The 56,097-nt window shown below is 45.3% G+C and overlaps 3 protein-coding genes, 1 non-coding gene and 2 pseudogenes across 4 annotated transcripts; 3 read left to right on the plus strand and 3 right to left on the minus strand.

Annotated features, from left to right (window-relative positions):
• Positions 1-831: 831 nt before the first annotated feature.
• On the plus strand, positions 832-2,945 carry LOC127759825 (uncharacterized; annotated as a pseudogene).
• A 6,700-nt stretch (positions 2,946-9,645) lies between these two features.
• Positions 9,646-10,214, minus strand: LOC127758075 (probable cysteine protease RD19D; annotated as a pseudogene).
• A 7,292-nt stretch (positions 10,215-17,506) lies between these two features.
• On the plus strand, positions 17,507-20,048 carry LOC127757212 (uncharacterized). The gene is made up of 2 exons (XM_052282684.1): positions 17,507-18,484; positions 18,563-20,048. The coding sequence occupies exons 1-2, from the start codon at positions 17,606-17,608 to the stop codon at positions 19,082-19,084; spliced, it is 1,401 nt and encodes a 466-aa protein (XP_052138644.1). The 5' UTR covers positions 17,507-17,605; the 3' UTR covers positions 19,085-20,048.
• Positions 20,049-20,187: 139 nt separating this feature from the next.
• On the minus strand, positions 20,188-24,517 carry LOC127757207 (uncharacterized). Its single transcript, XM_052282677.1, has 12 exons — positions 24,344-24,517; positions 23,671-23,854; positions 23,524-23,586; positions 23,321-23,423; positions 23,052-23,156; positions 22,898-22,971; positions 22,695-22,821; positions 22,444-22,507; positions 21,625-21,816; positions 21,147-21,267; positions 20,833-21,057; positions 20,188-20,751 (listed from the first exon to the last, which is right to left on the minus strand). Exons 1-12 carry the CDS (start codon positions 24,412-24,414, stop codon positions 20,671-20,673), a joined length of 1,410 nt encoding a protein of 469 aa, XP_052138637.1. The 5' UTR covers positions 24,415-24,517; the 3' UTR covers positions 20,188-20,670.
• A 2,878-nt stretch (positions 24,518-27,395) lies between these two features.
• Positions 27,396-27,469, minus strand: TRNAI-UAU (transfer RNA isoleucine (anticodon UAU)). Its single transcript has one exon. It is a non-coding gene; the product is annotated as a tRNA-Ile (tRNA).
• A 3,747-nt stretch (positions 27,470-31,216) lies between these two features.
• On the plus strand, positions 31,217-32,106 carry LOC127760056 (monothiol glutaredoxin-S3). Its single transcript, XM_052284268.1, has one exon. It carries the CDS (start codon positions 31,316-31,318, stop codon positions 31,724-31,726), a length of 411 nt encoding a protein of 136 aa, XP_052140228.1. The 5' UTR covers positions 31,217-31,315; the 3' UTR covers positions 31,727-32,106.
• The last annotated feature ends 23,991 nt before the right edge of the window (positions 32,107-56,097 follow it).

Raw genomic sequence — 56,097 nt, forward strand, 5'->3', positions numbered from 1 at the left:
GGCGTCATCGCCGCGCCAGGGCCCAGGAGGCGGGGGGAACTACATGGTGGTCGAGTTCAAGCCAGTATTAGGCGACGACGGGGAGGACGACGACACCATGTTCGTGTCATGAGGTTACGACCTGTGATGATATGCGTCTCGTTTTTCATTTACGCTAACTTCTCTGGCGTGCATGTGGGCCCAGAGGCTATCCAATGCTAAAATGGCAGCCCTTGTATTCGGCTGGGTTGAAGCAGGCCGGGTGGCTATTGCGACGGCTTGGGCTCACTCGGTCCGCGGGAAGAAGAACCATTTGCTCACGTGACACGTCGCGCACGATAGAACTCGGCAGTGAGCAACGCGGTTTCCTCCGCGCTCCCCGCCGCCGGATGGGTTTCGTGCAATTCTCGGCGCGGGCGTGGGCGTCTTGCTCCTCGATCCTCACGAGCTCACCCGTCCACGATCCCCAACGCTGCGACGCACCGGACTTCGGTTGCATCGCGGCGCGCAGCGTAGTAGACACGGGCAGTGGTCCGGAGCTTGCGGCGAATATTTCCGTTCACGTCGATGCGGCTCGTCTGCCTTTTCCTCGAGCTGCCCCTCCCCGCACACACCGAAACGGCAAGTGCCAAAAGAAAAAAGGAAGATCACCCATGCATCCTCCAGGCTCCAGCTCTGCATTTCTGGTCTCCGCCACGCGACAAAAACCAAGGATTGATTCAAACTCGTCCCACCAATCTTTCCCATTGATTCGATTTGCTCATCTCATCCCCTCCTCAAACCCTAGCTTCTACTAGTACTCCTCCTCATCGATCGCCGGCTCGCCGCTCTCCAACTCGCACCAAAGCCCGAATGGCGCCTCCGTCGTGGGTGATCCTGAGCTGCGAGCCGCGGGTGTGCGGCGGCGGCGACGACCCCGTCCTGCCGCAGGGAGCCGACGTCGCCCTCTCCCTCGCCGCGCCGCCGCGCGTCGCGGTGCTCTCGGTGTCCCGGCGCGTCTCGCCGGCCGAGGTGGACCACTGCGCCAGGTGCAAGTCCCCCTTCGTCCTCGCGCTCGACCCCTCCGCGGGGCTCGTCCTCCTCGTCGCGCCGCCGCCACCGTCCCCCGACGACTCCGGCGACCTGCGGTCCTGGACCGACCGCAACGGCAACGAGCGCACGTTCCGCGTCAGCCTCATCCCGCGCCCGCTCTACTTCGTCTGCGACGTCGCCGCCGCCACCGCGCCTCCCACGTCCCCGACCCGGAGCGCCTCATCTTCAACAACGACCTCGGCGTCATCGCCGCGCCAGGAGGAGGCCGGGGGAACTACATGGTCGTCGAGCTCCAGACCATCGTCGGCGACGACGAGGCCACCCTGCTCTGCTTCTCGTCCGTGACCGGCGAGTGGGAGGAGAAGGACGTCGCCAACCCACTGCCGAGCTGGATCTGGACCTTCTACGACATCATCTGTCACGACGGCAAGCTCTGGTGGGTGGACACCGCGGCGGGCTTCCTCTTCTGCGATCCGTTCGCCGATGAGCCGGACATGAAGTACGTTCCACTGGAGGACAAGGAGGACGACCTCCAATCTGAAGACGAAGACGATGACGATGGCTGCGGCTACTGCGCCGAGAGAGTGCTCGCCACCGGCCGCATCGTGCAGCTGATCGACGGCAAGTTCAGGTGTGTGGAGGTGAGCTCTCCAAGCCACGGCGCCGCTCCCGAGGTCTCCATGCGCACGCTGGTTAATCCAGAGACCGCGGAGTGGGCGCCTGAGTACACGGTGAGCTTCGCCGACATCTGGGCCAGCGAAGCTACAAGGCGACCGAGCTGCCGGAGAAGGCCCCTCAACTCAGGAACGCGTTCGTCCACCCCATGAACCCGGACGTGCTGTACTTCTTCCTGAAGAAGCATATCTTGGGCGTCGACGTGCGCGCGAGGAAGGTCGTGGAGTACGAGGCCCGCGACTCTTCTGAAAGCGTTCTTCCATGGAAACTCCCACCCGCGCTCTCCGCAGGTAATGCGATTCCGCAAGCTTCACATTTTCCTGTCAATGTTCTGGTTTGCAGTACGGATCCAATTGCTCGTGTCAGTGTTGAGCAGCTACAGATTATATCATCAATTATATCTGCTTTTGCGTTCAATGTCATGGCTTGATCGGTTAATTCGTGTGTTTGATGTGTCATGTTGATTGGTGTGTCGTGTGTATGTGGCGTGTGTAATGCCTATGTTTTTCATGATAACTATGCAGCTGTGAATTCTCAGCAGAACGGCGTTCATTTGAGTTGCTTGCTTGGCTGTTTGGTTCCTAGAGTTCGATAGATTTGGACAAATTTTGGTCTAGAATGTATAGTGACCATCTTCTATATATCTTGACTTTTGGATTTGGCATTTTTGACACTTATGTGCACATCTCTTGCACAAGCAGAGCTACAAAATTTTTTTTGGATGTTTACCTGTTTTGACTTTTGCATTTGCCATTTTTGTTTACCTGTTTTGCTGTTTTATGTCCATATATTCCCCAGGAAAGTTTGAGAAAGTACTATACTTGATAAGTTTTGTTTTACTATACATTTCTAGTTTGGTAAGTTCTCACAAATACTTGATAAGTTTTGTTTTACCATAGAATCTTTGTGAAATGAAAATCGCCAGCAGGTGATCTATGACAGTTTTACCCCTTAGTTAAGTTCTACTTCATTTTCTCCAATGCATAACAGGAGGCTAGCTAGTTTTTACCAAATCGATTACATATTGTTCAGAATTTTGACTAACTTATGTTTCCATTTCCATTATGTTCAAAAACTTATGTTTCCATTGATTGAAGGTCTGTCCCAGGAAGGTGCTGCCAATGGTGCGAATGATGGAGTGCCATCTGCATCGCCGACTTCGCTGCTGTCTGATCCCAAAGGAGCCTAGAGTGGGTTCTTGTGACTGATAGCCCGTTGGCATTTGGAATGTTCTTCGCCTCCCTCTTGAGAATGGCTGCAGTGTTTGCTTATTCCTGTCCGTGATGTCTTAATTTAAGTTTTTTGTGAGGGGCGATGAATTGCTTTACTTGTGTGAACGGTATTACTGTTGAAGGCTAACTGTTTTGACCCTTATGTTAATTTAACTCTGCAGTCTTACTATGCCCTTATGTTATGCTCCTCTTGATTATGGTTTGTGGTACTGCATGCTCAAAATTGGCAACTTGTGTATGTGTCTAACAAATTTCTGCTTGCGTGAATATCACGGGAAAAAGCCAATTTATGCGCTCCGCCATGGACACTCCAAGAAAAGCTCTGAAATTTTGTTTGTAACATCGAGTTTTTTTAAAAATCTTTTACACAACGCATGCACTTGTTTCAAAAAATTTTGGACATGAACTAAGAGCACCCGCAATGGTAAAGTATGGTGCTCTCTATAAAACAATTACATCTCAGCAATAGACTAGATTAATAGTAAACTACCTCAATAGTATGTCTACATGGGTATCTATAGCTCTCTCATCTATTGCTTCGTTTTTCTCTATAAACTATCTCTAGGTTAGTAGATAGATTTACTCTTTCTCTTCATTTAATCTCTTCCAAGTAGAAAAATATGCTGACATGGATCTCTTGTAGAGAGCCTATAGATAACCATTGCGGGTGCCCTAAGTCATCGTTATCGTTGACATGATCGAGATATTTTTCCACTTTACCAAGTCATTATAGTATCTTGTTAATACTCCCTCCGTCATGAACCAATCTCGTACCTACGAGATTGGTTTATTTTGAGACGGAGAAAGTATATCTTAAAAAATATCTTAAGGATTAAACTATGCTAAAATTTTGTTTGTGTAGCACGCTTATCAAACTATTAAACGATGTGTTTTATATGAATACTTTTTATATGAAAGTTGTTTTAAAATATCAAATGTATCCATTTTCAAGTTTGTAATAAGTGACTTATACGATCCGACGAAGTTATACGACTAGCGTACGACTGAAACGGCGACGGCGTAAAGTGATGCTGTAGATTGGACCTACGCCACAAGCCCATAACACTCTCATATCATATACATAGGCCCATGTACAAGTCTAAACCACCATATCATGTCAACATGGTCGCATGCTGCTTCTGCCGGAGCTTTAGGTCAATCTGAAATGCTGAATCCACTAACTGTCAACTTGATCTCAACATTCTAGTATTATTTTCAGTGTAGTAGATGTTACCAATATCAGTTCATATAACTAGGTAAAGCAAGTTCTTTTTTTACTCTTTTATATACTATAACCACCAAGATCAGTTCATATAACTAGCTTAACAATTATCGATTGTGCTTATGTCAAACAATTAAGCTATGCACAATTAACTGAGGGCCATAAGCATTCCAATAGCATGTGAAAACCCACTTATACTCTCACAGCCGTAACATACAAACAAATTATCTGGACAGACTTGTACAATGTAATGATGAATAGAAGAAACTAAGAAAAGAATTGAAAATTAGCACATGAAGAAGATCCATTAAAAGCTCATGTAAGACGGTGATTCCACGCACACGAGGAATCTGTTGGTAGTATTGTTGCTGATTCCAGGGACCCGGCCAGACATGGTAATTAGCCACGGTTGTGACTAGGCTTTTGGAAGGCCCAATGAGATTGAGATTCGGATCACAACCCAATAGGTCAGCTCGCGGATGTCACATATGCCGTCGCCATGGTTGTACGAGAGTCGGACGCTCGTGGTCGTATGTAAAGCATTTTCCTTGTAGTAATTAAAACTCAATTAATTATACGCTGATAGATTTCTTATTTTACGTGCATGTATTTAATGTGAATCTTATAATATTCGAACGCAACCTTTGTATCTCATTTGCTATCTTTCACTTGCAGGTGGGCCCAGCAGTCATCACCCGGTCAAAGCTCCAGGTCCATTTTGCGTAGCTGGCAAGGCACATCCTCTCCAGTCGCCAGCCATTTAAATGGCCTAATCCCCTGTGGCCTCTGCTTCGAAAGCAAAATGGACAACACACAATTTCATTACGTGTAGTTTCCTCGAGAAGATGGAAAGGGGAGAGAGTGGCGGAGGGGGAGGTGGTCGGCGACCAGGGGCGGTACGGCGACGGTTTAGAATCATCGACGGTGTGCAAGGTTTCTGATGTCCAGTGAACCACTTCGAGAGGATTCCGGCGGAAATGCACGAGCAGATACTTGATCTTCTCCGCTTGACGATGTCATCCACACGTCGGTGCTCTCCCTGTAGTGGCGTGACGCCGTGCAGCGGCGGTTGGTGGGGCACTCTGTGCAAGTCGAGTTCAGCCCCCGACACCCAGTTGGAGAAGCTCAAGTGCCTAGTGGAGCGGTCGGCGAGGCACCTCAAGATCTTCTTCCTTGTCGTCGACCACTACATAAGCCTGACGAGAGGCGAGTTCGTCAGGTGCTTCCTCGTCAGCGCCGAGCAGTCCACTGTCAAACACCTCTACATCCACCTACGCAGCAGTTCGGCGAGGGACAGGATCACCTTCTCCTTCCACTATCTGAATCCGCTCCTTCAGAGCCTCACGCTCCGCGAGATCAACTTCTCCACTCGATTGTTCTATTGGGTCTCCCCGCCCCCCGCCCTTCGCCCACCTCACGACTATCCACCTCAACTCCGTCCGCATCACCGATGAATTGCTCATTGGCATGGTCTCCTTTTGTCGGCCCGTTCTCCGCGTCCTCAAGGTGCTCTACTGCACAGGCTTCGCGATGTCTCCATCTGGGCACCAACGCAGCGGTTCTTCACCATAGTGGAGTGTGAAGATCTCAAGATTGGTTCTCCTACAACGCAATCGCCTCCGCTCCTACCACTACGGCGGCAGCCCTAGCTCGTTCTACATTCCTCCCGGCGCCGGTAGGCTCACCGGCCTTTACATCTGTAGCGCCCTGCCTATCCTCTCCAACATCACTGCCCCTCACCATCTGCGGAAATTCCCTGAAGGTATGCATGCTGGATCGATCTCTTCGCCCCGTTCCACCATTTCATTTCGCTTAATTTGTTGCTATTTCGTTTGCTCATCGATGATGGATTTTTCGTTAACGTTGTCCTCTCTTTAGATTTTGTCTTCCTTGCGTGGTGCTGAGGTTGCCAACTTCCGGAGCCTGAGAGTGCTACAGTTTCTCATGTTTGAATTGAAGGCCGTCGACCTTGATAACATATATGAGTTCCTCAGGACATACCCGCCCCAATCTGACGGAGCTCTTTGTGTAGGTGCCAATCCATTCTGAATTGTATTTTGTAGTAATGTGTTTTCCTGTTTTGTTGCGTCTGATCCCATTATTTGTATCTGCATCTTGATTTCACCTTGATCATTCTAGACTTCTGAACAAATCATGGTTCATGCTTGCTTTGCAGCTCCCAACAACTAGTGATCATGGTCCCTTTGAATATGATCTCATTGATGAGCAGAGGCAAAACCCGCTAGAGGATGGCCTGGCTAATCTTGAGGTGTGGCGAGCAGAGGCAAAACCCGCTAGAGGATGGCCTAGCTAATCTTGAGGTGGTAAAGATTGTGAACTTCAATTGGTGCCGGCACGAGCTGAAGTTCATGATCTTTCTGTTGAAGAAGGCTAGCCGCAACCATAGACTGTTGCTTGTTTCTCCTAGAAGGATTCCGTCAGGATGCCGTCATCGGTGCTTGATCTTCAGCAAGAAAACATTTCTCATATCCAAGAAGATTTAACTAGTGGCCAACTACGTGTCACTGTTATCGGTATCTTGAAAGATCATTATTCTGCGTACCGTTCAATTCATTCAAAGATCTACAAGATGTTTTAGTCGTTAGTTAAAGATCGACTAGTGGACAATAAACAGAGCAATTCAGAGTAGTTGAGTTTGAGTTTCGATGGACTACCTAATGGAAAATTCAGAGTTCTAGTCTTTAGCATTATGGACTAGCTAGTGGACAATAAACAGAGTGACCCAGAATATGCTGAGTCTGAGTTCTTAATCAGATTCAGAGCTTAACTTATGTAGCTACTCTATTTGATCAGGTAAGGATCATATGTTACAGGACAAGAGAATAGAGAATCATATGCGTTGTTTCATGTAATTGCTTTTCATTCGCATGGTCTGTTGTTGAATGGTCTTTGATTCCCCTTGTATCTACCTCACCAGCCTCATGCTGTGCTGGCTCAACCTCAACGTCCCCATGGTCGCCATTGTCCATCCCATGTCCTGCCTTGCGAAGATCCACCTCAACGACGTCAGAATCACCGACGAGGCCTTGCGCCGCATGGTCATCCTCTCCCCCAGTCTCCGCGTCCTCACGTTGTTCTACTGCAATGGCCCCCTCGCCATGATCATTGCATCATCACGGAAGCTGAGTAGCCTCATTATCGTGGAGTGCAACAACGTCCGCGGCGTGGTCGTCATGCCGGATTCTCCCCTCCACAACTTCCACTGCATGGGGAGCCCCCTTTCGCTGTTCAACCTCTCCGGCGGCGCCCACTTGCTTACCGACCTCCTCTTCTGCTTCAATCCCCCGATACTTGGTCATCAAGTGTTGAGAGAATGGTTCAGGAACAATCTACCTTTTCTCTCCAACATCACCTCCCTCTCCATCTGCAGCAATACCCTTCAAGTATATATTGGATTTCCAACATTTCATTTAGCTCGATCGGTTCATGGATTTTGATCATTTAACACTACTGTTTAGGTCGTGTCTTTCTTGCGGCATCCTAGAGCGAATCTTGATATGGCCATCCTCGATAACTTCCAGAGTCTGACAATGCTAGAATTAACCATGCTTGAATTCAAGGCCGTTGGCCTTGACAACATCTTTGTGTTCCTCAAGAGTTGTCATCGCCCTAATCTGAAGAAGTTCCTTGTGACGGTTGATACCAGCAAACCCACTCTGAATTGCATTTTAATTTTTCAGCGATCGGTTTGCCATCTTGTTACAGCTGAATCCGTATCTGCATTTTTTGTGATTTTCTTCTTATTTGTTCGTAATTGCAGGACCGAACAATCCATGACAGTGATATACACTTTGAAGAGGATTTCCCTGGCTCGCTGCAGGAAACACAGCCAAAGGTTGGCCTGGATAAGCTTGAGGAGGCACAGTTCAGATACTTCAATTGGTGTCGCTATGAATTGTAGCTTTTGATCTTTCTGTTGAAGAAATCTATATCCACCCGTAGATTTCTACTCTTTTCTCCCAGGATTTTAAATTTTGAAGATCTTGGCCTTAAACAAGCAGAGCTTTCTCTTATTCAAGCAGCTTTGGGGAACGGATGGCTAGTTGTTCAGAACTTCAGATCGCCTCAATAGCACAGTCCTGAATTAGGAATACATCCATTTCATTCAGATGTGTTCAAGAAGTTTTAGTTCTCTCTTATTGACCAAATGACTTGTATCTCTACAGTCCCCAATATCAGGGACTAGCTAGTGGACAATGGACAGACAACGAGTATGAAAACAAGTCAGAGCAATTCAGAATATGCAGAGTTCTAGTTCTTGATCAACATTCAGAAAGCTAGGCTTCTCTGGCTCTTAGATTAGGTAAGGATCATATGTTCTCTGGCTCTTAGATTAGGTAAGGATCATATGTTGAGGAAAAGCCTTAGAATCCAGGCTTCTTGACGATGTCATTGAAATCCATGGTATAAATATGTTATGAGTTCCAGTCTCTACCTTTTCATTTGGTAGTATGGTTTTAAGTTCAGACTAACCAGTGTGGGATATAGAGCGGATGGGTCTCAACTCTCAACATGATTTTCTTCCATGCTAAATATGTTCACCTTTTGTGGTTAAACCACTCGTTTGAGCAAACTGATGCCACGGGATTAAGGATCCTATTGTGGTATCTGTAGGGGCGGCATCTGACATTTAAGTATCCAACTAATATTGGGCAAACTGTCATATTGTCCATGCCTCAGGAGTAGCCGGATGATAAAAAGATTCTGCTCTTTTGAAAAAAAAAGATAAGAATATTCTGACTTTTTTTTATTTTGGCGGTGAAAAGAGATACTGTATTTAACATTCTGTTTTTTTTGTTTTTTAGAAGTAATAAAAATATGGGACGAAGATGATAAGTTGGTGAGTGTTAAACAATTAATCATTCACCATTCTACTCCCTTCATTGTGTATATATGCTTTATTATTACTGATGCTTGACTGCTTACCAATTAAAAGGGTTAAAAAAAATGAAGAGCGAAATGGACAGCACTGTAAGCTACATTTAGGCATGAAAAAATAGCATGAGCAAACTCTGTCAAAACTGAACAGAGGGAGAGTATATCGTTTCTGTTTCTATGGAGTAATTTGACTACGGCGCCTTCTTTTTTCTCCTCCTTGCAGGTCTCGCTGCCGGGAACAAACACATCATCTATATATAGTAAGCTGAGAAAATGGACATTTGGCCATCTTCAAAACTGGGTTTCGCTACAATGCCATCTTCAAAACGTGATTCGATAAAATGCCAACCTCAAGCCTACGCTACTCGCTGGATTGCCATTTTCTCATTTTTTTTCTTATTTTCAAAAACTTTTTGCCTCTTTCTCGTGGTGATCAGACAAAAATGCCCCTATGGCCATTGGAAAATGCTCCATCAACCTGCCCGAGCTCATTAGGTAGGCGTAGGCGTTTGTCATCAGCCCGCCGCTGCAGCCACACTCCGTCTTCTTCTCTGCATCGCAATAGCTCGATTAGTTCAAAGATGAGGACGGCAAGCAATAGCTCGATTAGTTCAAAGATGAGATTAGGAGTGGCGTGAGTGTGATGTGAATGTGATGTACCGTGTGGTCGCAGTTGACGAGCTGCTGCTCGCTGAGGTTGAGGAGGTTGCCGCTGGCGAGGAAGTTGTCGCCCTCGACGGCGCCGGTGGTGCTAAAGGCCCAGCAGGAGGCGCATGTGCCCTGCATCTTGACATCGGTCACGGCGCCCATGTCGCGCCAAATCGAAGCTAGCAAGGAGGACGGCCACCTCCTCCTTGGCCGGCATCGGCCGCCTCGTTGTCGCCGTTGGCAGCGAGGCCCGTGAACCACGCCTCGAACTCTTCCCGGATGAGGTCGGAGAAGGGGGTGACGCTGTGGCGCGCAGTCGGGTCGAGCACTTGGTGCGCCGCGGCGCGGGTGAGGTTGGCGGCGAACACACGCAGCCGCCACGCGTACTCCTCTGGTCCGGAGTACTCCCGCCAGTGCCGTCGCACGAACGCCGCGAACTGCGCCTCCGGGAGCAGCCCCGGTGGCCTTCCGTCTAACTTGACGAAAATTCCCTCCAACTTGACCTCCACCAATGGCCCCAGGGGCATTTTCATCCGATCACCATGAGGAAGAGGCAAAAAGATTCCGGAAATAAAAGAAAATGAGAAAATGACAATCCAACGAGTAGCATAGGTTTGAGATTGGTATTTTATCGAATCACGTTTTGAAGATGGTATAATAGCGAAACCTAGTTTTGAAGATGGTAAAATGTCCATTTTCTCATAAGCGTGTACTTGCACGGATAATTGGCTGGCCTTGGAAGCAAACTTGCAGACGGTCGGGTGAGGAAAACAAGGTCTGTGCATTGTTTTAATCTTGGACTGTCGCTGTACTGAATAATACTTGGTGCATCTTGATCAACAAACGGAAACCAGCGGGAACGCGTCGACGGTGCAAACAAGGGAGGAAATTCGAGGACCGCCTGGATTGGATTTGATCATCAGATTTGATCCAGATAGAAACAGCTTGTGATTATTCCAACAAGTACAAGTTTGCGCTGCGCCCGTACTCAGCTGTGTGTAATTGGAGATGGTCGTAGTGACTGACTGCTGATTCAGTAGATGTGTCAGACTATCAGCAGACAGCAGCCGACGTGTGCATGTGTGGAGTCTTTTTGCTATCCATCTCCGTACCGTATAAAACGAAAAAAAATCCAGGAAACCGTCCGTAATCGAGCAGTGCACACGTACTTGGCGCGGCAAGGCCAGCAGCAGCAGCAACGGCGCGCGAGCACGGGTCGTGCATTCGAGCCGCGCATTGCGTGCTGCTACGGGCTCGCGCCGCACGGGAGCAAACGCGTCTGCGCGGCAGCGAGAGCGAGCGAGCACTCTGCGCCCCCTCTCCGCTCCTCTCGTGCGGCAGCGAGAGCGAGCCGACGAGAGCTCGATCGCGTCGGTGCGCCGAGACTGGGTGTTGGGTGTACGAGTACGACTACGATCGTCGTAACTTGTTAGAAACCCATACGTCTGCGTGTGCGTGTGCGTGTGCGTGTGCGTGTGCGCGGTGTGCCGAGTTAACGTCGCGCGCGGGGAGGCCGCGAAACGGGTCGGCCGGCATGCAGGAGCGCGCGACCGATCGATGCACCGCGCGCCCGCGCGCGCCCACACCACCACTCCTCGCGTGGGTGAAAATTGGACGCGTGTTGCGTGACAGCCCCAGATTGATCCGGAATTCTCTGTGGGCATCGTATCGTGTACCGAGGCGCAGGACTATAGTTTCGGCTACAGGGCTATACTGTACTTTGGTCTTTCGCTTAGCGCACGCTAAACATACGTACGTTACTTACGGTTTTATGCTACGTACGGGACTACGGGTTCAAATTTTGCTGCTGTTGTTCGTTCTGAATAGTAAATGATTTAGAGCTGAACTGCTGAAGGTTTTTTTTCCAGGACTAGCCAGGGAGTTGTCGACAATTTTTTAGGTCCAAAACTTTTAAATTTTTTGACAACAGGATTTGTCATCAATGGTTATAGGGGGACAATCCACACTAGTACAAACCATGAATTTTAGTGTTGATTGAACAACAAGAAATTGGCCTACATGTAGAAGGGAAAAAACTTTCAAATTCAAAAGTAATATGTGCTCCTAAAAAAATTGCAAATCATAATTTTATACAATGTAACTACCCTATAACTATCATGTAACTACTCTGTAACTAGGGTATAAGTGTTATGTAACTACTCTATAATTAAGATGTAAGTGATATAATACTAGGGTGTAAGTGATATATAATAAAAAAGAGTTATTGCTAATAAGAAGTTGCATGGCTTAGCTTAACATGTTCGATGACTGCCTTGCCCATGCGAATTTTTTTTTATTCTGGCTTTATATATTGCACGAATTCTAGAGCGCATCTAATGGCTAGAAAATCGAAAGTTTTCCCAATAAAAAACTGTCAACAGTTTTTTTTTTAGCAAAACCCTTTTTTTCCAGGCCTGGAGGGGAACTGGGGTACCTTAATCAGTACTAGTACCTCGATCGGTTTTACAAATAACGCCACATATATTTTTTTCATAAAACTAAGAATATCAGTTGGTAAAGTTAATTTATGTTGTCCAACACATGTTAACAAATATCTATGCAATAAAACAACTATACCAAAATATAAATATAGTTCGGTTACACATATAGAGGACATAAATTAGATGAAAACAATACAGGTACGGGGATCCTAATAGCGTAATTTAACTAGTTAGATTCATTGTGGTGGTATCTGATTATTCAAGATCAAATTCTAGGTATGACACATGTGTTCATATTTACAGTTAATTATTTTCTTTATAGGCGATATATCCGTTAACATATCGACATATATGATGATTTTATTAATCTAGATATGTCGGTATAGTCTTTAAAGGTGCTTGTAAGGATAAAGTGTACATATTTATGTTCATATATATTGTGTTTCAGAAGAAGGGAACATCCATCCTTCCTCGTCCTTTTCAACGAGACAAACACGCACTGTTGTGTAAACTATTGATTGGTCGATCACGGTAAAATGTCAGCTCGTAGAATTTGGAGAAGTTAAGATTTTCAGTTTCTGATCTCTAGTGCATTCTTTGAATTCTACAACTGTATTCCCAGAATATATGTGACAATCCAAATTATTTGGGGAGCTAAAAATTTCGTGGAAAGCTATAGCGCTCCCCAACATTTGTATAGAACCCAAGAAACCAGCTCGGCCGACCGATTAGTGCACGTATACTGGGCGCAGCAAGCCAGCAAGGCCATGCAAACGCGAGCACATCACCCGCGCGGAGGGAGCCCCGCCTGCGATCGCGTGCTACACAGCTACTGGCGCGCGCCGCACGGGGACCGAGCGCAAGCGCGCGTGTGGAAACGACTCAACGATAGCACCGTGTGCCTGCCTTCTGAGACCGCACCAAGACCGTACGTCTTGGTGGGCTCTCGGCGAGACGGCGACCGATGGGTTTCCTTAGGACTTTGGGTGGAGGGCTGCGCCGATTGAGCTAGAGGGCTGGATGCCTCGTACGAAGCCCGCGTACGTGTGTGCCGCGCGCCCGGGCCGACGCGGCTGGGACACGGGTCCGGACTGGCAGGAGCGCGACCGATGCATGTGGGTGTGGCGCCAACCTTAGGATTGATTAGTTTCCGTTGATTCCACTCCAAAACTGAGCGCTTGGTGGCGCGTCGGCCCAGGATGATCCGGAACAACAAGTACGCGTGCAACTCTTTTGTTCCAAGGTCCAAGGTGCAGGGCCATACTCGCCAGTGGCTACTGTCTTCGATCCTTTGCTAATCGGAGCTAAACGTCTACATATTATATTTTTTACGAGATATTTAGTTATTATTCACTAACATCTATATAAATATAGAAAATATTAAAATGACTTACATTATAAAGCGGGGAAGTAGTTATTTAGGACAAGTATAATAATTGAGCTTGTTATTACAGCTAAAGCAGTACACGTCATCGATAGATTATCCCTTACAACAGTCAACAGGTGAGACTGTAGATTATTAAAAGCTCTTCATCTCGTTAATTAGTTCACCGGCCAGCCTCAGGTAGCAACATTTCTTTTTATCTTGGGCTAAGAGTTGATATTAAAACCAACATAATATCCATGTTTTCTCCCCCACTTTACCTCTCTTTCGCATTAGTATATTGGTCTTAGTTTTATATTATTTCAGATACATGTATGTTTTATTCTATGGTTCGAATTGTCATAGTTCGGTTTGAGCATGATTTAATGATGTTGTTTTGCGAACAGTTCACGCGTTATACCTAAAGCTTTGTTTTTGTCCAATATATCTATACAATAGAATACGTTAACAAGAAAATTTATAGTTATATGAAGTATAAACTAGACCGATACAATTAATACAAAGGTGGAAACTTACTATACACCCAATTTTTTATAAGATTCCATAGCCCATAGACCCAATTGAAACCTTTACACCTCTCGCATCTTCGAGTCCTTTTCAGCTAGATAAATACCCATCGTTATATCCACTCTGTCTTGTTTATACTTGTGGCATCAAACACTCTAGGACTGTCTATGCTCGCTATGCTTTTGGCTCTACCTTCTCCACCCACCCGTAAGAACTAGCCGTGCACAAATATTGGCTACCTACAGTTGTTCTTTCTACCCCCGGCTATCTGGCACCATTACCATTTCACTATATTATCCTACCTCCTTTTATAGTATGGACCTCCCGTTTCTAATCCTTATCGTATCAAGAATGTTCATTGTACAATAGAACCTACAACCTCCTTCACCAATTCAAAATCTTGAAACAATTATGTATAACTTCAATCAAATATAGCTACGGTTGATAGATTTGGAACATAAACTTTTTTATCACTTGGCGGCTTCATGCTTTCAACTTGAATTTCACGCCTCATCTGGTGATGTTGGAGTAGAACCTTTGCGCACATTCTAGTCAAAATTTTGATCAATTGTTTTCTCTTTATCGAGTGACAATGAATTCTTCGATAATTTTCTTATCATACCTCTTTAAGGCCTCCTTTGAAACGCAAGATACTAAAAAAATATAATAAGAAAAACATAGCAATGAATTGTCATGCTCTTTTGAATACTGATGGATCTTAAAACACATAATATTTGAGCTAGTGCCTTTGGATGGTTCACAGGAAATAGATCACATGAATTTTATAGGAATCACTTGTAGAAGAGAGAGGAAGTAGAGAGAGAAAGGGAGAGGGTGCATTGGACTTAGCAAAGGAAACAAAAACATGAGCTCTCTTATTTTCCTTAAGCCTTTTCCTTAAACCCAAATAACCATATAGAATTATACTCCTCCATCCCAAATTGATCATCATATATGTTTATGCACCAAGACCAATAATAATTTAAATCACATCAATCAAGACACCATATACACGTTCTCCCATAATGCATGTATCGATTAAAACACCGTGTCAATTATACCCCTAGCATGCACACATATTCTCCCATTCTGTATTGATTGTATTCCGATGAAATCCGTGTCTATGTAGTTATATGATGATCAATTTAAGAAATTTTAAATTTCATTATATGATAATCAATTTGAGAAGAAGGGAGCAATCCTTAGTAGTACTATTCTCCGAAATTTCCATGAAAATCCTCTAATCTAAAGAGGCCTAAACTCCTGTGTTGGAGTATGGGTGCAAAGTTTTAGTGCCCTAAAAAGGTAATTAACCAAATCACCCAATGTGGAGCATGAACCCTACTACCCCTACTACTGTACCTACGTGCGTGGATGACCTACGACTAGCTTGTTGTGTCATCTACCCTGTCCACAAATCTCTGGACGACTGGATCTCAGTACCAGCTTTCGCCCGCGGATATCCCGCCGTCAGATCCCACCATCCCGTGGGCATATGGCCCCCCCTTTTGACGGCCACCGATCCATCCAAACGGCTTCGGCAACGGCAGCACAAACCAATCAATCAATCGATCTCTCACTGGAAACGCCCCGAGTTTTCCCATTGGGCCCACCGCACATGGAGAGCCAGCTCTCCCCCACATGCCGTTTCTCGCGCTAAGTCATAACTTCCACGAGCTCAGCTCAGCTCAAGTTTTTCATTTTGCAGCTCATGTACACACACATCTCGTCGTCCAATTGATCAGCTACTAAAAGAAAAAAAAAGAAGCCAATAAAATTAAATTGACCAACACAGCATCGGCTGGCTAGCCAGCCAACCAAACCAGGCGAGCCTAATCAGCACACCCAACCGACGCTAAGCATGATTGCGACCGGATTAATCAACTGCTTGGGTGATGCGAGATGAGTTAGCTTGTATAGCTAGCAAATGATCGATTTGATACGGCCGTGTTTCTTTTATCCCATCTTTTTTTTTCTCAACTTCCAACGTACGTAATACTACCTTCGTCCCAAAATATAATAACGTAGAATCAAACGAGATATATTTTCTGTACAATATATCTGGACAGGAGTCCAGATATGTCTCATCTGATTTTAAATTATTACTCCCTCCGTCCCAGAATATAATAAGTTTTAGAGTTGGACACGATATTAAGAAAGTAGGTACTCCATCCGTTCTCTAATGTAAGAGATTTTGACATTTTGCTTGCACTGTTTGATCATTCGTTTTATTCAGAAAATTTTGAAATTATTATTTATTTTATTTGTGACTTACTTTATTACCCAAAGTAATTTAAGCACAACTTTTCGTTTTTTATATTTGCACAATTTTTTTAATAAGATGAGTGGTCAAACAGTGCAAGCAAAATATCAAAATCCCTTATATTAGGAGTTGCTTGCACTAAATATCAAAATCCCTTATATTAGGAGTTGCTTGCACTAAATATCAAAATCCCTTATATTAGGAGTTATGATTGGATGATCAGTGGAGGTAGGTGGAAAAGTAACTAGTGGAGGGTTGTGATTGGTTGGAAAGGTAATGCTGATGGAGAAGTAGTTATATTTCTTGAGGGTTAAAAGTTGTTACTCCCTCCGTTTCACAATGTAAGTCATTTCTAGTATTTCTCACATTCATAGTGATGTTAATGACTGTCTAGATATATTAATATCAATATGAATATATGAAATGCTAAAATGACTTATATTGTGAAACGAAGGAAGTATATCATAGGACGGAGGGAGTATTATATTTTGGGATGAGGGAGTTCGTAATAGGTGACGTTGTACGTGGTGGGAATATGGGATCGATCGATTATTCGATAGCGCTCGCACTGTGTTGCGATCGCTAGGTTTCGTGACACGTGTGTACGTGTTTATCACGAGTGATCATGGTAGACGGCGACTTCTCTAGAGATGCTAACCAATGACGTGGTGATTAACCCGTACGTGATGGCGAGCGTGGTCGATTCTCGATTGCGATGTATTTGGTCGCAGCCTGAACCGTAAACAAATGACACCCTAAATGACACGTCTCGAGAAACATATATTCCTTGCATCTGTACGTTTCACTGAATTCCCCGTTGCTATACCGGATTCGGTTCTTCTCGCCGAAGTAACCAGCATTCAAAACTTTCAACAAATCAATTAGCAACTATCACATGTGTCACGTCATCTGGCTGTGGTACTACTGCACGAGAGATGGAACTAACCGGAAGAAAACGAAATGAAATTATTGGTAGTATTAGGCTATTGTTAGCCACTCCCTCCACTTTATATTAGTATGTTGTTTCGATTTTTTTCTAATCAAAATCCTTTAGGTTTGATTAAATTTATAAAAAAAATTTTAGTAGCATCTACTATATCAATTTAGTTTCATTAAATATAACGCTGAATATATTTCGATAATATATTTGTTTTGTATAAAAAATATTGCTATATCATTTATAAATTAATCAAATTTAAAGGAGTTTTACTAGAAAAAAAAAATCAAAATCACGTTTAATATGAAAGGGAGATAGCAGTGGTTGTACATATATCAAGCTTATCAATTACTGATCCAATCAATAATGTGCGAGTAATGCGATGAATGATGCATTGTCATCTGGCATATGCATGTGGCTGGCCCACCGCCGCAAGCGGGCCCCACCCCGTCGCCTCGCCTCGCAACAAAACCGGAGCCACTCGAGCGAGTGAAAACGGACAAGAAAGCGGCGTCCTCGCATCGCTCTCGATCAGCTCAGCGTCGCGCCGCGCCACGCCACGCCACGCCACCCCACCACCCACCCCGGCTTTGAGGCCAATCCGGAGTCGCCGGGCAGCCACGCAGCAGGCGGGCATGAGCTTGACGGGGCATGGCGGCGGCGGCGGCGAGGGGACGGCGCCGGCGTTGGAGCTGCTGGATGAGTACTGGTTCTTTAGCAACACGCTGGGGAAGAACGGGAGGCATGGCGGCGGCGGCGGCGGCGGGGGTAGGCCGCCGATGCTGCCCAGGTCGCCGTCGACGGTGAGTGGTGGTGGTGGGCGGCCGGGGAAAGGTGTGGAGGCGGTGGGGACGTCGAGGCTGTTCGCGTCCGCGGGGCGGAGGCTCCTCCGGACGCCGTCGCTCCCGTCGCCGCGCGTCGGGATGGAGATCGCCAAGGAGGACGAGGAGGTCGTCGAGGAGGCCCCGGCGGCGGCGGGCGGTGGTGGCGATCAGGAAGCCGACGCGGAGGACGACGATCTGAACTGGAGCTCGATATACGAGGGCGTGCTCCGCACCAGGATCGCCGAGGAAGGTGTCAGGTCGGCGCTGCGGCGCGCGCCGTCGATGCCCGTCACGTCGTCGGCGACGGGGCGCGACGACGACGCCCGCCGCGAGGATACGGCGGCGGCCGCCACCGGGTCCACGACGCCGGGCATGTCCAGGCTCAGGCACGCCCACAGCACGCTGGAGAGACACTGCCGCTCGCACACGCCCACCACCAAGGTACGCACCGCCCACCCCCAAACGCCATTGACCGCCATGGATGATGATTGATCGAGTTTAACCCATTGATCCTTGCAGGCTGACCGGACGCCGAGAACGTCGGGCGGCGGCGACGGCGGCCATCGGAGGCAGCCGCTGCGGCGAGAGCTGCGGTCGTTCAGCGCGAACCAGCAGCCGCTCGTCCGGCACCAGAGCCTGTTCCACGACAAGAAGTGGAAGAGCTCGAGCGACCTGGAGTCGATCGAGGTGCAGGGGTTCAGGGACCTGGGCTTCGTGTTCGACCAGGAGGAGCTCCGCGAGAGCCTCGCCGACGTCCTCCCTGGCCTCCGCGGCAAGCCCACCCCCACCGGCTCCGGCTCCGCCAGCGACAACGACGACGCAAACACAGCCACAACCGCCACCGGCAGCGACGCCGTCGCCGCCGTGCGGCGGCCGTACCTGTCGGAGGCATGGTACCACGTGCGGCGGCCGGCGCCCCGATCACCGGCGGCGGCGGCGATGAGGCTGCAGCAGGCGGACGCGAGGTCGGCGGCGGAGATGAAGGACCAGCTTCGGATGTGGGCGCAGGCCGTGGCGTGCAACGTCCGACAAGAGTGTTAAAATCGGATCGATACATGGCGTCGACCGGACCAGACACACGATCACACGAGTTTTTTTTTTTACCGCGGAAACCAGAAGCACCAACTCGATGATACTACTACCATTTCAGTAGTTGAGTTCCATTCCAATCCAAGAGGGTGATACTCCATCTAGGTAGATGTTCAGTGCTCTTCCCACCTTTTGTTTTTCTTTATATATCCTCCTTTGGTTGATCTATGAATAATATGGCGGCAACCGCCCTATTCTTTTTGTTAATACCCAAATGAAAGGATTTACAATCTATAACGCTGAGAGGCTCCATTTGGAACTCATGAATTCTCGCACAAATTTTGTTTGGAACACCACTGCTAGTAACTATCCTAGTAACTAGTAAGGGTGGATGTTTCATTTCCTACGAAATTGTTGCAGAATTCAGAGGTTCCAAGGGAGCCAACGTGAGTAGTATATAATCTCGACAAAAAAAGATAATTTTATATCAATGTTACTGCCAATATAGCAAAATTCTGAGGCCTTGGATCAGGCAACATAATGAAAATATTGCTGTTACTAACCACTGGTCAGGAGTTTTTGGCTGATATTATAGCAGGAGAGCAAGGCAATCTTGACCAAAAAGGGAATTTTATATCCATGTTACTGCCAATATAGCAAAATTCTGGGTCCTTGGATCAGGAAACGCAACGATTCAAGTGAAAATGTTGCTATTCCTAACCATTGTTCAGGAGTTTTTGGCTGATACTAGCATAGCAGGAGAGCAAGGCGACGCATACCTCTGGCTGTCCGGCCAATCCCCATGTGCCGGTTTCTGGCTACCAGCAGGCAAGTCCAAAAACAATGTTTGGAATCTGGACAGTTCGGCGCCGATAACACGAGAGATCCAATGACAAACAGCATACAGTACGCATCATCAGATGTCAGATATGAATATGATCAAGCAAACTCGAATCGGCACCGATTGCGGCCGACTCGCCGTATTTTTGTGCCATGTTAAGCACCAGCTGCAGCAGCAGTAGCAGCAGCAGAACGTAACATGGACTCATCGAGATACGAGCCATTTAATTGAACGGGAGAAACTGACAATTAAGATCGGTTCAGCCAAACAAGGACGTTGTAATAGACTCGTTTAAAGATTAGTTAGTATGACCTGTTTAACACAGATTCATTGAATGCTGACAATATTTCATAAATATGAGTGGTAAACATTTGATGAATTCCACGCTTCACGCAAAATCTGACCAATTCCAGCGATCAGTCGAGGAGACTCTATCTGATGAAGCTGCACGTGCACTCCATACCGGATGGCAAATCCCAAAACCGACGGTAAGGGGTAATCACTAATCAGCTACAAGTGTCTCAATCTTGAAAGGTTCCACATACTGGAACAAGCTATACATGGGCCAAATGTGCTGTCAGCCATGATACCATAAACAAGCTGCCAGCATTTTGCCCCTGTCTACAAAAGATGGCCTACAATTCCTAAAGCAAATATAAGAACCTGAAAGTTTGCCCTGCCATGCAGTTTTTGGTGCTAGTAGTTTAAATATAGATACTGTCAACAGCACCATTTGATCCAGTTCAGTAAGTTCAAATTACTGAACGGGTAAGCTAGCACCGCCAGCAGATCTTCTCAAGACCGCACCTTGCAGAAGATAAGAAGCCTTGTTCCGGACCTGGATGAAACAAAATGGTCCGGTATAACCAAGATGGAGAAATGGGTAAAAACCAACTGAAAGAATGCAATGTTTTAGTACCTTTGAGGCATATAATCTCCAGTCTGTGCATCCTATTTGGGTTGAACAATTCCGCAGATAATTACGCCAAGAATTAATGATCGCATGCTTATCTCTAAAGGCATCACTTGAGAAGAGTAAGTTATCCATCAAAACTAGGTATACGTACAGACTGAAAAAGTTGCAATCTTTATCCTTCACATTTATGGACATGACTGACTTCAAGATCTTCTCAACATTTGCCACCTGAATATGCAGAACACACAAAAATTTATGGGCTAGCACAACCATACCAAAAGGTATATTGAAGAGACATGCTCATCAATCATGCTTACCTTAAGGCCAAAGCTAACTTTGAGGAATTGTAGGGCCAGCTGGCTCCTTAAGAATTTGCTACGGTAATCAGTCCCAGTGATACAGTCAACAATCCTTAAACAATTCAGGTCCATTGTGACTCTGCAATGTTATGAAGTTGATTTCAGATGGGCAAATATCGTAAGCAAAAGCCATGTGAGCTATTCTTTAACAAAATACCATGAGTTACTGTACACGAAACATTGCAAGAGATGGAATAGAATTGTACAGAAGCTAAGGTCCTCAACGTAGAGCAAACGGCATAACAAGGTTCATCGCCGACATATCTTGTTGAGAAAGCATTATTGCATCCTAGTCAATATCTAACTAATGTATTCACCCATAAATTACTTGAGCACTTGTTCAATTGGGCATCAGTATACCATGAAATGGTAAATGGTTACAAATCACCAATACAGATCTCTTGTCTTAAAAATAAGACGTTTTGAAAAAATTTACCTCTGGGAAATGGACTGAGCCACTATTAGACAGCTACTTTCCCATTCACTTGAATTGAAGTACAAGATAAGTGAACTCAGACAGTCTCCCAAAATAAGCAGCAGGCCCTCAAGTTGTCGGTCCAAAAATAAGGAAATAACAATAACAAGGAGTTCTTCTGCCTCGGAAGATGAGAATATGGAATGCACATTTCTGTAAATCAAATAAATATTCAAATAGAATTAACTTGGTACAAAAAGAATAGCAGAATTACTGAAACACTGGTTAATATCATAATATTTATTGTTTTAGAAGGATTAAATGAATACAGAGATTTACATTCACCATACAAAAAGACATCGCTATCACAAATAGTGGAACAACAAAGCCACACTGGAAGCCTGAACATCAGAACAGGACAGAATCATGAAACTAAAATGTCCCTTAAGTAGCAGTAGAACAATTCTAGAATGTTATCATCGCAAAATATAGTGACCGCAGATTTGGGCAGAATTTTGCATCATACTGGGATAACATCAGTATTACAGACAGAGCTAGAAACATCCAGTCCTAATATAATATAACTATGAGCTATCATCTATATAAGCAATAACACACAAATTTATACTGATTATTTTGTTTTAGCCAAAACTTGAGAGATTACAACACAAAATAACTCTGTTGAAACTAACAAGCAAATATGAAGTTACAGAGATCAGTTGATGTTAAATTGTTAGTGTGTAATAGCGTCTTTTGTTTTAGACTTTGTGAATGACAGAAAAGTAGAAACACCTAAGGCAATGTAATCTCTGTATAATAGCTTCAGAAGCTTCCACTTACCTGATTTTGCAGCAAGCAGATGTAATTTTTAACCATTCAATGATGTTTTGAGGTGGGCCATCATCTGAAGTATCAAATAATAAATAGGAAAAGCTTAATTTTCAGAATGTCCAAACTACTGGGTACTAATTCAGAAATAACGAAATAAACATGAATTTTTCATGAATGCTCATAATCACGAGGCTGAAAATTAGTGAATTAAAAATTGAGTAAACTGTAAATAAAGGAAGAACAATTTGGATGGAACCAACCTGCAATCACACTTTCAGAGGTGGAAACTTCAGTGCAATTATCAAATATATATCCATAGTTGAGTATGGCACTCTTTAGAACAGAGTAGCTTGGAAAGTGTCCAATGTCAACTGAGAGTTTGTCAGCCTGTAACAAATAAAAATTTACATGCAGAATCTTCAAAGTATAACACAAACCATACATTTGCTTATAAATACGTTACCTCATTTAGGGAAAGAACACTGTCCCAAAAGTCAGATGCAGCAACTCGAAACTTCTTATTACACGAGTACAACACTGGTAGCTAGTGGTGTTAAGCATACAGTACAGTTTAATCAAACAATAATAACTGGAAAAACACACATATCAATTCTTACATTTGGTTAGTGCCCAAGATGCTATAGAATCTTCAACAGAGCCATGCAAGAGGACCAACTTCAAAAGCCATCCATCCACCAACAAGCCTTCTAGAAACCCTTCTCCTACACAAATAGCAATAGAGAAATGTTGAAGTGACAGATAAAAGAATATTATGCCATAGTGGTACAGTCGAGAAGAAGAAAAGCTCAAGTAGAAACAAAGACAAGTCAAATAATATCATCTTTTTTTGCAAGTCAGATACTTAGACACTCATAACAGAACTAACCTTGTTCAATGTTTAGATCAAAACCTAAATGCTCATTTGCACAGAATGATTTCAGAAGTTGACAATTTTCAACTCCTGTGACACTAAGAACAGAAGGGGATTTCTGCAGGCACAGTACATAAGGATATTTAGTTTTAAAAAATAGAAAAAATCACTTAGCTGTCGCACTCAACATTAACTGAATAAATGTAGGGCCATTTAACCTGGCAACCAAAAACTCTCTGACCCCATTGGGGCACATCATCACCAGCATCCAACTCTTTCGACTGTAAATTCAATAATATCTTAGAGACAGGAATATACATAGAAAATGTAAAAGTTTTATGAAAAGATGTTTGTTTGAAAACTACCTGCTCCTCATACTCCTCAACAAATTTGCGAAACTTAATCTCCTTCTCCTTCACTTTCTTGTCTTCATCATCTGAATTATATCCTTTGGATCCATGCTTGGACTCAATACCATAAGCTTTAAGGTCATCCTTACCACTTGCAAAGAAATCCTCTAAAAGATCGTCCAACCCAATAACCTTCTTCCTGCAAAGAAAATGGGCAGTGGTAAATTAAATGTCTCTAAAATGGTCGTACTACCTACACCAAACTGTTATTAACACATTTACACACCTTGAGGGCAAACGATTCCAATGGTAACTAACAATATATATCATCACTACACATCTTGTCAGCTAACCAGTGACCACTCATCAAACGAATCTTCTGCAAACACCACGGATTCATCGACTGAGTGCTACTGCTACTACTTCAATCCTACTACCAAACATAAACCAGCCAAAGCAACGACATTGCAGTTTCACTTTATCCCCTAAAACCCTAGAAAAATCAGAAGAAGGGAACCCCCGCAACCAGCGAAATCACACCCACCCCGATTACTCGAGACCCGACCATACGCGCCAGAAATATAATTGCCCAAAAATGGAACTCAAAACCTGACATCCACTCCAACCCCTCAAATCAATCGGCACCCAAAAAAAAAGAAAGCGGAGTAGAATGGGGACGGATTGCCACCTCTTGGCGGGGCGCGCCTTAGGGAGGAGCGGATCCTCCTTCTCGAAGTCGAGGGGCTCGTCCAGCAGCATCTCTCCCCCCGGCGAGCTCGCGCGAAGGCGGGGAGGATTTGTGGCTCCGGGGTGCCTCGCAGTCGCAGCAAACCTTGGCGACGCCGGCCGAGAGGTGGAAGGATGAAGCGGAGGCGCCGTGCTCGCCAATTTTTCTCCCGTTTTGTAACTGCTCGCAGCGAGCCCACTGAGCCCATTCTAGGGACAGGCCCAATAGGCGAATTTTTATTTAGAAAAAAGTCCACTTTAACTCCCTTAAAATGTAACCATAAAATTGGGTTGGAAGACTCCAATTATTAAAACCGGTACAGATTGACTTACGGTATTTGATGACGTGGCAACAATGCTTAGGTAGGGTAGTTAGGAAATATTTAGCTGACAACAATGCTCGAGCTTCAACCGTTCAGAAGGAGCACAGGGATGGTCATGCCCCGCAGTGGCAGCAGTCCAGTAGAATGGGATCGGCGGCGCCCAATGTTGCTGAGCTCCCTCGTTTCTGCCGCCATAGCCCAAGAAGACATGAATGGAACTGGAGCATTGTCGCTGGCACCGCTCTAAGCTCACGTGTCCTTGCACGTTCCGTGTCCTCATTGATGCAAAACACGATGCTCTGAAAAAATTGCTTAACTTTTAATACAGGTCTAAAACTACTGGTTTAAAGGCGTGCCGGTTAGTGTGATCCTGCAACTAATAAGATAGACAATAGCAAAAATTAGTAAATATTAGCCAATCAGCCGATAGACCGATGTTGTATCGCGTAAACTATTGTACAAATGAATTGGCTATAAGTATGAAGGATACTTGTTCATAAACTAGATCTAGATTAAATATAATTATAAACAATTTTTCCTAGAAAAATCAATCCTACAGGTCAAACACAATTTATATAGCATAAAATTAATAAAGTTAAAGTCAATCATAGAATAATTTTATAACCGAAATAACTAGTCGATGAACATATGTTTGTGGATTAGACCTAAATTACTTGCAATCGGCGGTAGAGGTAATTATCATGCAATTACTAATTCAATCTTTGCCTTAAATACGAGCAATCGAGATAGATCGGAGCTAACCGAGACAATATTAGTTGCTTGTACTCAAGAGGAAATAAATTAATATATGAATTTATATCATAGCCGATGAAGTAACTTAGGTTCTCAGAGATAACATATCAGCTAGAACTCTAATACAACAGATATCATGTTTCCAGTTAAATATACTAAACAAGTCTTAATCCCAACATATCGGACTTAACTGATACATTGCGGGACCAATTACAAGCTTAATAGATTTGAATGTTTGATAGTCTTAGATAAGATGATAGATATAATATATTAAGCAAAGACAGTAAATCATAATAGTTATATCAGGTAAGACCGAATGAAACCCCGGTGACCCTATCGACAATCAAAGAGCAAGTTAGTTCTTACAATTTCAAGTACAACTTAGTAGGTCAAAACTAACTGATGCAGCACCAAGCTGTGATAGAAATCGTAAGATCTGAAAAAACATTACAAGAGTAATTTAGACAATAGAAGGTGGCCCTGAGTTGAACTACCTGATATGGGTAAATAACATTGTTTAATTTAGATTGAACAATGTATATAATAAATTAGCGCTTGTATCGACCGATTTAGAGTATCGAACTTAATCGATGGAAGCCCTAGCCTCGCCGATACAAGCAAACTATTGACGGAACTCACCTCTTGTCGGAGATCGGACTAAGCCGATATAGTTCAACTCGAATATAAGAACTCGTTGAGATGAAAACCTTGTAAACTAGGGTAGGGATGCGCCGAAAAGTGATTATTGAACTGTTGTTTTTTACAAAGACTCTGTATGTATATATTTATACCATAAGTAAATACTAGTTATTATCGGATATAACTCAAATTTTCCTGAGGATAAAGTAAAAAATTTACAAGCCCAATCGAACTATAAGACAAACTTTCCTAAAACATAAAAGGAAATAACTAACTCAATCTATTTAATAAATAAGTTAAGATGTTGTATCCTTCTCGAGAACTCGACCTCCCCTTGGTAACGTCACCAAATCTTCCCATACCGAGTCCAACAAGGGGTCGACTCCTGGTTATCGTCCATGTCCTGTCGGCAACTTTCATAACTCTGCCGCCGATACACTTTAGCTGATGCAATCTTCTAACTTTAGATCCCAAAATCACGCCATCAATACCGCTCTGCGCTTTCTCCTTACTCAATAGAATATGCCAAATTTTACCGTTAGTAGTCCTCTATCCTCCCTTTTCACCGCGACCTCTTTCTCCCTTCCTCCACTGCGCTACCGCTGTGTCAATTTAGCCCTTGAAGCCGGTGGCTTCCATCCTGGCAATAGCAACCAGGGCGGAGAGGCGTCCAATGACGGTGCTCCCCTCCCTACATGTGCCGCCTTTCCTCGACCTCACTGCCATAGTTCACCGATGAGACAAGCGGCTGCACCCGATATGTTTATGGTTTGTTTTCATTTTCAGCAAAATTTGGTCGCAATTTGCATTAAATACTTTTAGAAGTTACTTTATACAGATGTTTGTGATTTGCAATCGTTTTCAGCAAAAACTTATTCTAATTTGCATTAAATAATAAAAAAACTTCATACAGATGTTTATGATTTGCATTTATTTTCAGCAAAAAATGCATTTAACAATATTATGATTTGCATTTATTTTCAGAAAAAATTGCATTTAACAATATTCTTTCCTCGACCTCGCTTCCATAGTTCGCCGATGAGGCAAACGGCTACACCCGAGATGTTTATGGTTTGTTTTCATTGTCAGCAAAATTTGGTTGCAATTTGCATTAAATACTTTTACAAGTTACTTTATACAGATGTTTGTGATTTGCAATCGTTTTCAGCAAAAACTTATTTTATTTTGCATTAAATAATAAAAAAACTTCATACAGATGTTTATGATTTGCATTTATTTTCAGCAAAAAAAAAAATGTATTTAACAATATTATGATTTGCATTTATTTTCAGCAAAAATTGGTCCCGGCGGGGCTCGAACCCGCGACCTTCGGCTCATAAGACCAACGCTCTAACCAACTGAGCTACGGGACCGTGGTTGAATTATTTTTTCTTATAATTTATATGTACTGTCATGAGAAATTTTTGGAGAATCCTTTTCTACGTTCTAACATGGCACTCTGTATAGAGATACTGGTTTTATTGGACCAGCAATAACAAAAGTTGAGAGAAAAACGATGGAGGCAAACAAGCCAAAACCAATGTATATGTAGGCGTACGCAAAACCAACGGGCACACTGAAATACTGAATGACAACACCATCACCCACACCCCAACGTACATCAGCTCATGAGCTTCACTGAAAATTCGCCAGCAACGACGACAGGGCCGAATTGTTGGACCGGACTCCTTTTCTCCAGGAGTCCAGGTGGGGATCCAAGAATTAACAGCACATTCTGTCCGGCAAATTAAAACAGAGCAGATGATCAAATCCAACCAAAGCAACAAAATTTCCATACGGGGCCCCTTAATTCGGTCCTTTGCTTGCATGCTGCCTCTTAACCATCGATGCCGACCGTCCGCAAGTCGCTCCCCATGTGTGTGCACTGCACGCATGTATGCATCCTGCAGGCTCCAGCCTACAGCTCGATCGATCGATCCCCATCGATGGCCGCTTCATTCTTCGCCAGCGCCGCGCCTATGTGTACAGATAAAGACCCGACGCCCGCCTACGCGCCACATGCGAGATGCACACACGCACACACCGTACGCCAGCGACCGACGACGACGTACGTAGGTAGCCACATATGCGTACGAAACACACGGTAGCTAGGTAGGTGAGCGCTCGCCATCGTCGGCGCGCACCCTGCACTCTGCATCACGCTGCATCGATCATCCGGGCCCTGACGACGTGCGGCGCGCCGCGCATCACGCGCGCTTCCTCGTCATCGTCGTCGTCCTCCAGCTGCATGCATGCCACATTGCCAGTTTGCCACAGACGCGCACATTGACTGAGACCTGTGGCGGAGTTAGAAAAACTTTTGAAACGGGGCAAATTTCACTATAGCTACATTTGCTATAGAAATTTCCTGATCAGTTTATTCAAAAGTATTAGTAATATTTAATGGAATTTTCACCGGTGAGCCGGGGCGATTGTCTGGGCTAGCCGGACGATAGCTCCATCCCTATTGAGACGTATACACCCCGCGGAACGCGCAATAGGCGAACTACACCACCCTGCTCTTGGCCGCTTTTGCACGACCAACACATTTATTCAGTCTCGTATAATTAGAGATTGACTGAAGAGATGAATCGAGAATAAAGCACTGTATTTTGCATTGGCTGTCACATGCTGATGCGGACATCACTACCTCGAATACACACAACAATCCTCCAACGGTCATTCAAGGACCGATAACAAGAGCTCGTGCGCGATAATTGAATTTAGAGACGAGCTCGCTCCTATGTTCTTCTTTGTATGAATTCGAGAATAGATTGCTACCTAATGATTATATTGTGATTAGTAACAATGGAGGGGACAAGAAGACACTTAGAGAAGGACTTAGAGCCATGGAGGATCATCAAGAACGTCTAAGTCAAGGTGGAGGCCCAAACCAAGTCGACGTCGAGTGCAATTCGGAGTCCAGGACTAGTCTGCACTAAAACGGACGCTCAAGTCGCATACATGCTCGGATTGTGGCGTTCTTTATATGGATGGAAAGCTAAGAAGATAACCTTTCCGATGGTTTTGGTCCCACATCCAAATTCTCTCCGAGTCAATGGGAATTGATCGAACAAGTTGACGTCCAGAATCTGTCCCGGTGCTGCGTCACCGTATTTGGGCCTTTGGCCCGTGTATCGTGTTGGAACCCATTAGGGTTGCGTCGAGAGGGGGTTGCACGACCCTAAACTCTATATATCAGTACCCGCCGCCATCTTTAGGTTTTTGGGTTTTGCTTAGATTATTCTGTCGAGAACAGTTTCGCCGCTAGATCGGTTTGTAAGACCCCAACTCGTGAGCTTAATCATTCATCTGCAATTTTGGTTGTTTTCTATCTCGTTCTTGTTTGTGTTCTTCGATTGGCAAACAGGGATTAGCCTTCTCGGCGAGGTCATCCGCGTTTCGACACGGGTGATAACCAGAGGAGACGTGGTGCTACGATTGCGAGGCTCAAGAGCGTGCGCATTCAAGAAGCCGGATCGATTTTTGTCGCGACTCTGCCCAAATCGTTGTTTATCGGAACCTTTCGGAAGATCGGGAACCCTAGTGCACATCACATGCCAAGGACCAGACGACCTTAGGGCATCTCCAACAGTCTCTCCAAGCCAAATTTTGGCCATTCAAGCACAAAAAAGAGATCCAACAGACTGTCCAACCGGATGGCCAAACTCGCTCGCTGGCTAGCTAGATTTGGCCAGCCAAAACACCTCGCGGCGGCGACCTCTAGATCTGGCAACCCGAGGGGAGCTCAACGGCGCTCAGCTGCGGGGAGTGGTCGGCGGGGAGAGGGGGAGCACCTCGGCAGCGTCGGCGTTGGTGAACCGCCGTCTGCCTCCCAACACCGCCTCCCACTTCCCCGCGCCGCCTTCTGCCTTCCACCTCCCGCGTCGCTGCACCACCATGCGCCATGCGTCGGCCGCTGTCGGCAACAATGTGATCGATGGGAAGGAAGGAAAGGGGAAAGAAGGAAACATAAGGAAGAATGGGAGAGAGAAGAAGAGGAGTAGAGGCTGACATATGGGTCCGTTGTTATTTTGGAGAGCATTAATCTGTTGGAGTGAGCATCTAGTTTGACTAGCTAAATCAGATGGGGAGTTAGCTATATGAGTGTTTGGAGAGTCCGATTTGAAAATGCTGTTGAAGATGTTGTTATGCGCACGTTGGGAGGGAACGAAAGTTAAGAACGACTCCGCTACCAAACTAGCTACTCCCTCCATTAAAAAAAAAAATCAACTTCTAGCTATGCAAGGAAATGTGTAATTGCTCATTAGTTGCCACGACCCAAACTCGGAAAAAAAAAAGATTGACTTGCCAAACATTTTACATGTGTTTATTGTACCATAGCTTGAACTGGCCGGTATGGGTTTGAGAGAGAAAAAAAAAGTACTAATTATGTACTCAGGTTTGGAAGTAGAGTCTACGTATTGATCTACGTGGTCCTGCTGATCTGTACTTTGGGTCTAGTGGAGTCAAGACGACATGTTCGTCATTAAGTACGAGATGGATCGGAACGCATCACTGATGACGAAACGAATGGACTAGTAGTACATAATTACACACATGTGACACACACCACACATACTGTACATGGATATCACCGAGGCAAGCCGAGCGAACACGAGTAGACGACGAGGAGTTTTCAACTGATGATGATGGCAGTGACGATTGCTAACACCTTGGTGCTCGGTGGCAACAGTTTTGCTGACCTTGCATATGTAGTACAACTAGGCAATTCCATTTGTTTTTAAACCAAGTAGCACCTGACCATCGTAGTATCGACTTGTACAATTGAATCTCACATTCTTTTTTTTTTAAAAAAGAAAGAAAATACATATTTATTCAACCCAAATACAAAACCTGTGTGATAATGTCCATCAATCTAGCAAATCACTCTCACAACGTGATATCTTTTTCTTTAATGACTTTCCGTGTTTTCAACGTTTAATGGCCGGATTTCCAGATAATAGCATATATTCCAAAAAAAATTTCCAATGAAGCAGATCGAGCAGTAATTAAGGAGTAAATAAATGATTTCCATGTTTTATGTGCATTGGTGCATACCAAGACAAGGAGGCTGACCTAACCAAGTTAAACCATCCGTGGCTCCATATCTGAGCGGTCGCTTCGGTCCACGACGCGTTCACACCTCGACAAGTAGACCACCGCCCTGATCACTCGCCGCCCCGCGCGCGCGCGATCGATCCCCTCCTCGCTCCCAAATGCAAGGAGCAAGGTCGGCGGCGGCGATGGCGGCGGCGGCGGCCGACGAGGAGAGGGAGGTGCGGAGGGCGGTGGAGGAGAAGCCGGTGGTGGTGGTGGGGCGGCGCGGGTGCTGCATGGCGCACGTCGCGCGGCGCCTGCTGCTGGGGCAGGGCGCGAACCCGGCGGTGCTCGAGGTCGGCGACGACGCCGACCCGGCGGCGCTCGTCGACGCCGCGCTGCAGGCCCGCCGGCGCAAGGACGGCGGCGACAAGGCTGCGGCGGGCGACGGAGGCGGCGGAGCGGCGGTGGCGTTCCCGGCGGTGTTCATCGGCGGGAGGCTGGTGGGCGGGCTCGATCGGCTCATGGCCATGCACATGGCCGGCGAGCTCGTGCCGGTCTTGAAGCAGGCAGGAGCCCTGTGGCTCTGAGTTGATCTTCGTCATTAGCGATGAGAGAGAGAGAGTCATTAGGCTTAAAACATATGCATGTCCCTTTTGATCTTTTTTAACTGTAGATTTGTTTGTGCTTCGTTCTCGATACAATTCTATCTTTAATTGCGTCGATCATATGGAAACTTCGAAACTTCAGAGAAACAGAGTTGATCAATCAAGAGATGTTCACAAGGTCATCATGAATTTGATTGGATTAGATCAGTCCCAGATCGTACTTTGGTTTATCCCTACCATGCCACAGGATATAAGAACGTATTTTCCATGTTGATGTTGATCTATGCAACTCTGATCGGCACATCAAAATGTGTTTACATGGATGTTTCATTCACCAGTCTAGGTCGTCAGAGAGCAGAGGTATGCACGGGACGATCCAAGCTACTTCTTGGAATTTCGAGCTCTTCCAAACAAAACCTATACATGTTGGCTTGTCATTATCCAGTCATGTTGATGGACAACTGGGTTTATTATCCGTGGAGAGAGTTGGATGCTTGGATTTATATAGTTGACTCGACTTTCAACATGCAACGATTGAGTGGTTATCAGTCTTATCGATCTTGTTCTTGTTCAGAATTAGGAAGAAGTTAAACTAGAAATTTTGACAAATTTTATTTGAGTTTCGGTGGTTTTCATCAGTGATCGGTTGTCAATTTTATTGACAAAACATATGGGGTGTGGTTTTTTCTGAGCAGGTTGGGGCGGTTTTCGATGGGCAAAACGATCCCTTTTGTAAAACCTTCTCAACCTGTCCAATGATTTTAGTCTATATATTGGGCGTGTTTTTACTTGTCAGTGAACCATATTTACTCTCAGGTTCACCTTTCTGATTGAGTGTCGAATCTCGAGTCTCAATGGTATGATTTCTTTTTTCTGAATTTCAATCAAATTTTAGTTGAACTGGCCTGTTTTAAATTTGAATTCCCAACAACCAATCAAAATTTCACTTAGAATGTACTTTTTGTTGTGCGTATTGTTGATAAATTTATATCAACGTCAATCACTATCTGAAAGCTCTCTACTATTATGAAAATCCTTTCGAAACGGCACGAAAACAAAGCTGCTCAAAGACATATTAAGAAGATGCATTAACATAAATCAGACAATAAGCACAACAAGTACAAAGATATGTTAACTAAAACGAGTAAAAAAAAATGCTGTTAAGTGTTCCATTTTTTCATTGATGAGTGATGACGAACCTCTACCCACGGTCGGGAGATAGCCCCATTCACCATAAGGAATATATGAATTCACGATAAGAGAGGACCCCATTTATCCTCTGAGAAGTTTGTTTGGTTTTAAACTTGGATTTTCAAAAAAGAAAAAAGGAAGAAGTATTCCATGCTTTCTAGTTTGAACCTGGCTAAAGCAGTCCCACACTTTTAGGGCCCTTTTGAATCAAAAGAAATTTTATAGGATTAAAATTCTATAGGAAATTTTTCTATGTACCCCTTTGATTCAAAAGATTGAAGTTTTCCAATTCCTACAAAATTCCTATGGAATGGCTTATTGTATATAGTTTTTGGAGGAAACTTAGCAAGAGGTTCAACCTTGTAGTAAAAATCCTTTGAGTATATCTCTCTCATCCGATTTCTACGTTTTTCCTGTGGCCCAATCAAACATTCATTGCTGCGTTTTTCCTGTGTTTTGCAATCCTCTGTTTTACACTTACATTCCTGTCAGAATCCTATGTTTTTCCTATTCCTCCGTTTTTTCATTCCTACGATTCAAAGGGGCCCTTATGGGTTAAATTATTCCACCCTCTTCTCAGTATTCCGCTACACTATCACACAATCCTCTAGGAATGATAGTCGGGCTACTCTTCTAGATTGAACTGCTATGAATGGAGTATTTGAGTAAAAGTTATGGGTTATAAGTTGTAGGTGGCTCTCGGAGCGTAAGTTAGTGATGAAATGGTTGATGTCGCGTATATGATGAAAGTGAAAAGAAACTAATAGATTAATAATCTACTATAGAGTTAGAAGCTACTTAGGGCCTGTTTGTTTCAGCTTAAAATTATTGTAATCTAGATTATTAAATCATATTACTCTAAGCTGGATTATAATAAGCTAACATAAAATAAGCTGCGAGTTGTTTGTTTCTTTGGATTATTGAAGGCATCTAAGGGTAGTGGGTATTTAACCACCTAATAATCTGGAAAAAGCTCATCCATAGGAATTATTAGATTATAGTAATCTGGCTTATAGATTATAATAATCTATCGTAATAATCTACTTGTTTATTTCAGCTTACTCCTAATAATTTAGATTATAATAATTCTAAGCTAAATCAAACAGGGCCAGTGACAGACGGCTGTGAACCGGTGTCATGGCCAGATATTGCTTTGGTGCCCAACACTGCATTGTGTATATAGTCAGTTAGATAGGATAGTAATATACATGAGAGCTGGTTGTAGGAAATGATCAATCAATCATTAAAAAAGATCATGTAAGTATACTGGGGACAAAGTACCAACAAAGTATATGTCATAAGCTACATCCTACATGAGTATCAGAAGTGCAAGTGCCTGTTCTTGGGGGCATACTCCTTCCATTTCATAAAAAAATAATCTAATACTGGATGTGACATATTCTAATACTATGAATCTAGAGTACTAGATTTTTTTTTTTAAGAACGGAGGGAGCTAGGTCGTGCTAAATTGGTGAGGGCATGATAGGCTGATAGCTGCTAACCCAGGTACTCCCTCCAGTTTCATTTTAATTGATGTTTTGAATAATAACACGGTCTATAAAATATACCTTTAACCTTATTTTTCTATTATAATATATACAATAAATTAATGCATGTTTACTTTTATTATGGTGCTTTGAAAAACAAATCTATATATGTTGTTCTAGTTTCTCTAAACTAAATATTTTTAAAGTTATTGATGGCCAAAGTTATGAAAATTTCACCATAACTTTGTCCAAAACGTCAATTATTATAGAATGGAGGGAGTAAGTCCGTACACTTGATAAAAGTATAAGGGTCAACGATGATATACAGGGATTGAAGAATAAAAGCATACGTTAAGTGAAAAGAATTAAACACGGACACTTGTTGGCTGCACTTTGATTGCGACGGTTTCACTCCTGGAGAGGAATCGGCCAGGCCGTGCACGGTCCACCATAGATGGTGTTCACGGTGAACTGAAGAGGATGAGGGCTTTGATTTGTGGCATCAGACGGGAAGGCGAAGGGGATTGAGGACGCACGTCGCGATAGCATGCGGGCCTGCGCTGACTGCTTTGAGATAGGATATGGGCTACGGGCGTCTTACATGGGCTGGGATAGACTCGCAACAGGAAAATAAAGTTCATATTAGGTTCCTCGTATATGAGTCGAATTTAATTCGCGGACATTAACAGCACTGCCCAGGTATACGATGGGGGATGGCTGATCGCGCCGGCACGCCCGTGCGACCAGCGCTAGCCCTCTAGTCTCAGTATGTATAGGTATGTATATATGTCTTACATATGTACGTATAAACTTCGTATCATACAATATGAGGTGTATATATATATATATATATACACACACGTATATAGACGATAAAATATATGTGTAAATTTTGTATATATTTTGTATATCATTTTTTATATGTATTCGCATATGCTTTTGATGTATAAAAAATATATATACATGTATACAAAGTTTATATATAATATACAAACTTTGTATATGTACGTATACAAACTTTGTATATTTTATATATGTATGTTTAAAAAATGAAAAAATATATGTGTATACAAAGTTTGTACATGCATACAGACTTAGCATGCACGCACGAGACCCGATAATGTAGTGGGCAGCAGCCGGATCTTACCTTTTTACTCGCGGATAACCCATGCCCGACCCGATATATGTATTATTGATTTTGGCCCATATCTTCATTCTCATCTCTCTCTTGGCCCATTAGCCAACAACATCAAACCATAACCTAATTTTCATCCCACCTCACTTCAACGCAGTGGTGACGACAGCACATCTAGCAAAGGAACATGTGGAGGCAGCGCGGGCAAGCGACGACGGCGGTGGCTCAAGGTAGCGCGGGGGCAAGCAACGACGATGGCGCTGAAGGCAATGCACGAGCAAGCGGGAACAATGGTGGCTCTCAGGGCAGTGGTAGCACGAGCAAGTGGCGGGAGCAAGCGGCGGTACCAGCGGAGTCAATGACGGCGGGGAGCTTAGCAGGTGACAGAGTCGGCAACGCAACCACGGCAGGTAGTCAACTCTCATATCGACAGCATCAGTAGAGTCTCGGCGGCGGCGAGCGATGATGCAAGCAATGACAGGCACTTCTCAGATCGTCAGCGTCGGGTGCTCTCCGGGTATCCATCGGGGTACGGGCACAAAGATTTGCCCGCTAACCCTATCGGGCATGATTCAGGGGGGCATTGTCTGTCAACGAGTGATACCCGTAGACCGGATATAGAGGGTATTGGGGTACGTTGGTACAAGGATCTACGTAGTACGCCATCAAGCAAACAAAAGACAAGAATTATACTGGTTCAGGCCCCTTGATAGGTAATAGTCCTAATCTAGTTGATGTGGGATTATATGGTAGAAAACACAGGTTACAAAGAGAGGGAACTTGTCGGATCCGGCGAGATCGTAGTCGAGTTGGTTCGACTAGATCCCGATGACTTGGCTCCCTGCAGGCTCCGGCTTCGTAGGCTGTGTGGGTTGTGCTGGCTCTGAGATTCGATGCCTTAGGCCCTCCCCGGGGGGTCCTTTTATATCGCAGATCTGGAGGTCTCCAAGTAGAACTCGGAGATGTCAGACCCTGTACGATACATTAAAGACCCAATCTTGTCCGAGTAGGATTCTTCCCATCCATAGACTCTATGAAGGATTTCCTTAGAGTACGCAGGAAGCATCCGTATGCGTGTAGATATACCATACCGATATGTGACGTATATCGAAGGGTAAAGGGTATGCCTAACCCATAACCCTGACAGTAGCCCTGACTTCTGCTTAAAATGAACTCGTGCAACCATTTGCGACTTCGGGTGTCGAGACTGTTGTCATTCCCGGTGCGAGGACCACGGAGATAGACCGTAGTCGAGCACGCCATTTGAAGCCCAACGGTCACGAACGAATTTTAAACTAAAGTCCAAAAAACCGCCGCGCGTAATGGGACCAGAAATTTCCGGCGGGCATCTCTCTCTATTCCCTGGAATTCGCACCGTCGGTAGTGCGCCTATTTAAAGGAATTTTGGGAGTCCATTTTGAAGTCTGTAAACCTGTTAAACACACCCCACCTGCAAGCACTCTTTGCCTTCTCCGCCGCCGCAAGAAACCCTAGTTCATCAATCTAGGCTCGTTTTCCGGCGACCTTCGATTAGCAATGGACCTCGGCAAATCGGCTTCCACCAGTGCAACGTTAAAGAAACTCCAGGAGGATGGCGCTCTTCCCGGCCGTGGAACCATGGAGAGGGAAGCAGGAGGTACTAATCCTCAGCCCATCTTGGGTCGCATGGTTGCGATCGAAGATTATGTTCTCTGCGGTTTTCTCCCTCCTCCTTCCGAATTTCTTCTCCTGGTTTTGAATTTCTATGGTCTTTCTCTTCTCCATTTGAACCCCAATTCCATCGCCTTTCTTAGCATCTTTGTGCATCTTTGCGAGGCCTACATCAGGGTAGAGCCTTTCCTTGATCTTTTTCGCTTTTACTACGAACTGCGTTGGATGGAATCCAACAGGGTATATGGTTGCGTCGGGTTCTGACTTCGGGATGGCCTGAAGTCGCGTTACATTCCCTTCCAGTGCCCTTCTTCTCGCAGCAAGTGGAGGAATAGGTGGTTTTATCTTGAGATCAAGGACTCGAACCCTGTCTTCGTGGTTCCCGAAGATCAACCGGACAAGATTCGGTCTTGGACCGCCAAGCCCCCCTTGACCCCCTCTCTTCAGTCATTTATCGACATCATCGACGATCTCCGAGTACAGGGTTTGTCGGGATATGAAGTCGTTGCAGACTTCGTTGGTAGGCGGATCCAGCCGCTTCAAACTCGAGCCCATCCAGCTTATAACTATTCCGGGCCAGAGGACGCGACCCGATTTTCTCCTCGGGGTATCTTTCTCGCATTCATCTTGACATACTTGTGTCCGCATTCCTCTTGACTTATCGAAGGTTAGTTCTCGATTAACAGGTCTGAGCGGCGAAAACGTGGAGCGCCGCGTCGGCCAAGTGATGATCAGCGGCCCGACTACGGCGAGTGACATCCCTGTGCCCCTTTGTGAAAAGGGGGCAGCGGAACGTGATGAAGCCATCAACGTAAGTATATTTGGTGAACATCCCGCATTCTCCTTTCAAAATCACTTTATGACTTGATTGAGCGTAGGCCCTTCCTTTGACTGATATTATCGGACCGCTCGCGGACCATCAGGTGGCGTCATCTCTGAAAGTGAAGGCCGTCAAGGAGGTATTTGATGCTGCCACCACTAGCGGTGGCAATGTTCCGACAAAGCCGAGGAAATTCTCGTCTGTAAGCGGACAACTCGCAAGGTGTCGACCCCCTCGGTAATTTATTTTGTCGTTAAATCATGCAGCAAGAAGGATTTTTCCTTACTTTGCGTTGATTGTATTCCAGGCCTCGGATGCGTCTTCCCCACCTCCACGATGACAACGCATTGTGACGATCGGCGAGAAGTAAGTAGATGAATTCTTGAATCCCCGCGCTTCTTATTCGCTTATTGTCTGACTCGTGGTCGTCCTGTAGGGAGGCGCGAGCAAAGGCTGCGCGAGCCAAGTCCGGAAGAGCTTCTAATGCGTCGCCCATCGTGGCCTCGACGGATGTTGTGCCCGCAGCCGGGAGCCAGGAGGCGACGCCTAGTGGCCTAGTCAGCGACCTTGCGGCAGGTCGTGATCTGCCAGCTGCAGTCCTCACCTGGGAGGAGCTCCAAGTCGACATGGGGCGCCTCCTCGAAGCCGGTGCTCGCGGCATCGGCCGCGAGATTACGGAGGCGAGGTCAGAAGCGGCGACGGCGAACGCGCGCGCTGACAGACTCGTGCGCGAGTTGGCTGAAGCCCGTGAAGACCTCACGAAGATGAGGGAGTTGGCGGCCGGCAACGAGCGACAACGGAAGGGGCTTGAGGACCGAATGTCGGAACTCGGGAACAACCTATCTGAGATCCGGGGCTCGTTGAGGGTCACCTACACCGGCCTTCTCCAGCTCGCCGGGGAATGCGGCGTCACGTCCACGATCCCGGCGAATCCCGATGAGTTTTCGCTGACCTCCTCTCTCGCGGAACTGGCGACGGCAATAGGGGAAATCCCCTCCAAGCATGCAGCCAGGATTGCGGAGGAGACGTCAAACGGAATCTACACCGGGGCGTGTCATGTCCTCGCATGTGTAAGGCTGTCACGTCTTGAACTTGATCTGCGCGAGATCTTGGACCAGGGGGCGGCCAGCGACACGCGTAAGGAGGTGATGGAAGAAGTCGGTGATCTGGGAGAGTATGTTCTCCCCCTTTTTGAAGAGTAGGACTTCTTGTATTTCCTAGATAATGTGTAAAACTTGAACTCTGACCGCCTTTGTGCATGCGATTACTATCCCGGCTTACTTTAGTATGCTGACCTCGGGAACTTTTGTCCTCTTGTAGAGATACTGATGACGAGGATGTCCAGCAGCGTGGGTAGCCCGAGTCATTGGCAGTAATTCCGGTATTCGAGTTCGAACCACACGTCTCGCCTGACCATGTGGATCAACCCCTTGATATAGAGGGAAGGATGGCGACGACTTCCTCAGGTTAATAGTCCCTTCACCCCTTAATGCCCACCTGACTAGGTCAGCCATGTTGCCGAAAGAGATGTACAACTTGACTTAGTGGTTATCACATTTAGCAGATCTCGAGGGTGCCCTTGCTAGCCAAGATCGTCGTATCCAATACTGGAAGACGAAGTTTGAAGTGGCGGAGCTCGAGAGAACCATGCTGGCCGTGACGAATGAGCAGGCTGTGGAAACGCTCCGAGGCCGTGAGGTATGGTTTAACTCGTACTTGAAGAGTTGCTGCACATCCATGGCCAGAGTATGTAGGGAGCTTCGAGTAGTCCGCGAAGATCCCAAGGAGTCAGCGGCCGGGTACATCTCGTGGCTTAATGGGGCCTGTGCCCAACTCGATGGAATCGACAAGCGTATCGACGAGGCCTTGAAGTAGGAGTGTCGTCGATCGAGCCGGTATGCCGGGGGGCACGTGTTGGCTTGCCTACGAGATCATCGCCCGCACCTGGACCTCGAACACCTTCGTGAGGGTTTTTCTCGTTCTCGGAGGACTCCGGCGGAGATAGACCATCTGGCAAGGTCAATGTCGCCGTTGGCCGAAAAGATCTTCCAGTCTATGAACTGGCGTTGGCCCTCTTGGTAGTACTCGTACCCTGTGACAAATATCTTAGGAAAAAGATGTAATGTAGCGAAAGATTTGTGAAAAAACTGTAAGGAGTATTTTGTGAATAAAGAAATCTATCTTTGACAAATGTCTCTTACTCTAGATGTCATGTGTAAGAGTGCGTTCTCAGTTAACGACTTTAGTCAGCCGTTTGAGTCGTACACTCTCCCTAGCCCCCAGCCTTGTCGTCGGAGGAATTTTCTCGGAGGATAAGGCTCTTGGACCTTTGACCTGCCTTGGTTGAATAAGCTCTGATCCTAGCCCCCAGCCGTGAAGATGGAAAGTTGATTTCTGATTTCACGGCTTGGTTAATATGCACGGCGAGAACTCTTACACGACCAGATCTTACATGGTCTTTCATCTCTACAGGATCTGACAAGGCCTTATCGGCTCTGGGCGTTCCCAGCCGAAGATCCCTTAGGTTCCTCGGAGGCCTTGTCGAGACGGCGTAAAGGGATATAAGGATAGGTTTCAACGCTAGGTGTCATCAGAGTGAGGGATCATCGGGCGAAACACGTTGATTGTGATATGGACGTAGAAATAGCCTTTATTGATACTGTAAGGGTGCTTAAAGGTATGGATGATATTGACTCATACATAGAATTTATGTAGTTGGTCAATGTTCCAAGAATTTGCTAATTCGCGATCGTTGCCGTCTGCGATTTTGAATACGCCTGGCCGCAAGACTTGTGTGATCGTGTAAGGTCCTTCCCATTTAGGTGAGAGTTTGTTTCGCCCTGCTTGGCTTTGAACTTGTCGGAGGACATAGTCGCTGATCGAAAGTATGCGTGCATGGATGCGCTTCTCGTGATAACGGCGGAGGGTCTGTTGATAGCTGGCTGCTCGGATGGCAACTCGTTCCCGATGCTCCTCGAGAAGATTTACATCGATATCTCGCTGCTCCTCCTGGTTCTCGTCGGAGTACTTCTGTACTCGTATACTCTGATGTTGTAGCTCGCCTAGGAGCATGGCCTCAGAGCCGTACACGAGGAAGAAGGGTGTTTCCTTATTAGACGTTGTCGGTGTGATGCGTACGGCCCATAGTACTGACGGGAGTTCTTCAACCCACCTTTTATTGTGTGACATGAGCCTGTCGTAGACGCGGGTTTTCATCCCTTGTAGTACTATGCCGTTTGCCCTCTCGACTTGTCCGTTGCTTAGAGGGTGAGAGACCGAGGCGAAGTATATTTTGACCCCCAGCCCGATACAGTAGTCCTGGAAATCAGCGCTGATGAACTGGGAGCCGTTATCAGTTATGATGCGGTGTGGTAGTCCGTATCTGCAAAATATCCCTTTGATGAATTTGATGGCGTTGTCGGCCTTGATTTCCCCCGTGGGTACTGCTTCGATCCATTTGGTGAATTTATCGATCGCCACGAATAGGAATCTGTAGCCGCCCTGTCCTTGTGGGAATGGCCCAAGTATATCTAGCCCCCAGCACGAGAATGGCCAAGTCAGAGGGATAGTCTGGAGCGCTTGCGCGGGTAGCTTTGTGTGTTTACTGTGGAATTGACAGGCTTCACATCGCTGGACCATGTCACATGCATCTTTAAGGGTGGTTGGCCAGAAAAAGCCTTGTCGAAAAGCTTTGCCGACCAATGTTCGACCGGCGGCGTGTGACCCACATATGCCTTCATGTATGTCGAGGAGGAGGTGTCTGCCGTCGTCGGTCGAGAAGCATTTGAGAAGTACCCCGTTTGGCGCTTTCTTGTATAGATTGTTGCCGACCATACAGTAGATCTTTGCTTTACGGGTTATTTTCTCGGCTTCTGTATCGTCCTCGAGCAACTCCTCGCTGCTGATGAATTTGATTAGTGGGACGCGCTAGTCGTCTGTGGTTTCGATGTCGGCAACGGCGCGTTCTGCCTCCGTGACCTCTGAGCTAATGTCGGGGGTGTTCGGGCTGACTTCGCCACTAACCTCTTTCACTAATGGCTTCGTCAAGATATCGAGAAAAGTGCCGGGCTCGAGCGATTTTCGTCTGGACGCACGTCGTGCTAGGTCGTCTGGCTCGACGTTGTCCTTACTGTAGACGTGTCGGACCTCGATCCCATCGAACTTTTTCTCTAGCTTCCTGACTTTTGCGAGATACTTGGATAACTCGGAGTTACAGCATTTATAATATTTGTGTACCTGGTTCGCGACTAGTTCAGAGTCCCCTTTGACGATTAGTCGCTTGGCCCCAAGTGTGGCTGCAGCTCGTATCCCGGCGAGTAGTCCTTCGTATTCTGCAGTGTTATTGGTCGCCCTGAAGTTGAGGTGGATTGCGTGCTTGAATTGATCTCCGGAGGGAGACGTCAAGACAAATCTTGCCCTAGCTCCTTGGCTGTTGAGTGCCCCATCGAATGCCATTGTCCATGTTTCATTGTCACCTTGGTTGTCTGATTTGTTATCTGGCATAGTCGAATCAGCAACGAAGTCGGCGAGTACCTGGGACTGGATGGCTGTTCGTGGCACAAAGTGGACATCAAACTGGCTCAGCTCGACTACCCATTTCGCAATGCGGCCGACAACGTCTTTGTTTCTCACAACTTCACCGAGAGGGAAAGAGGAGACAACTGTGACTCTGTGGGCTTGAAAATAGTGGCATAGCTTCCTTGATGTCATGATGATTGCGTAAAGCAACTTTTGGATCTGTAGGTATCTTGTCTTTGCGTCGTGGAGAGCTTCGCTGACGTAATAAACTGGTCGCTATACTTTCTCTCTCTCGACAACAATGACAGTGCTAACGGAGTGTGGCGTGGCGGCAATATAGAGGAATAATTCTTCATTAGTTTGGGGAGCAACAAGTACAGGGGGGTTTGATAGGTAGCGCTTGAGTGCAAAGAATGCTTCTTCGGCTTCCCGTGTCTATACAAATTTGTCTTGTTTCTTCAACAGAGCGAAGAAAGGTTGTCCTCGTTCTCCCATCCTAGCGACGAATCTGCTTAGTGCTGCCATGCATCCGGTTAGCTTTTGTACCTCCTTGAGTCTTGTAGGCGACTTCATGTTGTCGATTGCCTTGATCTTCTCAGGGCTTGCTTCTATCCCTCTGCCAGAGACAAGGAATCCGAGCAGCTTGCTCGACGGTACTCCGAACGTGCACTTCTCAGGATTGAGCATGAGGCGATATCGTCGGAGGTTGTCAAACGTTTCCCACAGATCGTCAAACAATGAGTCGCCTGTCTTGGTTTTGACAACGATGTCGTCGACGTAAGCCTCGACATTGTTGCCAAGCTGGTTGCTAAGTGCGCCCTGGACCGTGCGCTGGAAAGTATTCCCAGCTGTTATTAGTCCGAACGGCATTTTAACATAGCAAAATACTCCGAACGGCGTGATGAATGCTGTCTTCTCTTCGTCCTCTTTTGCCATGCTAATTTGGTGGTAGCCAGAGTAAGCGTCGAGGAAGCTCAATGATTCGCAACCGGCTGTTGAATCCACCAGTTGGTCTATTCGAGGAAGTGGAAAGTGATCCTTGGGGCATGCCTTGTTGAGGTCGGTGAAGTCGACACACATTCTCCATTTTCCGTTGGCCTTCCGTACCATGACTGGATTGGCTAGCCACTCTGGATGAAGTACTTCTCTGATGAAGCCAGCTTTGAGAAGTTTGTCGAGCTCTTCTCGTATGGCTTGTTTTCGGTCTGGTGCAAATCTCCGCAGTCTTTGCTTTACTGGCTTGGCATCGGGTCGCACCATGAGTTTGTGCTCAATCACCTCCCTGGGGACCCCCGGCATGTCGGACGGCTGCCAAGCGAACACATCGGCATTGTCGCGGAGGAAGGTGATGAGCGCAAGTTCTTATTTCTCGTTTAGTGTCGCCCCGATCTTGACGGTCTTATCGGGGTTGGCACTAGAGAGTGGAACAATCTTGATGGTGCCGTCTGGTTTCGGCGTCTTGTTTGTCTTGGTCACTTTCTTGGGTGGCTCAGTCGTGGCGGGTGGGCTGGGCGTTTGCTCGACCATGTCGAGGCTCCGCTTGTCGCATTGCACTGCCAGCTTTGCGTTCCCCTGAATAGTGATTGTTCCCTTCGGTCCCGGCATCTTAAGCAATTGATATGCGTAGTGAGATGCGGCCATGAACTTCACAAGTGCAGTTCTCCCGATGATGGCGTTGTAAGCTGTATCGAATTCAGCAACATCAAAGGTGATCTGTTCTGTTCGGAAGTTGTTGGCTTGGCCGAAAGTCACGAGCAATGTAATCTTGCCCAAAGGTCTGGACGATGATTGGGGAGTAATTCCATGGAAGGGTTGATCAGTTGGTGTTAACTCGTTTTGCGGAATTCCCCTCGCGTCCAAAGTGCTGGCGAAAAGAAGATTGATTAAGCTGCCACCGTCAATGAGAACTCGCGCTACCTTGATGTTCCGAATAGTGGGTTCGACCACGATCGGATATCGTCCTGGGATAACGGCGGTCTTGGGGTGGTCTTCTTCCGAGAACTCTATCTTCTGCTCAAACCACTTCATCTTGGGTGCAGCCCCCTGCCACGTCGAACAGACTTCACGTTCCACTTTCTTGTATTCTCACTTGGAAGAGTACGTTGTGGAACTGCCGAAGATGTGTGAGACGTGGAGGTCGGAGTCTGGATACGCTGAGTCCGGTTCGTGAGGAGCCGTCTCTTCGTTCGTCTCGACAACGCGTACTCGCTTGCCTTTTTCAAATGCCATGTGCTTCTCGAGCGACTTTTTGAAAACAAGGCAATCTTCCAGAGAATGTCTGTCCGTCTTGTGTATGGGGCACCATGATTTCTTTGTGTTGCTGCTTTGTGGGTCTGGGCGTTTGGGAGGGTTCGCGTATTCTGCTGCGAGGACTTCCGCTTGAGCTTTCCTTTTCCCGTTTTTGCGATTTTTCTTCTTGCTTGACTCAGATGTGTCCGTGGCTGGTTTCTTCTCTCCCCCGGTCTTCGGCCTATCGTTCTTGCGTCTTAGCACATCATCAGCGTGGGCGCATCGCTCAACGATCTCGAATAATCTCCGAATGGTTGTGATGCGTCTTGTCGCCAACTCCTGGGTTGTGTAGCGATCTCTGACACCGGATTTGAAGGCGCGAATTACAGAAGCATTGATTTCAGGAATTGTGTTTCTGCACTCGTTGAAACGTCAAGCGTATTCCCTCAATGATTCACCCGAGTTCTGTGTCAACACGTGTAGGTCGTCTTCGATCGCGTGGCGCTTGTATGTTCCTTGGAAATTGGCGATGAATTGTTGCCACAGGTCTGCCCATGAAGAGATTGAGTAGGGAGGAAGATGCATCAGCCATGAATGTGTAGAACCCTTCAACGCGGTTGGTAAATAGTTTGCTAACACATTGTCGTTTGCTCCGGCAGCATAGAGTACTGTGGAGTAGACTTGAAGGAACTCCTCTGGGTCGGTGCTCCCATCATATTTTTCTATTGCTCCGGGTCGGAATCTCTCAGGCCATCGGACATCACGTAGGGAACGACCGAAAGCCCTACACCCAGCGTTGGGGGCGGTGGGTTGCCGGCGGTCGTGTGTCCTTCGTGGATGTCTGTCTGACGATGAGGAGGACGCGGATGATGACGATGACTATGGGTCGCTTGGTTCCGGCGTACGATTACGAGGATGACGGCCTGGATCCCGGGAATCCTGTCGTTGTCTTCCGCTGTTGTCTCGGCGCCGATCTCCATCATCGTCGTCGATACGGCGGCGACCATGACCAGTATTGTCTGGCACCCGTCGTTCGCGATCGTTGTGATCGTGGTGGTTGTCGTGGTCCCGGTCCTCGTTTGAGCGATCTCCTCAATTTCCGTTATCATGGCGCCGTGAAGAGACATGACGCCGAGAGCGATTCACGTTGTCTCGTGTGTGTCGTGATTCCCGGCGGCCGTTGATTTGATCTTGAAGATCGCCAGTGCCGCGAGGTGGAGGGGTAACTTGTTGAGGTGATTCCCTCCGTTCCGGATCCTCACCATTGGCCTCTCCAGTTGGTGGCTGCTCTTGGTGTGCTGCGGTAGCAGCTTCTTCAAACGCGTTGCTGAGGTTAGTCACCGATTCCCGTAGTCGTTCTGTCCAACGCTCGAGGTCAACATTCAGAACGGGATCGTAAGGAGTTTCCCTCAGTATCGCTTGAATGGCCCTGATGTGCTGGGCTGGAGTAGTCGATTGGTTCCCCGCTTCTATGTTGGCGTGCGCTAATGTGCCAACGTCATCGATAGCCAATACCTCCCGCGGCGCGCTCGTTGTCGATGACCCATAGTCCTCAAGGAGATGTAAGACCGATGGTTCGTGAGGGTCGATATCAATTACCCCAACGAATCGATCTGAAGTTGGAGTCGCTCCTTGTTCCTTGCCGTTATCCCTGATGGGGATATATGACTTAGGAGACTGAGCTTTCATGGCGCCGAGAAAGACTTTGCAGCTCGAGAGGTCGTGATTCTTTGTCTTATGAATAGGACAGTAGACATCCCGAGTTGGAGAAGTACGCTGAATTCCACGTTCTTTGCAGGCGCGAATTTCAGCATGGACGTTGAGGAAAACCCAGCAATCTTGCAGGGTGTGTTTCTTGGTTTTGTGGATAGGACACCAAGACCTTGTGGCTTCGGAAGTCATCTTTGTCAGCTCGTGAATCATGTCTGAAGGACAAGGTTTGGCCGTATCAGAATCCTTCTTGAGCTTGGATGTCGTCGATATTCCGTTCTCCGTCTCGACGGGGGGATTTTTCGACATGGAATTGCCTTGGTTCGTAGCCACTGCATTCTCGTCTCCAGTCATTGGAGGACCGATTGAGATCGGCGTCGTGGTGTAAACCGGGAAGACGATTTCGCCGACTTGAGTCCATACCAGCATTGTTGAAGCAGGGAGTACTTGGCTGAGGCTGGTGCTGACGTTGTTGTCGACGAAGCTGGATGACATAATAGTAGAACCTTGAGTACCAAGACCCCTACCTGGCGCGCCACTGTCGACGGGTGATACCCGTAGACCGGATATAGAGGGTATTGGGGTACGTTGGTACAAGGATCTACGTAGTATGCCATCAAGCAAACAAAAGACAAGAATTATACTGGTTCAGGCCCCTTGATAGGTAATAGCCCTAATCCAGTTGATGTGGGATTATATGGTAGAAAACACAGGTTACAAAGAGAACAAGGGAACTTGTCGGATCCGGCGAGATCGTAGTCGAGTTGGTTCGACTAGATCCCGATGACTTGGCTCCCTGCAGGCTCCGGCTTCGTAGGCTGTGTGGGTTGTGCTGGCTCTGAGATTCGATGCCTTAGGCCCTCCCCGGGGGGTCCCTTTTATATCGCAGATTTGGAGGTCTCCAAATAGAACTCAGAGATGTCAGACCCTGTACGATACATTAACGACCCAATCTTGTCCGAGTAGGATTCTTCCCATCCATAGACTCTGTGAAGGATTTCCTTAGAGTACGCAGGAAGCATCCGTATGCGTGTAGGTATACCATACCGATATGTGACGTATATCGAAGGGTAAAGGGTATGCCTAACCCGTAACCCTGACATTGACGGTGCCAGGTCAGGCATGGTTTTGCTCTACCCGTGCCCGACCTGGCCCGTTGCCATCCCTAGCCATTATCTGACTTACTTTCATTTGGCACAAGTTATGCAGGGTCTTAGGTCACTCAGGGTATGTTTGGATAATAGGAAATAAGGTGGAGGAGTACATGTTTGAATTTAAGAGTCTGTTGCTTTAGTACATGGACCGATGGGCGGCACACACGCAAGCAAGTAGTAGCAACGAAGCCAGGATTTAAAATGGGAGGGGGCTAACAGTATTGAAGAGAGCTAATGCACTATTTCTTAAGTTGATTATCTAGTTGATTGTAATTAGATAATTATGTATAAAAATTATTAAAGGGGGCCAGGCCACTGGTCGTCCCATGCCCCCGCCACTGTACACACAGGGCCCTCCAAAATAACAAAAGTTTTGCCGCTTTAAAGCACTTTTTGCTATTTTAGATCTAAACACTAGTAGCAAAAGTTGGTAATTTGGCATTTGGCATTTGGTAGTCCATAGTAGCAAATTTTGCCAAAAGTGCTTCGGGACCACACCCTCTCTCTTTCTCTCTCTTTAGTGCTAAAATGGCAAAACTTTAAGATGCATTTGAACACCGACTAGTATTTTTATAACGCTAAATCTTTTACCACCAAAACTTTTGTTATTTGCTATTTGCCTTTCTAAATGGATCTAAACAGGCCCTATGTGGACATGACAAAAAGACTCTTGTTGGCAGTTTGGCACATGTTCCTTGCTATTTTTGGCCGCGAACAGCCACACAGTGCGAGAAGCGGCGGGTTGCAGCCCATGGGCCCTGAGCCCCTGAGTAGACGACGACACAACTACCATACATACGGCTGGATTGTAGCGCCACAACTTGCATACTCGTGAATTACCCACCCTAAGCCGGAACCACACAATCGTGTCCAAAACTCCAAATCATACGATCATGTGAACCAATATATTTATCTTCCTAAAAAACTATTACATTTATCTCTACCTGTTATATTATATACTATATATTGATTATTAGTAGAAAGGGATGGACTAATGGAGGAGGACGGGTTGCAGAAGGTAGGCATAAGATATCTCTATCTTTGCATGTACATTTGAGAACCACGGGGTGTTGGCGAGGCTCCTCATTCCTCACAGGTTTAATTAATAGTGAGCTATAAGCCAACTATAAACTTATGTGAAAGAGAGATAAATTGAAAAATGATGATTGTTAGCTCTCATGTAAAAGCTAGCTCTACACATGCTCTAAGGTAAATATGTAAGAAGAAAAATAGAAACAATTTTATTGCTAATCTATTACACATGTTAGCTCTAATATAAGCTTATAACTAGTAGTTGACTTTACAATTAAACTTGCTCTCCGTAAGGATGGAAGCAAGGGAATGGGGAGGAGAGGTGGTTACGCGCATGATGCGGTTGCCGGCAGCTAACTTTGAGGGAGGCTTGTTTATTTCGTCACAGTCGTGTACAAGCCATCCTCCACCTCAACCAACCAGGGAACATGAGAGTGAGGGAGAGATCGAGAGCTGGACATGCTTGACGCTTAGGAACATGTGTTCATCGAGTTCTGTCCTCCCACCACTCCCTCCATGGCTCTATAGCACTGCCTAATCTCACCATTCACTTATTGTCAGCCAAGTCGAGTGAGAGACCACCCTTGCTCCCTTCCTCCACTTCTCCTTTTGTCGGCCGTGGAAAATGAGGTCTCCCCTGTAACCATCATCGGGTAATTTGCGTTCCCATCTCTTTCACATTCCGTTCTATCCATAGCATGTCTAAAAACTTTTTTTTGATTGAGAGAAAAAAGGAGGGAAAAAATGGAGCTAACCTATTATACATGTTAACTCTAATGTAGGTTTGTAGCTAGTAGTTAGCTATTAAACTTGCTCTTAAGGGTGAGTTCTACTTAACTACTTTGAAACGACTACTTCCTTGTTTTTGGTGAGCATACTTCCTAAATTGCTAAACAGTGAGTTTTATGCAAAAGTGTTTTTAACAGAAATTTCATAAACAAATAAATAATCAATTTTTAAGTTTATAATAATTACATAATTATTTATGTGTTAATGGCTTATTTTACGTGCCACCGAAAATCCCAACCCATTTATATGCGAAGCCTTAATTCTGGTTTCTATATCCGTTTAAAATTAATTACAAGCGGTCGATCGACGTCGCCAGCTTTGGTTAATTTTCTCCCTTTTATTTTTTGGCATACGTGGCTTCTCATTCGCAACGCCTCCCCCACTCCACTCAGAAAGAACGAAAGCGAGGCAGCATGTACACGAGAGAAAAAAGGGGGGGAAAAAAGGAGCCTAGCTAGCTATCCTATATGTTTGTGCACTTTAATTTTCTTTTCCAAAGTAGAGTTTTTAGCTACAGCTAGCCTAGCTTGCACACCCGCACGTTCTGCTCTTCATTTTGAGAAAGTCGCCTAGCTCTTCACTCTAATTAATTAATGTCTCTACAAAAACTAATTAAGAAATTTATGCTTAGGTGATGAACTGATCGATCAAGGATATGTTATTTTGATTATATACTATCGATCTGAGAATGCTATAGCTAATTAGGGATTTTTTTTATACACGCTTGTTTGATTCATCTGATCGGCCAATTAAACCCATCTCAGCATACAAATGACATATATAATGTCTTGATTTTCAGTACGTAAATATGCATACATCAGGAAAACTAACATGATTCCCCGTAAAAAAAAAAAGGAAAACTAACATGATACTATATACTATATATAACAATAATTGAATATATACAACAATAATGCATTCAATATAATAGCTGCTAGCAAGATCGATATAGTTTCCTGCCAAATCAGATTGATTAATTTGCCTATATAGTTCAATTAAGAAACAACAATTAGCTAGTACTAGCAGCCTAGCTAGCCACCAGCCCTTGTGACGGTGAAACTATACACTGACCATTGCCCAAGGTCAATCCAAGGAAGCAAACATACTCATAGTGACAAGGCTTCTCTTTTTTCCAAACCTCTTTGTTAGTTTTCATTTCCCAAAGTATATACATTGCTCCTCTTCCTCCCAAGCTGCCTTGCTACTGCTAGCAATGCAATGCAAGAAATTTAGAATTAAAATGGGGACCAAAAAGTTGCAAATTTTCTGTGGACTTTGGAAAGGAATCTTGTGTCTCTTTAGAAAGCCTGTGGAGCCCTAGGGGCATGAGGAGAGAATATCCTAGGGCCTGCAAGAGTTCATACGCTAGAGTCCAAGGGGTTAACACTAATCAAATCCCCAAAGGCCAAAAAGGCTAATTATCCTCCCCCTCATGGGGACCAATACTATTAGAGGAGCATAAATCTGGTTTAGGGCCTTGGGACTAAAGTCAGCTCGCAAGCAGACGCCTTCCCACACTTCCAAATATTCACCTGCAGCCAGCAGCCAGTCACACTTCTTCTAGCTTTTTGTGATATGTTTTGCATGCAATGTGCATGCATGACCTTCACTGCAGCTGCCTGCTGCTTGATGCGATCTTGTTTGCATGATATATTCTCGATCACATTGGATTTCGGAAGAGCTGTGCAAATTAAGTTTAATTGTAATTAACTGATACACGCCTCGCGACTCTAAAATCCAACACGTTGCCGGTAGTACGCTGACTGATCTGACTGACATGACATGTTCATGACACTACCCATGCATGCATTTAATTAGCATTTGTTTTTTTTTTTGAGTCATGCATGACTGAATCTTCTTATTAATTAGCATCGACGACATATATGTGTGGGATTACTTTTTGAGTGGCTTGGTTAAATTACCATCTTTTGCTTCAAATTAAAGGCGCTTTTTAAGATGTATATTCAGAAATTGAAATGATAAACCTCAAATGAAATATAGCCAGCTAAACTAATTAAGGATCGATTCGATCGTATTAATGAATGATCCCTCTATGACTCTATCTCCTTAATTACCGCAATGTTGGAAGCAAGTACAGAACTCAAATTTAAAATGTTTGGAAGGTAAAAGTAAAAATCACACCCTCTCTCTAGTCTCTACTAGTTATCCTAGCTACGCCGTTCTAGTTCTACGAGAGACCAGGTGAAAGCTTCCATCAGTGTGTGACAAGCGAGACACGACAGTACAATGCAAGTACTTAACTCTGCAAATTTTGCGGTTAATTATCATAACTACATAGATAATTAAACCCTGTAGCCAACTAATATAGTTAATTAATTACCAGCTCCTCGCAGATAGATAGACATCCATAGTTTTATACTCATCTAGTCAGAGATTTTAAACAGTGTAGTTGGTCACCATCTCCTATCCCTGACATACACTGCTTCCATGGAGCTAAAGAGGAATCTAATTCTAAGTGAGACAAGCATGTGACCATCAGACACATCAGCTGACTAGGCATTGCATGTTACAGTACGTGTTAGGTATGTATGTTCATGCAAGTTGATGTAATCTGAATCCTTTATTAATTAAGCCAATGTTTGTGTGACCACACTGTACTGACCAGCACTCCAGCAGCATCGATCCAAACTAATCATTTCTAAATGACGCAGAGCTTAACCTGTATTGTTATGCATGTAATGTAGTTGTGGACGCATGTTGGTTTGAATTTGAGAATCGTCCATGAGCATTTGCACTTGTTGCATACGTACAAAAAATCAGCTTGACGTACGTACGCTGGATCTATACTCCAGAAAGTCATGGAATGGTAAACTGCTGTTCGTCTTGGCATGCATATGTATGCATGTTGTTGTTTCTTTTTTAAAAGGGTGACTAATTGTTAATTAATTTACAGATGGGTTGAGAAAGGATTTGCATTTGCAAAAGACAAACATGAGAAGTCCATCCATGCATGGCAATATATAGTGCGTAAGTAACGTACGTACTATACATGTTGTGTTGCATGCCGGCATATACGTTACGTCCTGCAGGGTGCATGTAAATATGGCAGGCGTTGACAACATTAATTGCCTGCAGTTGCACGCCCGGCCACTGACATGAATTAACTAGGGCTAGTTCCAAAATTGACTGGCTCTAGCGATGCTTTGTTTAGTTCACGTTAAAATTGGAGGTTTGGTTGAAATTGAAACGATGTGACGGAAAAGTTAAAAGTTTTTGTGTGTAGAAAAGTTTTGATGTAATGGAAAAATTGAAAGTTCGAAGAAAAAATTTGGAACTAAACTCGGCCTTAATGTGAACCAACAAACCAAATTGCGGTACAAATCAAATTAAAACTACAGCACCCTATATACGCACGAAAGAGTCATGTACATGTTGTACATATTATACCAGCAACGTACGTACGTACGGCTGGATACACACACTACTACAAAAGTGATCTTTGCTAAGTCACGTAAAAATCACATTAGTCTCGATTTGAGTAAGAACTAGTACTAAAAATCATGTTTAGTCCCGATTCAAAAACATGTCAGACCCTATTATCTTTAGTCCTAATTGTTTATATCAACCAGGACCCAAATTAAAAAAAAAACATGAAAACTCTCCCGAGCCGCGCGCTGCCTCTCGTCCTTATCTCATTTTCTCTCCTCCACCTCCTCCCCCTCCCCCTCTCCTCCCCTTCCCCCCCTTCCCCTCCTCCCCCCTCCTCCGATGACAGCGATGGCAGGTGGCGGCCTCCCCTCCGGCGGTGGCCGAGCGGCGGAAGCGGCCGCAGCGGCGACCGGGCCGCTGAAGCGGCAGTGGCAGCGGGATGGGAGGCGGTGCACGGCCAGGCAGTCTCCCCTCCGCCAGATCCGACGAGAGGGGAGACCGTCGGGCGGCGGGAGCGGCCGGCGGCGGCTGTTGTTTTGTGATTTTTTTTAATATTTTTAGAATGATTTGTAAACTTTGTTGTATATTATTTTAGATTTGTGGATGATTTTGTCAATGACTTGTGGATTGTGGATGATATTGTGGATGGGCAATTGTAGATGATTTGTGGGGATTTGAGGGTGACAATAAATGCAAGAAAAAAAACAATGGAAAAAAAGAAAAAAACTAATCAACCGAAACTAAAAATGGTAGCGCTACCATCTTACCAACTGGGACTAAAAAATAAAAATCCATTTTTATTGTTGGCTATTTTGATCGGCGGTAAAGATGGACATTTTTAGTCCCGGACTGGACGTCTCAGTTTACAACCCGGGATTAAAAGGGGTTGTTCCTGATGTAGTCGATCAAACTAGGGAATCAATAAAACTGATCAGATCGTATGCATGTGCACGAGAGATCGATCGATCAGTGGATACATGCATGTAGCATACTCTCCTATATGTCTAGAAACATGTGAGATTTAGATGCACAAATTAACCTGCAGTGCTAGCTAGCTCCTTTGACCTCTCTGTTAATAATCTCACCACCACCATCTCGATCTCCTCTCTTTTAACTAGTCTTCCAATACAACGAGCGAGCAGACGCAAGCAGGCTGGCGCCATCCAGCGACAAATATTCCAGCCGCTGTCGCTTCCGCCGTCGCCTTCCCCCTGGCCGTGGCCTCTCTCCCTCTTCGCTTCCCGCGCCGCCCGCCCCGCCACCGCACGTGCCCGCCGCGCCGCCCGCGTACGTGTAGCTGGGGCTCACCTCACCGTCGTCGTCGCACGCGCGCCCAGCTCGATCATGGCTACGTCGCCGGCGTAGGTTCTCCTAGATGATTAATCAAATTAGCACGCACGTACAGAGTAATTAATCAATTTTACTAGTTTGCTATAGCAATGAAATTTGCATTGGTAGAATATATAAGTAAGAGGATTTGCATTGTAATTTGTCCCCTAATCCACGGAGGTGTCTCGTTCTGCGCGTGGGGGATGACGATGCTGGGGTTGTCTCTCGTGCGTGCGCTAGCTTAGCTCCCAGTGCAGTGGTAGCTAGACACTACTGTGTCACTGTCGTCTCGTGTGCTATGCTACATTGCTACTACTACATACGTAGAATGGCATCCAAGGCGAGTAGAAAGGCTAGCTGCGTATACTAATGGTTTGACCTTCGGATCATCGGATGCATAGTTAGCTAGCCTATGCGTGCGTAATATGGAGTGAAAATATATATTGGTAACTTTTAAGGGAGGAAAAAGTATAGTTTATAGCTAGCTGTAGCGGGCTAATGGAGAAATTATTAATTACCTCGTTCACACTAGCTACCTGTTGATTCACGATCAGAATTAAGCAGAGACTCTCTCAAAAAAAAAGAGAAGCAGATCGACTGTAAAATGTAGCAAATTCTCCATATATGGGAGTACTCCATCCATTTCAAAATAGATTAACCTAGATTAAAATAGAATAGTACAACGAATCTTGACGGTTCCTTTTCAACATAGAATTATTTTGGAACGGATCGGAAGGAGTACACGAGTGCTATAGTGAATCTGTGGTATTGTGTGCTAGTAGTTCTCGGGCCAACCGTTCTTGTATTGTTTTCCTTCAATTCTCAAGGAAGTTGGCGTGCAAGAAAAGAGAAAGAAACATATTTCGTTGTTAATTTATGTTTTGATGCACCATTCTGTCTATTTTTGATTGATCTCGCCAGTTCCTTTAAAATCAAAACGGTACTAACTTTTAAGCGAAGCTATGTATATTCTTTCCAAATTAACAAATCTAAGATGACAGGATTCTTCACATGAAAGCTTCCGTTTTGAAAAGGCAGAACTTAATCAAGGAAAAAAAGCAGCACTTTTGTTGTCTATAACTCCTTTTTAGACAATGTGTCTACCATGAATCGTGTTATTTGAACATACTAAATTTTGAGAGAAATGGATTGATTTGCTCGGCCCTATGCATTTAATACTCCATCTATCTTACACTATTATGTCATTTTTACACTGGTGCAGATAATGAAAAAGAAACGCCAACGATCGATCAGATATTTTTTTTTTGGTATTGACGCAAGCTGAGATCACTCTCCTCCTATCATAGAAATTAAATTACTAATCCATCGATCTCTTCCGTCTAGTCAGCAAGAACATAATAATTTTAACCATAGCAATTAGCTAGTCAAAACGATCAATAAGACGATAACAAATTCGACCACATGATCCCCACTATATAACGCCCTTTTTATCAGCCTCAAATCCAGGTCAAGTCAGGATCAAGTGATTCTAATCCTATCAAGGGACCCCGCTTGAGATGACGGCTCAAACAACATCAATTGACAATTGTAGCAAATCCCTTTTCTTGATTTTGATCCAATCAATCTAGTACTCCCTCCGTTTCTAAATATTTGACACCATTGACTTTTTAGCACATGTTTAACTGTTCGTCTTATTCAAAAACTTTTATGAAATATGTAAAACTATATGTATACATATAAGTATAGTTAACAATGAATCAAATGATAGGAAAATAATTAATAATTACTTAAATTTTTTGAATAAGACGAACGGTCAAACATATTTAAAAAAGTCAATGGCGTCAAATATTTAGAAACGGAGGGAGTACTATTTAACAACTAACAAGCTAGTTTTCAAAAACTTAAGAAGGTGTGTGCCTGCATGTGGGTCCAGCTTGTCAGGCCAAAGAAAGTAGCAG

This window comes from Oryza glaberrima, chromosome 1, assembly GCF_000147395.1.
Source record: "Oryza glaberrima chromosome 1, OglaRS2, whole genome shotgun sequence".
Classification (NCBI taxonomy): domain Eukaryota; kingdom Viridiplantae; phylum Streptophyta; class Magnoliopsida; order Poales; family Poaceae; genus Oryza; species Oryza glaberrima.

What these genes read in the sequence shown, in the direction of transcription:
- LOC127760056 (XM_052284268.1), top strand. Translation starts at nt 31,316, where the DNA reads ATGCAAGGAGCAAGGTCGGCGGCGGCGATGGCGGCGGCGGCGGCCGAC.
- LOC127757212 (XM_052282684.1), top strand. Translation starts at nt 17,606, where the DNA reads ATGATGCATTGTCATCTGGCATATGCATGTGGCTGGCCCACCGCCGCA. An exon ending in CGCACACGCCCACCACCAAG is followed by an intron (nt 18,485 to 18,562) that starts GTACGCACCGCC and finishes TGATCCTTGCAG; the next exon opens with GCTGACCGGACGCCGAGAAC.
- LOC127757207 (XM_052282677.1), bottom strand. Translation starts at nt 24,414, where the DNA reads ATGCTGCTGGACGAGCCCCTCGACTTCGAGAAGGAGGATCCGCTCCTC. An exon ending in AAGGCGCGCCCCGCCAAGAG is followed by an intron (nt 23,855 to 24,343) that starts GTGGCAATCCGT and finishes TTTTCTTTGCAG; the next exon opens with GAAGAAGGTTATTGGGTTGG. An exon ending in TTGAGGAGTATGAGGAGCAG is followed by an intron (nt 23,587 to 23,670) that starts GTAGTTTTCAAA and finishes TTGAATTTACAG; the next exon opens with TCGAAAGAGTTGGATGCTGG.